Source organism: Phaenicophaeus curvirostris, chromosome 14 (genome assembly GCF_032191515.1).
Source record: "Phaenicophaeus curvirostris isolate KB17595 chromosome 14, BPBGC_Pcur_1.0, whole genome shotgun sequence".
Lineage (NCBI taxonomy): Eukaryota > Metazoa > Chordata > Aves > Cuculiformes > Cuculidae > Phaenicophaeus > Phaenicophaeus curvirostris.
Genome location: NC_091405.1, coordinates 9,497,472 through 9,565,248, shown reverse-complemented (window position 1 = coordinate 9,565,248; position 67,777 = coordinate 9,497,472). Strand labels below are relative to the sequence as shown.

Genomic DNA, 67,777 nt, shown 5'->3' with positions numbered 1-67,777 from the left:
AGAACAACACATTTGCACTTGCATCCTTTGGCTGAAAGGGAAACTAGCTGTACGGGAGAGGGGAAATAGCAGCTGAAATGGGAAATAGGGAAAATTCAGCCAAAAAAAGACTTTTTCCGCTCTCTAAAGAGGTTTTGGTGATCTTCCAGTTGTATCTGTCTTTGATTGTCTCTTTCTTACCTGATATAATGAAAAGTGAGATTTCAAATTTTTATTTTATTTTAAATGGAAGTAGCAGATCAGCATGGCCAAAAGTGAATAGGAACAATGTGAGGAATTGCTAAATAGTACAAGAAAGTAAAGGTGATGTGAGAGGTTACCTCGTTGTTGTCTGGTTGAGCTTTAAAGATCAGAATGTACAGTATTTAACCACACAATCTTATATGGTCGTGTTTTATGAATGTGTTTAGTTCAGTAGTCTTCTTAGTGCCTGCTGTGGGAGGATCTCTTTTTTGTTTTGGTACTAGGTCTGAGCAGCTGTGGTCTCTCAAATGATATTTCTGGTAATGAGTGAATTGCAGTGCATATGAAATGATTGGTGGAGCATGAAGACCCTCCCACAGAAACAGTTCACAAGTGATTACCTCCCCTCTGTCTCAAGCATAAAACACAGCAAATGTTTGGAGGGTGTAGCAATCTGGCAATAATTATAGTATCAATCCTATTCCTTCTGAATGAAAATGCACGTGAGTACTATATGTACAAAACCCCAAAATATTTCCTGGGCATAAGGCTAAAGCAGAACAATTTCACCACATCAAAATATTTCATGTTTGGGGGACTATTTTTAAATGCCAATGCATGAAAAAAAGACATGTTCTCGAAGAAAGCAGAGGTTTTGCAGAAACAGTCCTTTGTGGTGGCAAAATATTATCATTGAATTTTGACCAATTTTCCAAGGAGTTCTGTAAAGATGTAGTGTTCAAAATTCAAGTGCATGTGTAAATTAGGGGCAAAATTCTAATTTGCACATGCCTTTGCCATGACTATAAGAATGGAATTAAACTGAATCGGTGCTAGGGGATTAATAATACTCTGGGACTGAACAGAAGAGAAGTGTGAGGGGGTTGGGAAGTGGTTTTAATTTCGTGATTCCTGCCAATGTCAACCCTGGAGTATATATAATTAGCCACTTGATTAGTATCACAGAATAAAAATATGAATAGAGGAGCTGTTCTACTCTTCCAGTCTCTAGGCTGAGGGGTGGGCAGCAAAGCTTTGTGGATACAACAGTTGGTAATGGATTTTTGCTAGCTAGAGGCTTAGCATGACTTCCTTTTCCCATGTTTATGGCAAAGGTCCAGTCGCAGCCTCTTTCCTGAACTGAAGTCATGGTTTCTCTCCAGGGCACAAAACAGCTTGTTCAGTCCTGTTCTCATTGCTCATGTTAAAAGGCAGGGGAAAATGACTGCTCTGTTGCTTGACAAGCTGCGAAGTTGCAGTTATATGTTCTCTGGGCCGTTGTGTTGAGTATAGCAGCCATCCAGAATCAATAACTACGAAAAGTTCCTCCTGAATAACACAATTCGTGTATGCAAAGCGGGGAGCATTAGCTGCTTTTTTCTGTCCACAAACGAAATAACAAAGGCACTCCATCCCTTCCTCAGAAAGTAGAGGTAGGAATAAGTAGCTGTAGAATCCTACAGGGCAGATGTCCGATAACAAATCCATTCAGTTTAGCTCTCCCTCATGGAAAATAAAGGAATATAAGAACTCATTACTACTAGTGCCCCAAGCACGAGCTTAGGAGCTAGCAGTAGCGACAGCTCAGATTATTAGTGTATTTATAATAAAGTCTTTTAAATCTGCCACATGGAAGGATTTATGAGTCAGCAAATGCGTCTGCAAGGGATGCGCCAGCACAGAAAGGAGAATTGTCAGGAATTATTCAACCCTGAACATGCCCAAGTCTGTCTCTGTTTCCTTTAGTAATAACTATTGTTCTGGGAATGAGAGATTCGTTATTTTTTATTTCTTTGAAAGCAAAGTGCACAGAAGGCAAAGAGAAGTGTTGGCTTCTGACAGATTATTATAAAGCAGGTCAGCCTGCCTGAGTTGGCATGAGCACAGAGACAAACTGTGCATAAGGATGTTCTACCAAATCACCCATTGTGCAAAGACTGCTACCCAGTTTACCCTCTTAACCTACATTTGGAAATACATCATGCTTTACAAATGCATATTGCAGTAGGTTTGAGGGAACTGAATGACTTTCTAATAGGTTTAGAGCTGGAGATACTAATTTAGGGCTCATAGGAAGGAGAGCCCTTAATCCTGCTCAGTCTGGAGGTTTCTTGCACGACTGAAACCACACAAACCCCAGAAACGAAACACAAAAAGAGATGTCTAGCTGCCAGCTTTTAGCATTTAGTACCTTTTAAAATTTATATTATGCAGACGACCTCAGTCACATATAAATTTTTGCATTTAAACTTTAGGGAAAAATAAATTATGTTTACTGCTGTGACTATCCAGAAAGCAGCAGCTGAATGCCACAGCATAAAGAGGATATTTTAATGAAATGGGAGTGCAACTCATACCAAAAGTTGGTTGGAACTGGATGCTTAATTAACTTTATCTTTAAAAGCTTTTGCTAAACATAGATCCTAATCACTTGTGCTCACTGATGGTCTCATTCTGCTTTTTTTTAGCAGTAGTAATCCAGGTAACCTGGACAAATGCCAACTTGGGTAATTAAGTTCTCCTGACCTACATTCTTCTTGTGCTTCAAACAGATACAATTCTTGGTCTGATATCTTAAATGAACAAATGCTGTTATGTGCACTCTTAAAGGTTTTCTGTGTTTCATCCAAGTTCGTGATGTATCACTGGATAGATACTCAGTCTTGGGTATGGTCCCGTTATAGTATGTTTGTAAACTTAGAAATCTCTTTGTAGAGATAAAGAAGGAGAGGAATTAGCACATTTAACTTACAATTTACAGCATCTACTTAATGTTTTTGTTGATAAATATCTGATATATATTAGCTTAAATCAGTTTTTTTAGCATTCATACATGTGATGTGGTCATTGTAGGCACCTTAATAGGCCATTCTAGACATTCAGATTTTCTTGGCATTTATCACTGACTTTAAAGAATGAATCCTCAACACCCTGCCAAACGCTCATTAATGAAAATTTCAACTGAAAATTTCCAGCCTGTTTTTCCTGGTTCCAGTGGTCAGCCAGTGCCTGAAACACACCAGTGGATCCTGGAACTTCATGTCCTCCAGGAAAGCTCAGCGCAGACCAATACACAGAGCATAGACTAAAACATACATACAGATAAACCTTGTTTGAATTTTTTTTTTTTTTAGTGTTAGTGGTTTTTTCTTAAATGAAGACTCCAATATGAGACAACGGCCTGAGGAAACTGCAAAAGGATAAAGCAGACATAGTAAATCACCCTGGGGACATCAGCTGAATCAACATTAACTAAATTTACTAGACTTTTTTCCACATCTTGACTTCTGGCTGCAAAATATGCTCTTACTTCCACTGTTGTGCTATCCATTTTGTGATTTTTATCAAAAACATTTTACTAAACCTCATCCTTCAGCTAGTGTGTGGACCCCTTACCTGTCCTTTTTCATATGCTGTGACTTGTTAGATCTTTCATATAGCCTGAGCTCTGGGCACATACCTGGTCAGGCTCTCTCCACCAGTCAGGCAAGCATAGGAAAACATCAAGGTGGGCCCAACATTTCATGGATAAGTGCAGGAAATAAAGAAATGTGTGTTGGAAGGGATCAGAAGGGAAATCAGTGTTGAAACCCCAGATTTGAAGAAGGATGGGACGTGAAGTAGGGCGGTGGGTGGAAAAGGGTTGCTGCTACTAAAGGATGTAGCAGTAGAGTATGAAAAAGCTCTGCGGTGGAAAGTTGAAAGGTAGAGTGTTGGTGGGTAAAAGAAAAGAGGATGGAGCCATGGGCAGACAGGACAAGGTCTGGGACTGGAAACAGGAAATAGCACAAAGCCAACTGCCAAGAGGAAGCTGGAAAACATCCGGTCTCAGCAGTGCCCCAGTCATGCTGACATTCCCACTCCTTTCACTGTAACACTTTACAGTGAGCTGCAGCCATTCACAGAAAAAAACTCATTGTTTTATGTCAGGTCAGAGCCACAAAGCCATTGTGTTTTCATTAGTGCAGTCAAATGCATGAATTCTATATCCTTGACTGTATAAGTTTTGTTCTTTGCTTGGATACAGACACTCTTGCTCTTTTAAACAGTCAAACAAATTGAGATGCGTAAAATGGGCCACATCATTCCCTGATGCATTAAATGTGGATGAACTTGACCCAAAATCTCTTAAAATTGCATTTACTTCTCTCTGTCACTAGTAAATGTGAGAGTTATGAATGCTGGAGCCAGCTGAGGCCACTGCTTCCTTGAAATAAGGACATTATATACTTAAAATCTCTTGCAATAAGCATAAGAATGATTACAGTCTATACTTTCGTATCTTGAATAAAGCACTCCTGGGATTTTGGAGAGGACTTGGCAGCTACTATGTTATCCTGCTGCAGCCATTCTGTGAGTGTCTGAACCCAGAGCAGAGCCCATGGTGATGTTTTCCAGAGATGTTACAAGAATTAAGAGGAGATTACACAATCTCTTTCAAATGGTTTCCACAGTGGTTGTGTTGCTGGATTCCAGGTGTGAGTAAATTAAGTGGTTAATTGTTTTCTATTTCCTTATACTTCAATTGAAAGAAAAAGTAGGAAATCCCCTTGCAAATTCATCTGCCTTGAACTCAGTCTTTTTCTTAGCATTATTAGTTTTTGCTCCTTTCTGCTTTTGTTTTTTTGGGCTATGTTTATACTTCAGTCTTGGGAAGCTGTAGAGATGGAACACCTTTTGTCTCCCAAGATTCATGTTGCTTAAAGCCCCTTTCTCTGTGTAAGCACAGACTTGAAATGACACAAGCAGCCTGAGACAGGCAACAGTTTTTGAGAGGAACCGAGAAAGAGAGGCTTTCTTTAATAGGAAGCGCATACTGAAGCACATAAACCATGGTCAAAGACAACAGTGTTATTGCCAGCATTGAGTGTGATAGAAAACTTTCACAGTACCATTTTCAGAACTGTATTGTCATTAAATGGTTAATGATAACCATTACCACGATGACATTGTCGTTCTCCAGCCTTTTGCTGAAAACTTGTCACACTTGTTTGTTATTAAACATCTTCATTGGAGGGAGTCCTTCACTCCAGTTAGTTTTTTGCCACTGATAAGAGCTAGTTAGTTACAATAGGTGGTTTTGATCTGTCTAGCTCTGAAACTGACTTCTGAAGTTAGATAATTTCACTCCATTTTTTGCATATCTTCTGGTCTTCGGTGTGATTAGTCAATAAAACCAAGATATGTTGGAGTTCATATAAAAGATATATATTTTCTGTGCAATGCAAAAAGCAGAGAGTAAATATACAGCCACCACTGTTATGCAGTTACCATAGAGGTGGCAAATGTAAAAAACTGTTTCCCTCATTTCTTATCACTGATTTAGAATTAAAGCCAAGCTTTTCTTTTCTTGTTGAATTTTTTTGCTTCTGTTGCACATAGACAAGGTTCCAAATTGCTGGTTGTGTCCTTGTGTTTCATGCATGCTCCTCTGAGCTGCAGAAAATCAAGAATGCAGACTCAGTTCCACCATCTCTGGGGTTGGGCAGAGCTCGGATCAAGGAGCTCTCCACCTTGTTCCTTAAACCAGGCTCATGTAATTTCCTGTTTAGACACAAGAAAGGGGGTAGAGAGGTCTCTGTGCTTCCTGTTCTAGGCTCAATACGGTTGTTTCATCCACAGCAGCAGCTGACTGTCAGGATATTTCTCTGAAAGGCACTTGAGTTATTTTTTACACTCTTATCAGTTCATATGGCTCATTTGTAAGAGCAGTTTCAAAACCTAATTTCAAGTGGGAAAAAAAAAACAAACAGATAAAACAGGTTCTTTGGATTGTAAAAGTATCAGCTGAGTGGACTTGGTTTCATGTCAGAGAAGCACAACCACTCTGGAGACAACTGATACCATAGAAAACCTCTGTAAGTTTTGTAAAGATGGTATGAGACATCTGAATCCAAGTACTGCAGACATTGCTGTTCCTTTGCTATATTCTCTGTACTTCTCTGAGGTATAGAAAAGGGTTCTGGGACTTTTTAGCTCTTACAGCTGAACCGCGTGTTATCCAATTCAGAGGTGATGTAGTCTGGATGCTGTTGCAATGTGGATTGGGGGAATGAACCTTGTCCTCCAGCAGCTCACAGACATACACAATCTAGCTGCAACCTTGCTGAACAGTGCTGGAAAGCTTTGCTGCTGAGGTTCTTGCTGTCTTGGGAAACTAAATTGTCGTGGCTGCCAGGGTCAATAGACTCGCTGGAAGTTCAGCAAGACACATCACATATAAGCAATGAAAAACAATTCTAATTGAGGCTTATTTCTCTTTCTGGTTTGTTTGGCTGAAATCTTTTCAAGATTACAAGTTACCTTTCACAAAGACCGCGGCTTATTTTGTTACAGGGGATGCCAGTTGGGTGAAAATGTTTCTTTTTGGATAGTAGTTGTAGAATAGGAGGACTGGGGTCACAGAATGCTAAAAATCTTTGCAAGAGCCAAGTGCTGGTTTGAATGCACTCCTTTCTTTCAAGATATTCAGCTATTCTCTGCATGCTTTGAAACGCTTTCTGAAGAACCATTTTTGAAGTGGTACAGCACAAGAAAAGCATTTCTCTTTCAGAGAGCACTGAATACTAATTTACTGTTGGTGGGTTGTGTTAAAAAAAAAAAAAAAGACTCATCATGGTCCCATTTCACAAGGATATTTTTTTTCCTGTCCTTTTTGAATTACATGTCAAAGGAGGGTTAAGGTGCTCAGCTTCCTCAGCTATACTCTGATGCTATACAAGAACTACACAATACTTTTCTATGGCACTGCTCAGATGTAAGAAAGTCCCAAAGGCACTCTGGAAAGCTGCTAATTAGGCAATGTTAAGCAGTGACAAGTGAAGGGAGTATGTAAACATGGCAGGTGTTATATCCCTGCAGTACCCTGCATACTAATGTGAACACTGGCACCAGTTAAGACATGGTTGGTTTTACGTCTGTCTGGACATACTAAAATGGGACCATAAGGTCTTGCTCTGAATTTCAGCTATATCTCTCCATTGTCTTTGGCATGACACGCATCTATATTCATGACCATGTGTAATTCATGTAGTTAATTGCATCCATGATAAATTTATTTACATAATTAACATCCACATAATCTGGAAGGAATCAACACAGAGCAGAAGTTTATCAGGCTAATGTTTAAAGCTTGTTTTTGAAATGAAGATATTCTGAGTTGAAAGCAAAGCTGTTCAGGCTGTAGCGTTGGTTTTGACTTGTTCCCAAGCACAATTACGTGGGAGCCTGTGGTAGCTGCATAGAAATTTTGCTTAAGAACTTCCTTTTCTTGGTGTAAATCAGAGCCCAGCTCTGATTTAGTTGCTGCAACTGTAGAAGGAATTGCCTTAGACCAGCAGAGCATAGAACACAATTCAGTTCTGTTCTCCTCCTTCTTGTATCTCTCAGAGTCTCCATAGTCCACCTGAACCCCTTTGAAGAATGCAGAAAAAGAAAAGCATTCTCTCCTTCAACTTTTTAATTTTGTTTTGTATGTTTTTTTCTTCTTTTTCTCCTAGTGTCTTCTCAGTCTTCCTTTCTCTTTTCCTTCCTCATTTCATCTAAGCACTGTTTCATGTTGAATAAAGTACCATCCCCTGTAACAAGCAGTTTAATTTAAAAAGAGATAATGCCTATTCTTTTTCTTTTCCCTTTTGTAGCATTCTCCTTCGAGTAGGCAAAGGTTTTCTGCATTGTATTCTGTAATTATCTTGTCTTTGAGTCAACCAGTACACTCTACTGATGCAAAACATTTTCTAGCTAAGATCATTTAGTAGTTGAAAGAAAATTCATATTTTAATCAAAGTAACATTAAAAAGTAACTCAGCTGGTTTAGTAGTTCTGAAAATTTGGCAATAGAAAATTTGTTAAGGATGTCAATATTCTTTGAAGCTTTGATTGGATCTGAATGGAGGTGCTTTCTGCATGCAGCAGTTATATGTAAGCCATATCACTTTTCCTCTTCCAAAATATTTCCATTATGCAGTAGAATGCATCTTGGGCTTTTCAAAATGTCTAGAAAAAGGATCTAAGGGAGAGACAAGAGGAAGGGCTTTTATATGGCTCAGACTACTTAGTCGCTGCCTGGAAGAACACTTATGAGAGGTACAGGAAACCTAAACATCTCCAAAAGAATAGTGGGGCAGAAATACATCAGAGTGGCTTTGTCAGTGAGGAAAGTATGTGCAAAAAAGTTTAGGATGCTCAAGATCTTGCATGGGATCAAGAGCAAGCATGGGATGTGCTCTCCATCATTCTGAGAGAATGAACATTTCTCTCCTTGGAGACTCAAGCCAGTAATTCAATCCGCATTGAACTTAATCCCTGTGTTCCTACAGAAAGTTCATGTTTCAGCAGTCAAGTGGTTTTGTCCCAAAAAAGAATGCAGAGTTTTGCTGTTGAATTCAGTATGGCCAAGATTCCACTTGTAAATTGCCTTAAAATCTTTGGCACTTGGCTGTAGTTCATTTTTCCTACAAACCCCTGAGGTCATGATTCAACAATACCATAAATCCAGCTTAAGGGCTCCTTGTCTTGGATCAGAAAAGTCATGACACAGAATCTCATCACACAGAGCACTGATCCAAAGTAAGAAAATTTGCCTGTTCAAACATATTAAAAATTAATGGCAAGTTTATTTTGGACCAGAAGTTTTACTCGTAGATGAGGCATCTTCTGCAGCTACTGCTCCAACATTTTTACTCTACCAGAAATTTACTTTCCTCTTCTAGGAAGTGGAAAACTAGGGTAAACACTGTGTTCTGTGCTCCAGCTTCTTCACCAGAAACATGATCATGTGTTGCTGTCTGATCCACATCAGGTGTGTACTTGTGGCAGATCAGCAGTGCAGAGGTCTGGTATTAATGATCACCTAACCAAGGCCTCAGTCCAGAAACATGGGAAGACGCTTGGAAAAAAAAAAACACTGCTTTTTCAGAGGCAAGCAGAGAAGGGCAGGGTAGCCATTTCTTCTGGTCCCTTCTTCAGGAAAGTAAGCAAAGCTGCATGGGGAAATAACTGCAAAGAATTCTTCCTTAAGCACTGGAAAGTCTTAAGAGTCCAATGAGATGTTGCCAAATGAGAAAGCCACTGTGAAATATTCCATCTGTGGTTGCACTGGAGAGCTATTCCTCCCCAGTCCATGATGTGAAGATTTCCTAAGCTGGCCCTTGAGGTTGCTGAACATTCGCTGTTAGTGAATGACTGAAGTGGTCATGACTGAACTTGCCAAATCAAAGTGATTCATTCAATCAATTCCTTTGGCCAATAGCATCTTATTTTAAGGATATAAATTATACTTCCATGTAAAACAAGTAGCAGTTCCAAACTGAATTCCTGTCAAGAAAAAGAACTGATCCTTGCTTGCAAATTTGCTTGAGATTTTCTGGATCTTTTTCATGGTCCGCAGCGAAGCCCCATGTGCGTTTACTTTCAGTATTTCAACAAGATACCTTTTTCCTGTGAGATGTGTTATTGTGCAGTGAAGTATTATTACCCATTTCCATCTGGGCACTTCAATTCAAGGAGTAACTTCATTGTGTCACACAGATGCCAGGTGAACATTTCACACTGACTGTGGACGTTTCTTTGTGGTCCCTTGACCATGCTCCTAAATCTTCCTGGTGATAGAAACAGTAACAAAGACATCTGAGGTCACATTCACAAGAGCCAGAACAATCCTACAGTCTCTTCCAGAAAACAAGACATTGCAGTAAACAAGGGAGAGGCTTCCCAGAAAGAGTAATTTCACAGTGAGCTCAGTCTGCTATGAGCCATAGAGAATTGAAGCAGTTTATTGTAGTACTCCTGAGTGTGAACATGGATATTTAAGGTCTTTAAAAATCTGAAGGTTTTGACTGATGTATTCAGGGACTGAGTCCTTTCTGAACTATGGTGTCATTCGTCCTTCGATACAGCTGTTTTGTCTTTACAGCTGTTAAATATAGTTTGTGCTGAAAGAGGGAAATGGTAATTAATTCATTAGTGGTAATGCTCATTGTTTTCTTGCACAGTTTGTATACAAACTGCACAACGTAGCACAGTCTGAGAGCATTACCCACTGCAACAACCCACAGAGGAGAGCTCCAGAGATGGGGCTTTCCCAAGTCATAATAGTGATGCTCTGAAATGGGCAGGGTATTTTGTCCTGCTGCAAGGCAGTCTCCAGTCAGATAGCTTTATTGCCGTCTCCTTTTTTAATAATGAAAAAAAAAAAACCCACACCTCTCCAAAAGCAAACAGAATGAAAGCATGTAAGGAAACATGCTAGTTCATTTCTTGGAGTCCATAAAAATCACAGAATTCCTGGGCTGGATGGATTCCTGGCAGAGAAGCAAAATTGGAGAGGCAGGGGGGAAAAAAAAAGTAAAAAAAAAAAAAGAGAATGGTACTTGCATGTGTAAAATAATTGCAATCAAGAATTGTTTCATTTTTAAGCAAGACAAATGGATAGAATTGTTATGATAGGAAAGATGACAGAAACATTCAAGTAGTTAAGATTCTAACCAGAAGTGAGGCTCTGTTGTGTTCAGTCTTATATAAATATATGATAAGATGCAGCCTTTGGCCTGGAGAAATTATATTCTGAGAGGCAAGACTCAGAGAGGCTGGGAAGGGAAGGGACAGAGGCACAGAGAAGGGCAGCAACATGCCCTGAGTGAGACAATAGCTTAGTGGCAGTAGCAAAAATAGAATTGGAGCTGGCTTGTTCCCACACTGCTGTGATGGGACCTTGCTCCTTCCTTGACTGATCTTTGTGAAATAAAACATCATTTGTAGAAATTAGACACACACTACTCACATACTTAGCTGCAAATCTATTCTGTGCAGAGGATCTCAGCTATTTGTTGAGCTGGTTTTCTATTAGATGTGTGGTCCCTGTAGTCAATTTAAGCCCGCTAACAATAAGGTTGATTTGCTTAGTAGTCTTTCATGGATCCCTCAGGAGGAGTCCTTGGAATGCCAGGTGTCTGCAAATTACATTTTGAAAGCCTATAAGACACTCTATACTTTCTTGCTCTTCAATATTTTTTTTTTTTTGTATTTGTACTAACAGCTGCAGAAATTCTGAGCCACTCCATTTCTTGTAATCTTCTTTGGACTAAAGTAAATGGAATAATTGAAATGTTCATACTGAATGAAAACTGTGAAAGCAAATTAAAGTGAACTTTCAACAGTTCCTACAACAATTCAGGAATGTAGAATCGAAATTGCATCCAAGCTAATTCTACTTCCCTTGAAACCCAGTGCCCCTTACGATACACATATTGCCAACAAATTTGGGGGTCTCCAGATGAGTCTCTGATCAATAGGGGAAACATTTACCCTTGTACCCAGGAACCGATATTCTAGAAATCTCCATGGAGATAATTGCCATAGCAATTCAACAATGCCTAGCATGTGAAATGCATTCATATTTGATGGGTGGTTACGAACCAGAGGTCATTTAATGAGCACCCCAAGCACTGAGCAGCTTATGCTAAATGAAATAAAGGCACATTAGCATAAGGCCTCACAGCTTTTGCACCAGAATTAAAGCTAACTTTGCAGAAGAAGCAGCTGCTGTAGATGACACGCTGTCTTCAAGGTTTCTCTTTGCAACATTAGAGAGTTGTTGTTCTGCCTTGTACTCCACTCCTTTCTCACTGGAAGCTTTCCTGGGTAGTCCTTGACTTGTTATTTGGTAGTCTATCAATTTGTAGACCAGAATACTCACGTAGCTGTTTCTCATGGGAAAGTATAATAATGTATGTAACTAATGATTATTTGTTGCTAAAGGAGAATTGTGGAATCAACTTGTAACACCATGGCTTGCTTCAGCTAAGTAAGATATAAAAACGTGTTATGAACTTTGATTAAATGGCTTCACTAGGATCATATTGATCACTGTGTGTTGTCCTGTTTCTTCTGTCACATATTAATACCTCTAATTTGTCCGAAATACTCTTTTTCCATTCTTGCAACAGGTTAGAGTAAGAAAACAAAATTCTGTGTTGGATTAGATATCCAATTACCAGCAGAAAACTCTGTTGTTGACAGATATGTCTTCCTGCTGGAAATAAATGTAGACCAGAATAGGAAAGCTGAGCTGATCAAACTAAGCTCTTCTCGAAGTGAAAAACAGAACAATTACCGGATGCAAGTCAATAAAAACTTTCCTATGGGACAAAATTTCCTTGGAATATGCTGGGTTTGCAGAGCTAAATCCTCCCCCAAGAATGCATTAATTCAAAAAAGCATTTAAAAATAAATAAAGATAAGTTGAATAGTCTAATTTTTTTTATTTGTTATTTAGTAGTTTTGAAGAAATAACAATAAAAAGTCAATGTTAAGAGACAATTCTTGAGGCTCTCTATACATATACAAATGTATCAAAACCAGCTCAAAAAGGTTTGGTTGTGACAAAAAAAAAATATTTTTTCTCTGCTAAAAGCCTCACAACTTTTTGTCTTAAATGAACAAGGACAATTCTCCATGGTACAGAATAAAATGAAAACTGTCTGACATGGTTCCATTTCTGGTTCCGTTCAAAGCAGGATCTGAAGCCTGAAAATGCTAACTCAGTCAGCTGGAGAAGTCACATAAAACTACCATTGCCTGCAGCTAAGCAAAATTAAACCATCTGATTCTGCCAGAGCAAGCCACTGCCCTCAACCTGGGGACTTCTCAGGAACCAGCAATAAGCTGAACTCTTGCGTCAGATAAGAGATAAGTATGTTTAGACACATGAGGATATGCCAGTAGAGAGGATTTCCTGTTAAACTGGTGCAGACAAAGCAGATTCCTCTGTTACTTACCCTTACTATAACCATCAAGAGGTGCAGGAAGGCAAATGTAATGGCTCTTGCACAGGCGCCAGCCCTTGTTGTGGCCCTTTAGCAAACAAAATAAGTTGAAACCACCCTCAGAAAGATCTGAGTATGTGTAAGAATATTACAGGGTCAGTGGCAATGATGTAGAACAGAATAATGAAATTTGGGGGTCTCTAGATGAGTCTCAGTGATCACCATAATCATACATCACACCTGTACCTCTGTCACTCGTGTTTTGGGCAGATAGTCTGGAGTCTTGTATCCCACAGTAATAAGAAAGGAGCTAAAATGAGCAGAAAGGGTTTTTCCACGTCTAACTTCTCTGATGCTGTTTCTTTTGAAAAGGACTGTAGGGTATTGCATGATTTCCACCTTTGTAGAAAAATTTTATCTTGAAATGATTCTTATTAAATAGTCTCCTGCTGGGACTGAGTGGCAGAGTTGGGTTATCTGAGCACCCCAGAGTGCACTGAAAATAGAAGAGGAAAAATGCCTCAATGAGGGAGAAAATGCATGCCTGTTCTTAACTGTTAATGTGAAATTTCCTAGAATGTTGGATGCACAGAGAATTGTAGGGATTGAACTAATTTGCTTACTAAAAATATTCTAGTCAACTCCAAATAGTCTCCTCTACTCATTTGTGTTTTCAAAAGCCTTCTGAAGATTTTCTCTTCATAACCAAACTTCCTTTCATCTTCTGCTTGATCGTCTCTGGTGATGCTTTTGGGGTCAATTATTTTTTCTGAAAACATTTAATTCCTTTGTCAGGCTTGCTCGCTTGTTTGACTGCTGTGTCTTCCACTGGAAACATGCATCTGCCATAGAAGTATCCCAAAGTCCACTCATGAACAAGACCTATATAGTTTAAAGTATCGTACATCCATAGAAAAAGTAGTCCCTCCACCAAGAATTTGTGATCTAAACCCCAGTCAGCAGTCTGACCTTAGAACTGCTCTATCAGCCACATCCTAACAATCTAATATATAATGTAAGATGTCGGATACAAACACCATATTTCTGATAATGTAGCCACAGTTTTCCCTCAGGATGTCATGGAAGTTTCCCTTTTAAATTTAGGCTGCTGTAGATTTATGCTATACTGGTGTTTGAATTCTTGCCTTGGCACTTAGAAGATATTCAAGGTGAGATGATAGAAGTGTCTGCATACATGGGACAGCTGGAGTCATGGGGCACCACTTGTATATTTTAGTGATGTTGGGTAACGTGCTTCTAGGAGTATGGTTTGCTTTTATGATCCATGGGTGTATGGATGATACTGCTATCACTTATCTGTATTGTTTTCTTAATGGTTTTGTGTTATGAAGAGAGAGTACAATTGAGTAAATGGCCACTAAGGGCATCCCTGCTAGTTGCTTAAAGTTATTCTAGAACTTTGGACAGAGATAATTCAAGCCTTTGATAAAATTGCATATTGCTTACTGCTCCTGAAGGGGATGGTTGTTTCAGTTTGATGGACTGTATTGAGAACTTTTTTTTTATATGCATCTTCAACAGTTTGAATCCACCTAATGCGCCAATCAGTCTTGTACCCTAGGCTGCTAAAGCAGGAGCTCTCTGGTCCTTACTGAATGTTCAATGATTTCTGAACTCAGCCTAAGCATAAATTTATCTTTCCCCCTTCCATTGAAATAGAGTGGAAGGTCAGAACTGGCTGTGGATTCAAATACTGAATTTCAGGCCTATCTGTGGTTTATATTGGTCTGTCATGCTTGTAACATGAAAAGTACTCTGTTTAATGAGAAAGTAGACTCTGTTACTATTCCAGCTCCCATATCCCTGACTCAATATAAACCACATTTCCTTCACAAAGAAACTTTCAAAAGGAAAGAATTTCAAGAATCATTGCTATGAATGGTCCAAGAAACCTACATTGTAAAGAAGTCCCCAAATGATCTGTTACCATCGCAGATTTGTTTGTTAGCCTGGATTTCTTGGTCCAGCAATGGGTCAATTTTCACACACATACAGCAAGATCCTTTGTTTTCCCAAGTACATGTGCATCTTATGGAATCCTTTTTTTTTTTTTTAAAAAAAGAAGCATTTTAGTTTCAAAGTGTAACATGTCACAATCAGTTGCTTTGAAAACATCATTGCCTCTAACGTGTTTTTCATTAGGAAATTGTATTTCCAAACTGAAATTAGTACCAGTTTTCAGTAAGGGCTCAACTCTGTTCTTGCCTTGATATCTGTTGGTATAAATAATGTAGTAAAACGTGAATTCAGAATAGTTATTTTTGCATATTTGAGAACAGAACTTGTGACTGGATAGCGGTTCTGACAACCTGCTTGCAAATGCAGAGCTGTACTCACTTCAAATACTAAACCCTGCATAGAGGAACAATATAATCGTTGTTGGATCACACTTGCAGATCAGTTTTAGAAGTTGCAACCAAATAAAAGAAAGAAATTGCAGACTGGCACAGAAGTGTCACCAGGGAGCAACCTTGGGAACAGTTAAGCTTGGAAAGGAAGTTTACAGTGAAAGTTGTTTTGTTGTTGTGATTTACATTTCCAATAAAGCTAAACCCCAGGAGAAATTTGGCCTGTGTGGGGTGTTTGCAAGCTGGTGAATTCAGAGTGTGGACTTCCTCCACTAACCAGATTTTAAAACTCACCAAAAAAATACCCTCACAGAATAAAAAGCTGTGAGCTGTGCATTGATATTAGAGATGTTTGCATCAATAGGGTAATAAATAATTGGCAGTTGTCCTAACAGGACTTCTATGACCTCTCTTAAGATCTAATCCATTGTCATTTTGCATAGGATTCACTATGTAAAATAACTAGTAAGTAATCACTTCCCCTTTCTTCAGGTGCTGCATAAGGGATGGATAACATTCATTCCTTCTGGAGTAAGACTGACTTGCTGGGAGCTCTTTAAATCCTTGAATCGAAAAGACAGAAACTTGAGCATACACTTCACTGCTTTTACTTCAGTTTTTGAGCATTGTGCCCTCCTCCTTTGAGTGAGGCTTCTACTTTGTGATGTCCGTAGCAGGAGTATAATCAGAACCTGGCTCCACAGGCGCTCTTTGATGCTGCCGTTCCATTTTGTACCTCTGAGCTAAGTGAAGTTTTCATACGTTCTTGCTGTTTATCCTGTTCAGAGACTTTCAATTTCTACTAATCTGCTGAGTGTAAACCTTGGTGAGCTGCAAGCAAATTCAGAGGCAGTTGTCTGGGGTAGCAGCAGTTGCCCAGAGGGCAGAGCAGGCAGCTCGGGGACAGTGACCAATTCCATACCTTGTTTTAATCTGCCCTTACATTTCTATCTCTTTCACAGCATAACATTCAGACTCTGTTCTAAATTTTGATCCAACATGTATTAAAACCAAACTTTCTTGGTTTCTTGCCTGTATTGGATTTAAAATGATGAAATTGTACTGGTTTAATTTAATTCCACATCAATTCTTTAAATCTTTTCCTACTAGAAGGCTTCAGGTTTTCTGGCTGTGCTGAAAGCAGCATTTGGCATAATTCATAAACCAGACAACTTAATCTATTCAAAATGGTTCTGAAGGGAAAAAAAAAATGCTGTTGCAAACAAAGGCTTGTGTACCCTTACTAAGGCTGGGAATGTTATGGCTGTGAGAGACAAGTTTAGGCTATTGATCCAGCATTATCGCTTTGAGATATTACTATTTCTGCTATGTGCTCTCTCCCTCTTGCCTAGAGTAGAGCCAGTTCATTTATGCCATGTGACTGCAAATGTATCTGAGTTCAGCGAAGATGCAATTTGAATCAGTTCTTGTATTATTGTACCTGAGACAGTGAAAATGCTTGAAGTTCAGAAGAGAGATGAGATCAGATCTAATCATCTGTGCAGAGCAGGCAATTGTATTTTCCCTGTTTGTTGAGCCCAATAAGTGGTGTTTCATTCAAACATCAGTTTCAGAAATAGAACATTCTTGTTTTGTGTAGTAGAAGAAACGGTGAACCAATCAATTGCCTTGACTGCTTCTGTCAGAGGTTCATGACCTTCCTTTATAAAAATGAGTGCCTAGTTCATTGTGACAGTTTGTCTTTCTTCAGCCTTTAGCCACTGACTACTTGTTATGTCATGCTGTGCTCAGCCACAAGATACCAGTTCATCCCCCAGCTAAACATCATCTCGTCTCTCTCTCCACCCCCAGCACCAAGTAGCGTAATTCACTTTTATACAGTCTGATACCCCATCACAGAAGATTTCATTAATTGGAAAAAAAAAAATTGTTAGTTGAATCTACTCTATGTCCCAGATCTCTGGTTCATCTTGGAATATGCCATCCCATTCACTGCAATTAAATCACTAGCTAGGGCAAAAATGTGCTCCATTTATGACTGACTCCTCCATGCACTCGTGTAATAATCCTCAGATAAACTGATCATGAGATTGTACTGCTTAAAGCCAGTGTTTATCTTTCAAGCACTTAAGGCATTAAGTGTCAGTATGGGAGGAAAATGAAATGTTGGCAAAGAGTTTTCACAAACAAACATGAAATGGAATATTAAGAGACTTGATGCACGAAGGGCTATCGAGCATATTTATGGTTTCATCTGACAGGTTCTGGTTTTAAATAAGGAAGATAAAGGTAATAAGTTTTGTAGTCTTTCTATTTACAGATCTGATGTAAGATATACTGCTCCGTACAGATCATGACCGAGATTCTCTATCAAATCACTACATAATTGCATGCATGTTAATGGCAGTACAATTCTGGAAGTCTAAGGATTCTCCAGAAAGTTGGCCTGTGTTAGAAGAAAGCTATAGCTAGATGCAAAATGCTTCCTGGAAGAGAGCTTAAAAGAGAAAGAAAGTGAATATTTCTGATTTTTAAAGTATTTTGTGATTGTGTCTGAAATATTTTTCTTTAACCCTGTAGTTCCACCTGAACTGAAGGTGTTTGGGCAAAAAAAGTCAAAACATTTTCAAACAGAATATGCTGCCTGATGACAGCCAGCACAGGGGTGTTGAAAACAGCGGCTTGTCTAGGTAGTACAGTGAATACTGATACATCAATACGGATACAATTACAAAATAAACAAGAGCAGCTTTTCATCTAGAAGAGAGTATAGTGCTTATATAGTCCTTCTCTCTGTTCCTACTAGTTATTTTCAAATGCTTTTAATAGCCTACCGATAACAGAATAATTTGTCACTTTATAACATGAATATATTTTTACAATACAGAGTTATGATTCTCTGTCTGAAAAAATGGAACTCATTTTTGCATAAAAATTCAGGGCTTTATGTGGAATTTCTGCTCTTAAGAATTGTGATAGCTTTTATTTTTATTTTGGTTTGGAACTCAGCAAAGTTGAAACATTGAAATTTTAATTCACATGCACTTTTTGTGGTTTTGGTATGATAACACACAGTTTGTTGTTAAACTTTAGATGGATGAGAGCTGAAAATTCAGATTTTGTTACCACGTGCTTGAAGTCTTTTCTGAGCCTTGCATTCTATAGTCAGATTTCATAGAAGTCTCCTGACGTGAAACTCTTCCTGGCTTGTAGTAACCTAGAAATCAATGTGAGCAGGCAGCATTCACAGCTTTGCATAAGGGTGATCTCACGACAGCTCCTCTGCTCTCAGAGTATCTGATTCTGCTGAGGACACGTTTGAGACCTGTTTGATTTCTGCTTTTGGCAACACGCTTCCTCCCTTGAAAACCACCATCAGAATTAACTTCAGTGGGACAAGATTCAATTCTTATTATTTTTAAATCATGTCACTAATATATTTATTGGAATCTTGCCCTGGGTGTAATAAATCCTAGTTTAAACTGCCGAAGGGTTCAGCTGCTGCCTTGAACAGCTGCATTGCTGTAATTTGCCAATAGGATGTATTACATCCTGATTACAGTTTCTGTGAGTGATACACCCAAATTATAAGGCAGAAATGTGGCTAATCATGGTAAAGGAGATAAGGCTGTTCATCTCCTGCCCGCATTTAATATTTGCAGAGCAGATGCTATTTGTTTCCCTTCAGCTGCATTTGCACGGAAATGTGCCTTCATTCTGAAGATGTCTTAAGGTTGATGAAAAACCTTATTGGACATTTTGATAGGGGAAGGAGGGAGAAGGGTGAAATATCTTGGAAGGTGTCTCTTTGTTTCCCAGCCCTGATAAACTTATACAGATCAATCAGTTGTAAGATGAGCAAATTGAGCTACTCCAGGCCAGAAACAGATGTCTGTGAAAGCTGAAGAGACCATGTTTTTAGCAGATGGATTGCCAGCACAGGTCCAAATCACACCAGGAAAGACCATACCACTCCAGGGATTAGGGTCTGAGTGGGCTGTGAATGGTCTTTTATTGCACTCATTCCCACCAGGCAATACACAGTACATCATGCTGCAACTAAACCATCCCTTTCAGAGTTTTGCCCCACTGGACCATAAAGCCAAGCCTGCCTTAGCACATTGCTCCCATTATATGCCAGAGAGGTCCCAAAAGCATGAGATTTGGGTGCGGAGGACATCTCGTTTCATAGCTCAGTAAGAAAGACATTCCATTTCCACAAGCCCATGATTCCAGGATGGGAAAATCTGTGAGAAATCCCTAGTTCCCCGCTCCAAGCACGACCATGACTCTAAGATGCAGTGCCAGGAGTGAGCGGAAGCGCATCCGCCAGGGACAAGACAAGAAAATGAGCGGCTGTCATCATGCCTGCAGCAGAGTTTATGGCTCATGTATGGATGGCGATCAGACAATGTCCCTTTTTGTGCTGTGCTGTGGAGCACTGAACTGAGATAGACTCACCCTGTAACGCACAAAATATCATGCATCTCCTCTCTCTGCAGCTCCTCTGGTGTTTTGTTGCTAAATAACTGCAACAATTCAAACCGGAGAGATTAGATCACCCCAGGGGTCTGTACAGCAGGGCCTACTTAACACCCGCCAGTAATCTTGCATTATGCGCTCTTTGGGTCGGCAGGCTATAAAAGCACACCCAGAGCACGCAGGCGGTTTCCATGGGCCGCTCCATGCAGTCAGGGTTGCCTGGTGCAGCTATTTGCTATTCTGCAAAGGCCTGCTTACTCCTGGGAGTGAGAATTCGCTGTTCACATGTTGCAGCCTGCTATGATTCAGAGCAGCCTTGCTGTCTTCCCTGCTCAACACACTACTTCACCCTGAGTACCAAGCTTTTTTCTCCTGGATGGCTACAATAGCCTCCTGTAGTGTCTTGGGGGGTGAACCATTCACCCCACCCCTTGCCACCATCCAGCTGCACTGTAGAAAAGCCCCTCGATCTGGGCTTGCTAAAATTAAGTCTGACTGTATTAATCAAGGAGATTTTGGAGGATATTTTGCTTAGCTCTGTTGTTCCCTCTCTGCTAAATGTGGATGCTGCCTTGTATCTGCTGCACTTATAATGTGGAGGGATAGAAAACCCTTTGGCGATGCCAAATATAAAGCAGCCGTTGAACCACTTCAGTCTGTTCCTTGCCAGACACAGCCCCCAGCTGCGCACACTCTCCCTCACTTTGTCGGAGGCAGAGAATCCCCAGCCCCGACATACGGCAAAGCCCCCACCGAGCCGTGGTGAGGGACACTGCAGGCTCCTATAATGCAGCCTGCAAGTCTCTGTGCTGCAGCAGGTCTTTAAATCCTGAGGAAAGGTCTGATAAGGAAAAAACAAGCTTTGAATACAAAGTGGACACAAACCAGGGCACCTGACTCTATGAAAAACTACAGTAAAACTGAAAAAGGAAATCCATCTCTCATATGGTTATTAGCATAAATCCCCCAATGGAGTGTTATCAGCATTTCTTTGATAAGGTGAGGAATGCACGTATTAAGAAGCTGACTTCCCAGGCTGGGATGTGGGGCCCTGTAAAAGGCCTTTTCCTAAACAAGACTGTTGTGCTCCAGACTGTGTACAGTCTGGTTTATACTAATCTCTCTGAAACACTCCAAGACCTCCTGATGAGAAGTATTACAGAAAAAATACGTATTCTTAATTCCTTTTTTCATCTCCACCACAGCAAGCGCAAAATACAGTCCACAACAGATTCCCTAATATATCTGATCAGAGAATCAGCCACTAGCTGACATTCAGCTACACTAATATGCTGTGAAGGATGATACTGAGAAGGCTTGGAGCCTTAAAAGAGGGAGAATTTCCGATTTATGTTGTGTTATTGTGATATGTCATGCGTGAGATCCCAAATGTACCACAAATAATTAGTCTTGACTTTTACTCTTCACGTCCCAGTCTTTCTTCTGCTCAATTTTTGTCAATTGTTTCTTGCATTCTTAATTAAGAGCAAGGAAAGATAATGCATGCAAACGCTGTGGGGTAAATACTTTTCCAGCCAGGCAACAGCAGACCCTGGAGAGAAGTTTTAGTCTGCTGAGCAGATTATGAGTTATAGAAGGCGTTTACAGACCCTGTGACTAGCTGAGCTGCTCCTATTACAAACATGAGAAGGGTTTGACTTGATACCAATAAAGTCACTCTCTTGAGGAAAACTAAGACCATTTGGTAATGCTGAAGTATAATCAACATTTTAAAAGCAAAGTCATTTAATGCCTAATTCAGATTACTCTTATAGAAATAATGCGTAGAGAGGGAGGGAAGCATTAAGTTCTTGAAACACATTTTGCCCCAAACACTCCTAGGCAGCCATCTGGGATGTCAATTCATCAGCTGGGGCTGGGACTGGGGTCGGGGCTGGGTGTGTTTCCAAGACATTCTTTGTGACAAAGATAATCTTGTACTTGACTGAGGGTTTGACAACCACAGACTTGATTAATGTGGATGTCGCAGTGCTGTTAGAGGAATAAGACTGAACAAACAAGTACTCCCTGCTGGGCTTTTCAGAACTGACCCAACTGGGCTTCAGTGAGGCCAGAGACAAACCAGCAGCAACGCCTTTGTACAGTTCATCCATTTTTTTTCCCCACAAAGTTCTTCAGAGCATTAGCAAGTTGGTCTTGCTAGGTAGCCTCATGAAATTAAGGCTAGAAACAAAACAAACCCCACTAATTCTTTTATCATCATTCATTAGGCTATTTTTTTAATCCTGATGTCTTATCAGAAATGAGTAATTCCTTCTCTTCCTCATTTTTCTCATGTGTATCTAACGTTGCTCATGCAATTGCTGTACTAGCGACTGCAAGCTTGCTATTCCTGTGGTCAAAAAGGGGCCACATGTGCCAGTGCATCATACAGGCAATTCAGAGAGGGAGTATGGCATCTTACATGTTCTCTGAACTGTATTGACTAAAGGCAGATAGGATGCTTTTTTTGTATGAGTACCTTGGAATCCCACTTCAAACCACTGCAGAATTCAGGAAAAAAATCCAAGGGAGGGACAAGCGCTGTGTCTCCCCTCCCAGCCCACCTGGCCACTAATGATGAGTCAGCCTTGGGTGCAGGGCACTGTGATGGTCCTGAGGTGGCTGTCAGAGGGGGCACAGAACTGACATGCCTGTAGAAGTCACCTGGAGGAAACAAATATTTTGAAAATATTTATGGTTGGACTCGATGATCCAGTGGGTCTCTTCCAAGCTGGTTATTCTATGATTCTATGAAAAGATTTAGAAAGTCTTTAGAAAAATACTCTGTTGGAGGCAGATGATGACTAAGGATAGCAAAGCAACCACAGAGGCCAGGGTGATGCCTTCACTTCCCCCATCCCTGGGGCCAGCTCGCCAAAGGCAACGCAAGGGCTTTGTTTTGTCTTGCTGAGACATCTTCGAGTGTCTGAGAAAGCCAATTTGCCTCTGTGCTGAGCTGTCTCGAGCAGTGCAGCAAACCCCACATCACAGCTGGTGCTGATGAATTTTTTGCAGTGCTGCCGCCAGGCTTCAAGACCAGACTGAGCTTGTTGCCTCAGTACCCCACAAGCTATCAAATAAAAGTTTATTGTGGTCACTGAAGCAGCAAGGCAAAGCCTCAGAGCATTGCAAGCTCTCTGCAAAGCTCTTTCCCATTCGCTATGCCTGTTCCTACTGTCAGTCCTGTAAGAAAAATAGCCATTTCCCTTCTTTCAGGCCAAGTTTTAGGAAGTTCAGTCTGGAATTGTAACACTCCATGTAACCCTGTGTCGTTTTTGGTCCCAAATCTGTTTCTGACCTCTCTACATTTATTTTATGTGGGTGTGAAGTTCTCTTTGACCTAATTACAAATCCCACTTGGCATTTTGGAGCTGGAAATTTAGATGTAGAGCTATGGAACAAAAAGTGTGTCAAATGCACTGTGGTCACCTCTGTCTTTCAGAGCAGAGATGAGCAGACAAGGGCTGCAGGCACAAGATCATTTTACATGTAAGCCAGTGTTTAATTCTCCTAATAGCCCCAAGATTGCAAGAGCTCAAGGCCTTACACCCGGGATCAAGACACCTCCTAAACACAGTATTGTAGGGAAGGTAAAGGAACGACAGAGCCGCTGAGAACAGTTCTTGAAAAACATTTATTTCTGTAATGGGTTTATAGCACTGACTTCCAAGCCCCTGTATAACAGTTTCCCCATACACATAATTCTGGGGATAATTACCTTTGATGGAAAAAAAAAAAGCCATACAAACAAGCCCCTTAAACAAACAGTTTGGTACCAAATAAACTGTGGCCAAGTTTTCTGAGCCTCTGCTGCTGAATGTTTTGTCCTGATTGGGACAGAACTGCCCTGCTCCATCCCTTGGCCACAGCTGGAGAATGCTTCACTGCCCCAAGGCCACAGATAACTGAAGATGTTGTGTTTAACTGCAAAAAAAACAGGGGGGACGTGGGCAGAGAAGGCCGCCTGGATTCAGCAGCTGCTATTTTTGCAGACTTCATTTAAAAAGGAAATCTATGCATTTCAGATTCACCTCCTGAACCCCACCATTAGGAAAGTCAAATACAAACCCAGAGACCAATGTACACAAAATAGTGAACAAGTATTCAGACATTTCTAAGCCCTCAGTTTACTGTGCCATGAAACCTCCAAGAAAACAACAAAACCCCCACATTCGGATCATATTGGATCTTATATTTAAGAGGGAGGGATAGAGATGCAGCACATAGCATAGCAACTGTCAAACAATTTAAGGCAAATTTATTCCCATCTATTAAGAGTTGAAGACTTTCCTTGTTTATTTGCTTTGTTGTTTAAGCTGTTAGATAACATCTCAGCTGGATATTTAAGCTTAGACAATTTAAACAAAGTTTGAGGGAAGTCAACTCAAGTTGGTCTGAGCCTAGAACAGCAAAAAAAGTTATTCCCAAGAATATCAGTCAGAACAAATTTGAAAAAAATTAAAATCATCAATGTTCAGAACTTCCCCAAACCTTCTCCCCTCAGAGACCAGGTTGAACCCAACTTAAACACACAGACATGCATGCATGCGAAGGACACAATGGCAAGCCTCTACAAACACAATGCTGAAAAGGACAAAAGCAGAGCCAAACCTTAATTCCACAGATGCAAGAACATGGACAGAGTTATGAATAAAAAAAAAGGGGAAAAAAAAGAAAAACAGAACATGGACGTTTCATGAGATGGAATGGAAAATCAAAGGTTGCTGTATGTAAAGAAAGGGAGTTCTTAGGTGCACACATAGAAAGCTGGAGATTTCAGTTGCCTCATCTCTCAGTTGTGTTAGTTTGTTGTGCCTTTCCCCTCCCTTTGAGATCCAGGTGATGGTACCAGGAGGTCCGTGTGTTTACTCAGTCTGTGCATCATAATTAGCCCCTCCTGCTTTCTTCAGCTCATTCTTGATGTAATCTTCATCCAGCTCTTTGTGGTCACTGATCACAAATTCTTTGGCAAAGTTCTGCAAGAGAAAAAAAGGAAAAATTTGTTAAAAAGGGGGATATTTGTCCAAGTACCTGAATAAAGAGAGCTTATCCAGCCTCCAGGGAGGATAAGAATAAGCTGCATACTCTTGTCTGTTGTGGTGGGGATGATAAACAGAAAGCTCTGGATGAGATAAAAGACTAGTGATGGCAAAACCAAGACAACTTGGAAAAATTCTGTGTGTCTACTTCTACAGTCGCTCGCTACAAGATCCAATCCTGCCCTATGAAACCACTTTTCCTAGCAATAAATGCACAGGCTAGGTTAGATCAAGTTTCCTAAGTAGCATGCAGACTAAAATGCTCAAAATTGTTAACCCTCAGCATAATCTTGGGCAACTCACCAATCCTATCTGTGCCCTTTTTAGGACCCGTTCTCCTAAAAAAGGAGAACAGTGCTACACTAGAGTACACTACAGTATCATACCTCACTAGCTGACAGGATGATGCTTTGATTGAGTATCAGGCACATGGAACAAAGAGCAAATAAGTCTATGTAATTAGATTTATTGACTCCTCCTCTCAACTATCTAATATACATCATGGCCAAAACCAAGATACTGTACCAGACAGGCTGCTGGTGGTGAAAATGGGCTCCACTATGCTCTGTGGTGTAATGATCCACAGTGATTTTTAAGGACAGGCTTTATCAATACAGTTGTGTATTGCAGGGCAGCTATCTAGCTGCTTGAATGATTTCTGCAACTTATGGGAGCTGGGCAAGTTGTAGGCTGCATGCTGTGATGTGAGGTTGTGAACAGAGAAAACCTTTCTCAGAGAGATGACTGTGAATGGGATCCCATGCTGCCTTTAGGGCACTTGTCATGGCAGTGTTACTACAGGCAGGGATTTGTTCCTTTGTGGGGCTGTCCCTCCGGCCTTTTTGAAAGGGTGGCATGCATGTGTGTGTGCACAGACATTTTAGCAAACATTCACATTTGCTTCTTGATTTAGTAGTTTCCTTCCCTTGCTAACCACAAACGAAAACATTGCCTGTGTCTTTCCCGTCCCCCCAGCCCACAGAGGCTTTAAACAGTGTGAAAAACACATTGCACTCTGCAGGGTTAGGGACAAACTGATGACAAAAAAAAAAAAGAATTAAAATCCCAACAGCCTTGCTGCAATGTCTCAGGAAAGCTGCAGTCCCTGGCTTCCTGGGCAGTGAGTGCCCTGAAAGGTGACAGAGGCTGCCTGGAAGAATGAGGTGATGCTTTGAGAGAGAAGCAGTCATCCTGTCCAGGTCTCCCCAGCATGAGAACAGCCTCAGCACCACTGTGGATTGGGGGGGTTCTAATTGCTTTCAGACTCTAAGCCATGGGAGAGCACTCTATTTGGCAGCATCTCAGGGGTCTCAGTTTGGGATCAGAGTCGAGTAATGGAGGGGGTGGAGAAGGATTCAGCATGAAAGAGCCTCAGCACCTCTTTCATGCAGTGGAAAAATGGAAGGGAGAGCAAAACAGCTCCCTCGCCCACGCCAGTCTCCCAGGCTGCAGCTGATCCTGTTTCACACTGTAGGAAATCCTCGCTACTGAAGAGTTGCTTAGGAGTGGGGGAGAAAAAGCTTACAGTAGCAACGAGAAGCCTTGTCTGCTCTACTTTAGTTTATCAGCAGCTAGGCAAAAGCCTAAGAAATAAAAGTACTTCACAGCACCATTTTGCTCCACGCTTTAATGGTCAGTTTTCCTGGTGTGAGGACAGGCAGATAATTACAGGCACTCCTCCATGTCTTAGCAAAGTTCAGGGTAAATGGGAAAGAAATTGTTTATTTAGAGAAAAAAATCCTCTTTTGAGATGGGAAATAAAGAGGCAAACCACTGAAACATCAGATTTGGTCATAGTCACAAGTGCCCTACTCCCAGATCTCCTGTGTGACATCTTTGCAAAGCTTAGCTCTCAACAAAACCAAAAAAATATATTCAACTATTTGATGCTTACTGAGGTTTGCTACATACTTGATTTTCGAGCTGAGCCTTTTCAGTCTCTTTTCTATGTGTTAACAGGTTCAACAAGTTTTCCTCAACTCAGAAAACTGATTATCCAGGACTAGGTGGATGTCAGTGTTAGTCTTTCCCTTTACTTCAGTGAGAACTGAGGCAAGCCCGTAAATTCATTTCTGAGAGGGATTCCTTGAAAAATGTGTGTATTGTATAAATGCAGGCCAGATTTCCTTCAATGTCCGGTCTGCAGAATCCAGCTGATTCTGAATTTAAAACTGCAAGTGCACTCATGCATGAACAGAGGGGAACCAAATTACATGTATCACAAAGTAATTACAGTTACTCAAATGTCTTCTCAACTGGACAGTTACCCAGATGGTTCCTGAGTGATGACCCGTAGCCAACACCCATTATTTCATATCAATGCCACCAAGATATCTTGCAAGGTTTGAACAATCTCTCCCTAGCAGTTGGCCAGATGGGTTATGTTCCCAGCCACTCTTAAATATCCTCTTAACTGACTGGGCCACCTCTTGTGCCAGATTTGTACCCTCGGAGTGCAATCTGGGTCACTGCTATTAATAACTGTTTTCTTTTCCTTTCTGCTAGCAGATGCTGTTGAGGCCTTCTTTAGTTCTTCATATCGGCTCTTACCACCACACCTCATCAAGACTGACATCAAGGGGACTGACTTCAGGTGAGTTTGGTGCCTGGAACTCCTGATTTCAATATCCTCCCTGACCTTTCTTCAGCCATAGACTCCCTCATCACACTGAATTCACTGTTAGAGCAATTTGGGGTTGAGCTTTTGTTCAGGGTACAAATCATAAGGTGAAAAGAGGTATATAAGTATTTTAGAGACAGTTGAAACTGCCTCTTGTGTCATCAGGGCAGGAAGACAGGAGGGACTCCAGCTCTCAGATCAGGAGCTTGGGCACTTGTGATCAACAACAGCGCTTTTCAGCCCAGGGCCATCTTACCCAGAGTTCACTCTTTTTTTGTCCCCACTGAAACTGCCAGAATGTAGAACTACTCCAAACTGATTTAATTGGGTCTGATGTTAGCTAGACCAGGCAATGGTCCTTATCCAGCATGATTATGATCTGCAGTTATAAATAACCGATGATAGCAAACCAGCTCCTGCAAAGCAGTAGGAAAGATCCTAGCCTCAAGCAGCTAATGCCAATGCCAACAGGCATGTGACTTCCATCAGATTTCTGTTTTGCCACCAGATTTTCTTTCTGCCCTCAAAAGCCTGGGGTGGAGAAAGTGTCTGTTTTCTCTTCTGTCACCTATACTGATATCTAATGCCTTTCAAGAGAATTGCAGAACAGTTTTAGCTGCCTAAGGCACTGAGCATAATTGTGATGCTTGGGCCCTCATTTTGCTGACATGCATCTTCATTTTATGTCCTCCACTTCCTCTTCTGTTCTCCTCACCCTATGCCCCAGCTTTTTACAACCACAGCAGGTCCCGCGAGTGAATTCTAGCCTTTGTATTCATCCCAGAGTCACTAGAAGCCTACAGATAACAAAAACAATGATGCCATTTATCTTTATCACTCTCACAACACAACAGTGACCACAGTCTCTTTGCTTTGCCTCTTAAATCATTGAACACGACGTAGAAAGTAAGGTTTACTCATGGTTCTCCAATATACCTATCTAGCACGTGCTTCACTGTGTGCTTTAGTAGCAGAGGGTCACAATTTTGTAATCCAATCCCCTCTGTCAACCACCATGCAACACTACACAGATAAAAGGGCTAAAACCACTCAGGTCAGGTTGCAAAAACTGAGACTGCATGTCTTCCTGGGAAGCATGAAATTTATGCAGCAAGCTCAGTACAGCCTTTCTCTTCCAGACAACTTTATGGAGGGGAGGAGAAAAGGTGGAGTAGATTTTCTTCCTCTTACAAGCCCTGAATGTTTAGCATATGGGGCCATAAAATTTCCCAAAGCTGGCCAAGGGAAAATCTGTCTGGTGCCGATACTGTACCAAAAAAATCTGCAGAGGCCCTTATAAAGCCCAGCATGGGTGGGCCTGAAGCCAGAAGGATAATCGTGGTATCGTCTACAGACACATGGGTTCTTAGCAGCTATGAACAGTGCCAGGTAGCTGAGCAGCTTCTTGTTGTTTTTGTTTACACTAGGGCTTGCAGCAGCCTCCACTGCTGTTCAAAATCAACACTCCAACTGTGTTTAATGTCACCACTCCTATCCACTGGTCATCCTAATTTCCATGCAGATGCAGTAAGGAGGAGATGACATTGCCCACATGTCTCCTCCAGCACAGTGTGAGTCCTAGACTTGCAGTCATGGGGAAGAAAGGACATGACCTATGGCTGCAGCAAAGGTATTTTTTTAGCAGGGCTTCTCTGAGTGCAAGGAGTACAGCTGCCCTCCAATCTACTCCAGCTACACCAAACCTGGTCTTGCAATCAGCTGTCAGAGTCACAGCTACCAGCAAAGCCCTTCTCTTCAATTTTTCTGCTTGCTAATTTTTACTTGGAACTGTTCCAGCTGCTGGGAAAAGCCAGCCCAAATCTCTGGCAAACACATCTCTCAACAATGAGAACTGCACTTCAGCTGCTCTGCAAATTCCTCCTATCTATTCTGCATCCCACTGGAAAAAATCACAGGGCTTGTGTCAGATGCGGGGTGATGAGAAGCTGCTTATTCTGGTCTGAAGAAGTTACTTGTAAAGCTATCCCTTTCTCTAGACTAGGACTAGGGGTCTTATAAATCCATTCCATGTGGCGTAATCAATACAGTAAACCAGAATAGGAAAACAACAGTCAAAAAGCACAATTCTTCTTGCTTTCTCAGCAATATCTCACCCTCCTGACAGTAGTTCAGCTCTCTCAGTTGGATACTCAAAGCCACCATAATACAACTGTTACCATATGAGTTTAATTTTCTGATTGCATCTTACGAAGCTATTAAGCCATCTTCTGTTCAGGTCACTGCACTAACATGAGAAACTGAATACACGGAACAGCCACCTCATACTGGGCCCCCCAACATGAGGTACCAGTATCACTGCAGTGAGGAACTGAGGGGAAAAAGACAAAGGTGAATAAAAAATGATCTGGACATAAGCTCCAAAGCAGGGACTCAGTAAACTTGTTGACAGCACTAAAGCCAGGCAAATTCCTCACCAAAGATAATAATGAATAAAATTCCACAAATATTTGCTCACAGAAACTGTGCTGTTTTACCCTGAATATGATTTGGGGAAATAATAGGGCACATGACTATGTGGGGGCAGGAGTGCTGAAGAAAACAGTGAAGAGTCAAAATGCATGGAAAACGGCAAAGGCTGGGCAGTCTCTTTGCTGAGACAGCCCTGTCAGAGAATTCAGTCCCTTCATGAAAGAGGCCTCCATGCTGTATAACAAAGGGTTAAAATCTCCTGTTAGGAAATGTGGTCATGAGGGGCAACAAGTTCACAGAGAGGGGAAGCAAGGGGAAACCAAGTCTGGTTTTCAGTTCTTCCGGCTTTTACATCAAAACTGGATGGAAAACACTGTGGAAAACGCTTCTGCACTGGTTGCCACTCCTAGCCCCACAACCGTTGTGCCCAGGCTTGTCCTTACTTGAAGAAAAGCACCGTAACATCATCCCTCTGCCTCTCCTCAAAGTGAATGGGCTGTTCACTGGAAGGCCTGACGCTCCAGTACTTAAACCCCACAGCTGCCAGGTTTCAACTTGCAGGAATTTTTATGTCTGAACTGAACCTCATGCTGGCAGCCATTCCTAGCCATGACAAGCAGCTTACAATAGCCTTGATTTCTGGGCTTAAGCTAACTGGCCTGTTCCTTTTGGGCCTTTGGAATAAAAGAGATCAAAACAACAGCCTTCAGCACAGTATGAGTCCCCGGGATGGACTTGTATGAAGGCTGAATGACCCACAGCTTGTGCACATAAAGGAGGTAAAATGTAGAACCACCCTTACTACCAAGGACATACAACACGAGTTTCAACTTTGGATGATCTCCTTTTTAGCCAAGTAGAAAATACGCCTCAAGCCTTTCTGTTCAGATCTGCTGGCAGCTGGTACAACCTTGGCATGACAAACGTTGCACGGTGATCAAACTACAGTTGTGCAGAGGACAGTGTGCCTAGGTGGCCAAGAAGGCCAATGGCATCTTGGCTTGGATCAGAAACAGCGTGACCAGCAGGTCCAGGGAGGTTCTTCTCCCTCTGTACTTGGCACTGGTGAGACCGCTCCTTGAATCCTGTGTTCAGTTCTGGGCCCCTCACCACAAGAAGGATGTTGAGGCTCTGGAGCGAGTCCAGAGAAGAGCAACGAAGCTGGTGAGGGGGCTGGAGAACAGGCCTTATGAGGAACGGCTGAGAGAGCTGGGGGTGTTTAGCCTGGAGAAGAGGAGGCTGAGGGGAGACCTCATTGCTCTCTACAACTACCTGAAAGGAGGTTGTGGAGAGGAGGGTGCTGGGCTCTTCTCCCCAGTGACAGGGGACAGGATGAGAGGGAATGGCCTCAAGCTCTGCCAGGGGAGGTTTAGGCTGGACATTAGGAAAAAAAATTTCACAGAAAGGGTCACTGGGCACTGGCAGAGGCTGCCCTTGGAGGGGGTTGTGTCACCTTCCCTGGAGGTGTTTAAGGCAGGGGTGGACGAGGTGCTAAGGGACATGGTTTAGTGTTTGATAGGAATGGTTGGACTCAATGATCCGGTGGGTCTCTTCCAACCTGGTTACTCTATGATTCTGTGAAATGCTGTGGGGTCTGCTGCGTGTATGGCTCGCTGTAAGCATCTGCCAGCTCACCCACGCAGCACAAGGTAAGACATGCTACTGCTGATGACAAATACATGCAGCATTGTAGTTTAAGTCATTCTGGCTTACTGTTTTATAAAGTATGCTCCCCAGCTGTTTAGATCAATCTAGATCTAGGTTTAGACTGTGCCCCAGAAATTACATTCCAAACATCTTAGGCAGCAGTCTACAAAGCATGAGATGTTGTATCTTTCTACTCCCCACCTCTAGGTCTACCCCTAGCCTAGGTAGAAGTTCAGTGGAGAAAAGATGGGATATGGCATCTCCTTACTCTCCTTACTCTCCATTTATGCAGGTAAACCTCCACATATTAATACCTAGCTATACACTTCAGAAGTTGTAGATACATACTTGTTCCCCATCGTGGCTGTACTTCTCAGCTCAACTACTCAGACTAGGTCAGAGGCTTGACTTCCAGCTAAGGTGAAGAGGAAAGGACGTAAAATAAATGGCTGCGAAAAAAAGCTACTGAATATTGCTTAAATGCAAAATGCATTCTTCTAAAATGCAAAATAAATATAATAAATTAATCATTAAAGAGTTAATGAGGATAGTTGCAAATAAGCAAGTGGAGCTGATTCTCAGCTAATAGACATCAGAACTACGGCTATTTGCACCAGATGAGATCCACCCCTGCAATTTTACAGTTAAAATCAACTGTCCTTTCTTCCTAAGAGATTTTCTGGCAACTCCTCCACTTACTACCAGCGTTGCTCCTAAGCCACCTCCCTATAGATTACATAGCACCTGCTCCTCCTTCCAAGCAAGGAATATAAAAGTGAGGGCTTGCTTTATAATATTCCATCCTTTTGTTCACAAGCCCATAATCTACTCTTCAACAGTTAATATACCTTATGTTTTCCTTACAGCAGGTGCTTCTAGGATACTGCTAATAATCACCATGTGTGAACACTCTTAATTCTATAGGAGCAATATGGTGGGTTTTACTTGCTAGGCGGTATTGAAGCTGACTGTCTTTCACTTTGAGTGTCTCAGCAGAACAATGTTTATTGGTGTTTGTTCAGCTGTGAGCAGAGCTCATCCGTAGCTCATCATCTGCATCATAGCAGAGAATATAAAGCAGGCCTCCCATCACATTGAAGCACTGGTCTTAAATAGTCACAGTTAGCTTTTGCAAGTATTACAAGTTTTACCGCGGGCTTCTCAGAATGATGAGATATTGTTCTGGACTCCCAACCAGTACCTTCTACAGAGCACAGAATCAAAGCTGTTATCTGCTGTATAAAAAGCCCCCTTGTGCCACACTTCCTTGGAAGGAGAGCCATGTCACACAGGGTAGATGCACCTATGGACCATGCACACAACTAAAACTGCAGAGAGCCAAACTGCATCAATAACCTAGGATCTCTTTGGGGTTTGGAAAGAAAAAATTCCCACTTTAGGGTACTACTTATTCCAAATGATGAATCAACACTGAGTCAGACTGGTAGTTTGTCATTGCAGCAAACAACCAAACTTATTTTTCTATGTATAATTCACATCTTAAATAACGTCTGTAAAAATCAGCAGCAGCGGGGTGACTGGGAACATACTTGAAGGTCAAGAGAACTAGTAAGAGTGAAATAGCTTTGGGATAAATTCCCTCTACTGAATTTTAGTTGGACTTCCTTGTCCTCTTTTGGGTTTGAGAGATTATCTGCAGGGTTATATGCATAAAATGAATAAAATAGTCCTGCTTTTAGCCCACTCCACTCCGAGGGATTCAGTTGCACATGTAGAACTGTTCAAAAGATTTGTGAAGATAGTTTCTTACAGAATGGAGATCACCATTGGCATTGCATTCAGAAATGCTTTTGAGTGCATTATAGACATGCTTGCTCAATAAAAGTATATTAAGCACAAGTTGCATTGTTTTCATATTTTAGTACAGATTAAATGGAATATGAAAGCTCTTAAGTAACAGCCAGGAATTGTTAATGTTCCACCAGATTATTAACTTGTAAAGACTACTAATGAAGAACAAACAAGTGAAATTGCAAATTATATGTAACAGACCTGAGCGACAGATCTTAGAGCAGCTTTCAGGAATGCTATTCAACTCGACAGGAATAAATTGTCTAAACATATTTTTCAAAGAATCTTAGTGACTCTTATGTGAGTCATTCATTAGTACTCTACAATTTCATCTTCAGCTACAATGACACAGTTTCACATGAGCAGAGGTTTGCTCTCCTATCTCTCAGGTGTCATTATAGAAGTTTCTTTTCAGAATGGACTCCTCTGAGTAGCTGTTATTTTGAAAGATTTAGTACAGTGCTTATATTCTTGTAGGATATGGATTTATTACATTCTTCGTACTCTTATCCATGTGTAATAAGACCATTTCTCAGGCTTTGGAGAGGTTTAGCTGAAAGAGCTGATCTTGCTTTAGATACTTCTTCAGAGAAAACATGCTAAACATCAACATCATCTTTGTTAAAGTCAGCTTTTTGGCAGCAGTTCTTTGCAGGCTTCCACAATTCACTTCTCTAGTGGCTGTTGTTTGTTTTCAGTCATTTGGATGGAGCTTGATGCCCAGCACAGTGAGTCCAGCTCAGTGCCCTGGGTGGCCTTGACAGAGTTAAATGATCAGCTCAGTTAGGGCAGAGAAACTCAAGTGAAGCCCTTCCAACATGTGTACTGAGCACATTTCTCTTTTTCCCTGATATGCCCAAGGCCAAACAGAAGACTACTGAAATCTAGTTAGCTATTAAGATCTGATAGTTAATTGGTACTGATAGGGACTTCAGACTTTAGTTGAATAGGTCCATGAATTCACTGTGAAGAGACAAAAGGCCTCAAGAGAACTTTAAACAAGGGCGTGGCATTTTCTGTTTAATTTTACCTACTTAATAGTGCCTTGTCCTCTACCATTCAATATTATTTCCATATCAAGGAAGGAGATGGGAAACACCTTAATGGTGACAAAGAGTGGAGTGCATATATTCTCTCCCCATGAAATAGTTAAGACAGCAATAAGCTCAAAGGTGCTTCCTTATGCCTAAGTGCTCACAGGGCAGAAGTTAAGTCTTCCTAGTAGGAAGACAGGCAATAGGAAACTATCTTCTTTTTAAAAGATTAACTACTAAGTTGAAGGATGATCCAATTCTTTCCCAGCTCTCTCCTTCTGCTGGTGTCTGTAGAGCTAAAAGTGATGAGAATGGGTGATTATAAGCAGAAGGAAGAGGTTACCTGTACTACTTCTTTGACCAGAGTCTTGTCAGTCCCCGTTTTGGCTCTCTGCAGGCCACTGACATCCTCTCCAATCCAAGTGATGAGAGCAAACTTGACTCGCTTGCTCATGGCATCACCAGTGGTGAATCGCACAAAGCCAAACAATCGAACATCATCTGCAGAGACAAAGCGAAAAGGATAAAATGTTTAAAAACAGAAACATCCCTGCCCTGCCATTTTCCAGGGTGAGTCTATTGCTCTCAACTTAAAAGACCAAGCCAAGGCACTGATCCTGTGTTGCAATAGCATTGTTCTGGATTATCAGGCCAATACAGAGGCAACACTCATGCCCTTCACTTGCAATATGTGCTTTGCCAGTGTTAGATCTGTGTCTTCCTGGAGTGCTGAGATCCTGGGAGGACACAGGCTGTGCTGGCCACTCCACCCCACATTAGTGTACCACTACTGAGACTGGAAATGGCTAAAATACAGTCAACAGGCATTTCAAGAGCACAGAGCTAACCTTAATTACACATTCAGCCAGACCACTCAACTGCAGATCACTGATCAAGAGGGGAAGAAAGTGATTTCCCAGCCTCTCTGTTTCTTACAGGACAGCAAGGTTAGAATCACATTTTAAACAATATACCAGAAACTGGGCATTGCGCAAATCTGATTCTTTCCCCTCCTTCCCTTCTGCAACATTTCTGGCTCATTCGTGCTATGAGTTTACAAGATAGACAGGAGAAGAAGTAAAAGGCAAAAAATAGCAATTACTTCCCCAGATATGCTTTTCTACTTGTTCTGAAGCCTTGCAGAGAAAGGCCTTGGATTTCGAAACTGTTCTGATCTTTGTTTCATGCTAGTTTCTGCTATATCACACAAGACTAGAGTTATTTAGTCTGGCCATATGCGTAAAAACCTTGTAAAATCCTTGTCTCAAAGAGTCTGGTCTTTCATTGCAGAATGACTCATCAACCAAGGCAGTTGGAAGCCTTCATTATCACAGAAAGCATGTGATACCATCCACTCATATCCCCAACCTCAGTGGCATGAATGATGCTGGAGCCTTCAACCAGGATTGTGCAGAAAAGCAGAGCAGATGGACAGTTGTGCAATCATGGAATATACCTAATCATAGCTACTTCATCTGTTACAGGTCACTCAGGTCACTCAAGACCTTTTAAATGAAATGAGATGACTCAAAATATAAAAGAACAAACTTGCTGTTTGAAAAGATGCATGTTCATCCTGGTTACACTTGTTGTGGCCAGTTCAACATGTTTTATACCTGTTTGCTGTCTTGACTACCGCCAGGTGAAAATGCAGGCTCCAGGCATAGTAATGTTTGCCAGCATCCCCTTCTTTGGATCTATTACAGCATGCTCTGTGAACAGTCAGGAGAGCCCCAGGAACTCCACAGAGCTCTAAATTGCTCATCCCCAGAAAATAAGCTGCTAGAAATCAGTGCCAAAAAAAAGTGGGATGATCTCTGAAAGCTGACAGATCTCAGAGCTTCTTTAACACTTTGCTTTGCCAGTATGTGAGTAAAGACAACTTCTGCCTAATAAAAGATGAGGTTTATAAGTCTGGGAAAAAACCACCTATGCTCTCCCTATTTTGTTCTTTATGCACTGACAGAGGACTACTGGGGAACACTGGAAAATGTATGTAAGGAGGTGTGTGGTCAGTACAGTGTTTAAAACAAACTCCTCTTAAGATTTCAAAATTGAAAGAAAGTAAAAGATCTTATTCAAAAGAAAAATCCCGATGGATCTTTGTAAGGAGTGTAAGAATCATGCATCGACATTGCAGGCAAGCATAACTTTTCTCTCTCATATACTGTATTACTGGCAAGTGCAAGAAACATACAGAGAGACACCTGTTTCTAACAGTAAATCCTCTTCCCAAGATTGATTAGAACCATAAATGAACCGACAGCCAGGAAATACCCAAGGTGAAAAGAGACAGTAAATCCCCTAACATTACTATTAACAGTTCTACGAAAAAAAATTGCTTTCCCAGATCTGACAGTAAAGGAGGCCACACTCTACTAAGAATTGTACTGTGGTTCCTATGGGAACACAGTGCTGAAGGCACTTTAATGTCACCAAGTCCTGACCTTTCCTATACTGTAACCATATCACAGACATTTCAGTGGACCCATCACTTTCCACCTTGAGTATGTAGGTTTGTCATCCCTGCCCCTTCTGCCAAAAGCTGTTAGAGATCCTGGAGACTGCTTTGGAACACATCCCTTTATAATAAAGATCATAAGCAAATATAATGAATGTCAAGAATTCCAAGTTTCTCTGCAGTGCTTTTTCATAGCAATGTAAAAAGGAGGTTGAAGGAATGTATCTGTCAGCAGGAATTTTAGTTTGATATGAACCCACAGATCTCTGGCAGCAGCAGGATTTGGTTCTCAGCAAAAAAGTTTAAGCGCTTTCCTGTCCTGTGTGGAAGCAGCCCAGTCGGTTGCACTGAAGGGAGCCAAACCCAGCAATTCCACGTGGGCTTTTATTTACCAGATCACCTACCACTCAGCGACTATGAGAAACTCTGACTTCATCATGTTAACTCCCAATAAGTTTCCCGAACAACTGAGGCTAGACATGGGGCTCTGAGTCACCGTCTTGGGCAGAATTTACCTGGGGCTTGAAAGGTTACACCTGAGCTGCATGCCTTCTCCTCCCATCCCTCCATGGAGGATGTAGCCCCACAAGAGCAGAACTGGCTCTTCAGCTGCAACACTTTTCACTCCGGGGTGTTTAATATAAACTACCAATATGTGAGGCTTTAATTTGATGTGCCAGTCTGTGAATTGCAGCAGCTGAGGACCGTTTCACCCGATGCAGATAAAGCCACGAGGGAAGGCAAACTGGAGCCTTTGGCAATTAACATATCGCTTTTCCTGAAAGGGCAACAGGGACAGAAACGGAGATTTTTAGCATCAGTTCAGCCTGGGCATGATCCTCTCCAGCTGCAGGTCAAAATCCCTGAGCAGAAGTGGTTGAGTTTCACAATTAGTCTGAAGCATGTTCAGAGCGATAACAGGATTAAAACACTAGTTCTTTCATACTCCCAGATTTCCTCTTTCACAGTTAATCGGTTCTACCCTACCAGATCACCTCACTGCGCTGGGAGTCATCAATGCTGTCAGTGCCAAGTCCCCTAGAAATCTCGAGGCATTAATATCTGACACCACCACCCACCCCACCACCCCCATTTTCATACAAAACCACTTATAGCAGTTTCAGGAATCATGTGGGGGGGGGTGGGAGGGAGCCTAACAAATCAGAGAGACAGAAGATTTCCTCTAAAGGAGGAAATCCTGCCTATCTCTATGCAACCACCTTCCTAGTCACTAAGCCATGAATTTCAGGGCAGAGAGAAGCAATTAATAGATCTGGGTAGAACGGAAATAGCAGCTTTATTTGAGATCTCACGAATTACAAACAGCAGAAATTAACAATGTTAATTCCTTCTAATATCACGACTCCTTTAAGTATGGTTTTACAGCAAGACAACAGGGCTACACAAACAATGAAAAGTACAATGAATGCCTTAATGAGCACCACTTAGTATTTTTCTCCAAACCCCTTACTTAGTAGGCAGGATTTTCCAAATATACTGATTAAGCTGCCCTTGACTGTCAACAAAGCTCAATGCCAAGCTGCAGAGATTTTCTTAATGGTATTCTCCTCTTTTTCATCCACTCAAACCCTTCGGTTCAGCTATACTAAAAAATTCCCCATTAGATTAAAATGCACTGACTCATCAGTGAAAGATAATAGCTGCAGGAGAGAAATACACTGTCAAAAGCTTCACGGTTCTTAATCTTGCAGTTCTGAATGGCAAAGCAAGAGACATGCCAAGATAAGGCTACTGCTCCCAGCTTCACCTGCTTGCTAAATCAAGGTCACATACAGCAAGGCAGCTGATGGAGTGAACTGCTTTTGTGTTCTGTCCAACAATGAATTACTGATAGTGCATGACAGGTTTCATGAAGGATTTGTTTGTTTCAATTGGATTCATTTTACATTATTTGATCAATTTTCCACCTCTTCATTCACCTCTGTAGTCACGTGGCTGGAAGTGCAGACAGAAAACCTCCTCTACCTCTTTACTACACTGTATTTTCCCTCTTTAACCCTTTCCTGAAGCCCGTGTACTTACACCACACAGGCACATTCGTTAAGTCATCTAAGACAAATACAAAACATTTGACCTCAGGACCATAACTGCAGGGCATGCTGTAGCTGGGGCACCAATCCTACCCATGTAAGCTGGGGTGGGCGACATGAGTACAGGCTACTGGGGACACAAGTGCATGGAATGACCCCACGCTGACTTGTCCAGCTTTCTCTGGTCCAGTGAAGCCACCAGCAGCATCGCATCAGGATTTGCTGCTACCCCAGTGACAGAGTCCTGTAGTGATGTCTTTCCTGACCTGGGTATATTCTAGAGCGCAGAGTGGGAGGAGATGGAAACCAGCTAATCTTTATTCCTCTTCCCTGAAGTAACAGTTGTGTTAGCCAGCCAGAAGTAAGGGCTAGGCAGTCACCAAAACAAAGGGCATGCAAAAGACATAATGCTTGTCTTTACCTGCTCTTGTGCCTAGCACAGGATGGTAAAATGCAGACCCACAGCCATGGGGTCTTTAATTAAGCATTGCAGAACTAAACTGAATGAAAAGGGTTACTATTTCAGTGCAGAACTCCCACAAAAACTAATGAATCATAGAATCATAGAATAATCAGGTTGGAAGAGACCCACCGGATCATCGAGTCCAACCATAATGAGAATAATCCCTAAAACAATCTCCTGTCCATTGTAAGGGATAGTGTAAGCCGCAGCTCCAGCTAGCAGCCAGGAGATCACTCTCAAACCCCACCGCTTCAGCTCACCCTCCGAGGAGGGCACAGGGCAAGGACAGTGTGAAATTCCTGTCAGCCACCAGTGGCCCCAGGTCTTCCTTTAAACAGATATTAAGGGAAAGCAGGCAAGACCAATGCTAAAGAGGAAAAATAAAAGCAGTAGGAGACCGATTTACAAAGCCCATTTTAGCAACTTAAGATGTAGCCAAATACAGATAAGCACCTATCTCATTATACTTCCTCATGCATTTTTACAAATCTTTTCTACAACCTAAGGTGCCAACGTAATCTTGCTGATCTCTCAACTCTCAACTCCTAAATTTTATATACAGGCCAGGCTTAATAGGACAAATTGTCATAAGCCTGAAAGAGTTTGCATTTGTCTTAGGAGCCAATTCTATTTCTATTTTCCTCTTAATATTTTATGTCAAATAGAAATTATCTTTTAGGGTATTTATTTCAGATCAAAGATTTTCAGTTCTTCCTCATGCTGAATGCACAGTGTGGTTTTGGTTTGATCTTTTCAGACACATGAATAACTATCCCACTTTGTGCTGTCATTGCAATTATTTGTTTGGGCTGGGGCTTTCCAAATAAAAGGCTCATTATTTCTTTTGTCAGAGATTCACGGAAAAGCAAGTGTTCACATCTGGCATGGAGGGAAGCACAGTCTTCTGACCTCTCCATTACTTAATGGCAGCATACACATTTAAAACAAATAAAATAAACGACAAAGACAATGTGATACTCTGCTGCTTCGTAATACAGAAACTGAAGCAAGTTGTCTGGTGCAGGCAGATATTACTGACATATACAAAAGTTTAAGAGGATGTTTTTGACTGGACTTTTAGTTCAGTATCTCAGTTGAATGTCACTCTAATCTTCTCAGCAACAGCATCGCCAGCCCATTTATGAGCTTCTGAAATTAAAAACAACAAGAAAACTCAAGAGCCTTCTTATCCTTCCGTACAATAACCTTCAACTTTTGTTTGTGTTTCTGGCTTCAAATCCACCAACTCAGCTGGTTTTTTTTAAGTATACTGAAGGCACGTACTACTAAACACCAAATTAATGCTATGTCTGGATCCGTACCATCTGCAGAGGAAAAAGCTGTAACTGTGAAGTAAAATGGATCAAAAGCCTTGAATTAAGTCCCTGTTTGGTGCAGAGGTAATCTGTGCTGTTAAGACCAACCAAAACAGTCCTTAGCCAGAAGACACAGGGGGTGTGTACTCTGTGTGATTAATGACCCTGACAAAATTAATGTCCTCTGCTTCAGTCTCCAGGCTCTTTGAGTCAAACAAAGGCCAATACAGTCAGATACATTGGCTGTTACCAAGAACTGCAAGAGGAAGTGCCAACAACAACCATGTCCTAATCATATATGGACTTGACTGTGCCAGTGGTTTAAACCAACTCCCTTGTCTCTCTGGGATAGCCTAGAGGAGAGGTGTTGGCACATCCGGGGCTGGTTTTTGGAGGACAGAGAAGACTACTGCCTGAGACTAAAGCAGAGTCTACCACCTCCCAGCCAAAGTTTTTAAGTTGTCTTGTGACCTGACACAGACCTTGACAGCAACAGGATGGCAGTGACTGATACACAAAAGTCTAGGGTTCAGGCAGTGTTTGCACCATAATCCTGGGACCCTGAACAAAAGGGCACTGAAGAAGGCTTTTTTATCACATAAGTGGTAATTGCTGTCCCCAAACAGTGGAATGGAAAAAGGATGATAGGTTGATTATGGAGTTTCTTAAACTTTTCTGCTAGTACACAAAGCTTAGTAAAGAGCTCAGTAAGAAAAAGCCTACACCCCAGGGAATTAACATGTAAATCTGATGTGCAAGGCGTATCTGAGAGTAGAGCAGTGAGAACACCACCACCCTCACAAGGCAGACGGGGTGCAGCAGCAGTGCCTGGCTCAGGGCACGGACCTCACTGCTGCAGGAGCTCAGCATCTCGGTCTGTCGTGTGTTCTCTCAACAGCAGCCCACGGAGCATTGCTGGAGGTTCCAGAGAGCTGGTTTCTAACATGTTTTTTTTTTTGAACTGCTACTTTCATTAAAAAGAAGCAATTTCAGCTTCTTGCTTTTCCCTTTGTCCTCAACCATTCTCGTTCCCTGAGGAGGTTTGCAGCATCAGTAATGGGTTGGGCCATGGTCTGCATGAAAAGGGTTACATATGGGGGAAGAAAAAGCAGAAACACAACCCTGCTACCAACAACCCCCTCCAGCCCTTCCTAACCTCTGTTGTTGCACAAGGCAGGATATCCACCACAGGCAAATATTTTCAAAAAGGGCACAAAAGACTTTCTTGGTCTCAAAGCCACATAAATTAGCCCACACTGACACCGCCTGCTCCCGTAATTTAATGCCCTGGAGGGAAGCAATATGTACTGCAAGCTGAAGGTGCTTTTAATAAGAATGGTTATTAAAGAAAGCAGGGGTCACAAATGTTTGCCATTCAGAATAGCGCTGAAATAGATGATGCAGAAAGTAGAACACAGCACAGGAGGGCTTGGTGACACTTTGCATGCTAAGGTTTTCAGTTCCAGCTCCTGCTCTCACCTTCAGCCACCAAATTATGCTCAGCTTCTACCAGAGGCAGCTGCAGTACTTTGTGGCTTCCAGGGCAGTGCTTTTCACACACACAAAAAAAGGAATTCAAAACAAGGAAGGAAGTTTATTCTGATACCAGTTTTTGTTTTTTTCTCTTTTAATCACATTTCCCAAAGCTGTTTGCACTGACAGTAGCTCTTCTCCCCTCTAGCAAAACACAGAAGAAGATAAGGCGTGGACAAGAAGGGAAGAGACATAGCAATAGCAAGGAATAATATTTATCAGCTTTTCCCATCTCTTTCTTCTCTTTTCTACTGACTTTGTCTCAGCAGAAATATTCCAACCAGCTCTACTTCATAGTAACGTTTGGCACCTTTCTCCCAGACAGAAAGGAAAGCTCTAACTTCACTGCTGGCATGAGATTCATTTTCTGACAATGTCTAGTGGTCCAGGCGAAGGGTTTCTGCACAGATGGAAGCACAGAAACTTGCATCTCTTGCTTCCCCAACTACTGCACTGTAATTTGTAGGTGGAGGATCTTCCTTTCTAGCACTTAGCCAAAAACCTAGTACGTGAATCATGAATTTGCAGAGTTCTTTAAGCCTCTGACATTGTGCACCAGAGGGAGGTTCGAGGACAACTTCTTGCCCCTGGTTTGACAAGGAGCAGCCCAGACCAGGCGCATGAGAAGGAAAAGGGAAAGAAGGAAGAGGGGAAAGGGAGCAATGGAGCAGCTATAAGGGATTTGGCTCTACAGTAAAGGTTAACAAGAGGCCACAGCCTACCTCATAGATGCCCTTGATTTAATTCTTCCCTTACTATGATGTGTCTAAAGTATGCAAAATTTCCTTTTTGCTGTAAAAATGTTTCAGTATTGGGACCAGCTTGGCACTTGGCTGGTGTAACACAAGGTTTCCTTAAACTCTGTCTGGTTTAATATCCTGTTTATAAATAAGAGTTTGGCATATGCAAATGATGGCAAGAAAACAAAACTGGCCACATTCCAAAATGCAGTATGTGCCTCCAGTAGCTGTTATACACATCCTACTCAGCCCAACCACTGCCTGCTCTCTGCCAAAGACCCCTCTGCCTGCTTAGACACTAGATAAAAGTATTCCTTATGCTACAGAAGGGAAGAAAGGAACTCTTCTTAAGAGGGTGCTACTCCAGACAAAGCATTAAAAATTAGTTAAGACAAAGAAAGTCACAGACTTCTAAAAAAAAAAAACCAAACCCCAAAGAAAATAAATGGAGAAGGTTCCTCTGCAAGCTTCAGATGTCTGGAGACACTCTGTTATATTGGCCACAAGAGGAGACAGAACATGGCACTTGGATACTGAAGCTGTTGACCTCCCAAGAAAACTACTGACCCTTTAGACAACACTGGCATGAATTTTGGAAGTGCTGAGCCCTGGGTTTCCCTGAATGCCAGGTAGTTGCTTTTTTCCTCATGTTGCCCATTTAGAAGAGTTGAGTGGGGAGGTGTTCTTGCAGTGCAGGGTACCAGCTCTTCTGACATCAACTACAAGAGGATCAGGGCACTTTGCCCTACAAAGGTCTCAAGAACAGCTGCAAATGAGTAGCTAATCCTAGTAAGACCCCACTGCAAATGTAGCAGAGCAGTCTAAACTATCTTGATTTAGTAGCTGCTTTCCAAGAACTAAAACGTATTTTTCTCCTATGGTATTTATTGACTGATTAGACCAGTCCTGCCCTCATTTAAGTTACTGGAAATTCTTCCCTCTAACTGAGTAAAATACAGGCGAGCCCTACACGTGATAGACCAATTTGTATGGGCTCTGGTATTTCAATAGCTGGGGAACTCTGACTACAGTGCCTCCAAGACTCACCCCACCTTGGGAAGGGAGAGACTGTTTTATACACAATTCCTTCACCACACAGATACCTAATTCTAAAAATACAGGTTAACCATAAAGGTCTATTTTAGAGTAACTAGATGAGTAAGGAAGACTTCGTTATAGTCCTATATTAGTTATAAATGATGCTTATCTCATGCCACTTCATGGCATTGTTAAATAGCAGCCAAGATAGGATGAAAACCTATACAGTTTCTCCCTGTAAGTTATTTTGACAGAAATCAAAGCCCACTCTTGTAAAACACATCTAAAGTTAAGATCAGATGAAGTTAAAAATTCCTCAATTTATTTTAATATTCCCCAGGCTTTGTTCTTCCTGTTAATGTTCTACAACCAACAGTTAAACAATCAACCACCGTGTTTGAACCTAGAGCCTCAACCGTTGTGGTTGTGCAACACCACATCTACGATTGTTCTCAGTGCTGTACTGCGTGAGCTGATCTTCGGCATAACAACTCTCTGCTTGGATTTCATATTCTTAAAAAAATCCGAGCAAGCCTTCTAACTGCAGTTACTTTAGCACTATGAATACAATTCACAGAAGAACTTTATTGCAGAATGATCTGTATGACTGCATCTTTTAGACACACACAAAAAAAAAGGTCTTTTTTGCTCTTCAGTAATGCTTTGGAGCTGCAGTGCTAAACAAGGAGACCGTTGCTAATCAAGCATCTTATCTTGTTTATAACCGACAAGCAACGAGAAATTGTGTAAAGAGGAGGAAAGAGCCTCAAGGACCTCAGGGCTAAGGGTAAGACAAAGGACCGGCTGGACTATGGACTTCAGGGAGTTGGAAACCCGATCATGCAGGACAGGGCAGACACAGGGAAGCGGCAGCACGAACTCTGATTCACTCAAGTTTTCTCCCATCCTTTTCCCCCTTGCAGCGGGCAGCAAGAAACACCACGAGGTGCCAAAGCAATCAAGACGGAGCTTACCTGTGCACTTCCTTTTAAAGGTTTCATAGTCTACCCCTTGGTCTCCAGGGACAATTGTAGAGCCGTTGTATTTAAAAGTCACCCTTGGGGAAGGGGAAAAGAGAAGGGGAATGATACATTAAAAAGTCATCCTTTGGGAAAGGAATGACACATTTTAAAGTGACTCTTCGGGAAGGGGTAAAGGGAAGGGCAACGATACATTGGGACAGGACAAGAGGGAATGGTCCCAAGCTCCACCAGGGGTGGTTCAGGACAGGCTGGACATTAGGAAAAAATTCTTCACGGAAAGGGTCATTGGGCACTGGCAGAGGCTGCCCAGGGAGGGGGTTGATTCACCTTCCCTGGAGGTGTTTAAGGCACGGGTGGATGAGGCGCTAAGGGACATGGTTTAGTGTTTGATAGGAATGGTTGGACTCGATGATCCTGGGGGTCTTTTCCAACCTAGTGATTCTATGATTCTATGATTTGAAAGTCGCTCATTGGAAAGGAGAAAAGGGAAGGGGACGATACGTTTACAAGTCACCCTTTGGGATTAGGGAAAGGGGAGCGAATAATACATTTACCAGCCTTCGGGAAAGGAAAAGAGGCGACGGAGAAGAGCGTATTGTAAAAAACGACTCTTTACAAAGGAGGAAGAGGCGAAGGGGAGTAAGGTGTGTGGAAATCACCCTTCGGGAGCGGCGAGAGAAGGGATCGCAGCGCTCCGGTGCCCGTCCGGGAGCCGCCGGGGCCACCTACCAGTTCACGTCGGTGGCATCGTCCCTGACGAGGTTGTACGCCTCCCTGCACGCCTCCTTGTCGATTTTGGTGGCCATGGGGGCTCGGCGGCGCCGGGCGGGGGAGCGCGGAGCGGAGCTGGGCCGGTCTCCGCCGCCGCTAGCGCAGCGCCCGCCCCGCCCCGCCCGCGGCCACCGTGATGCAACCGCGCCGGGGGAGGAGGCGGGGGGAGCGGCCCCGGGCAGGGGGGCTCGGCGGAGCCCGGCTCGGCGGCTGATGCGGCCCCCCCACCCCTCCTCCGCGATGTTTTTCCGGAGGAGGAAGGAGGGAGAAGCGACGATGCGCGAAACGGAGCGGCGGGGCCGGGAGCCGGGCCGGGAGCGCGGGAGGTAGCGGAGCCAGGAGGGCAGGTAGGAGAGCGGGACGGGAGCGGGGAGGGGGGGGACCGGGCGGCATCCCCCGCGGGGGCATCGCCGGGAGCCGCTCCCGGACCCCGCCGCAGCGCTGGAGGCCGCGGGGATCGGGATGGAGAGGAGAGGGATGGAGAGGAGAGGGATGGAGAGGAGGAATGGAGAGCTCTCCCCCTGCCGGGCAGCCCTGGCGGGGAGAGGCTGCGCTCCCCTGCCCGCACCGCCCGGCCCCGAATCGAGATGACGCTGTTTTGCGGTATCAAACTCGATAACCCGTTTATCAACCCCAGATGTTGTCGTGTCCCCCCCCGGAGCGGAGCCTTAAAAACTGGTCCTTGTGCCTGTTAGCGGGTTTCTACGTGCTGAGGGACATGGTTTAGTGTTTGATAGGAATGGTTGGACTCGATGATCCGTGGGTCTCTTCCAACCTGGTGATTCTATGATTCTAAACCTGGAGGCCGGATATCACGCTTTGAATAAAGCCCACATTCTGCGATAAAAAGTATCACATTTTGTTTCATTTTAAAGCTTGCATGGTATGTAAATTTGTTTTTGTTTTTTCACATTAATATATTGCAAATGTGAGGATTGAACAGTAAGAAACCCCTTTGCCACATACAGTTCTTCGGTGTTTCCAGACATCTTGAGGAACGAGATCGCCAGAGCTTGTGTTAATTGTAAGACACATAATTTACTGGTCAACAACAAGAAGCCCTAATCCTGTGTGAATCTTCTTGCAAAGAGTCCCCGACAACATGAGGTTCCCTGTAGCATCAGGGCCCCGAACATGAGTGTTTTGCTGCAGTGCATCTCGGTGATGTAGATGAGGTCATAGAGAAGAGAGGAATATTTCTGAAGTCAGTACAAGTGTAGGACATGGGTGAATCACACTCAGCATCCCTGTAGACTGCAGGCTGTAGATGATAATATAATCACACATTAATGGGCCTGAATTCCTATTGATTCTTCTTATGGAACTGTCTTTAGGAGCACTTCTTTTTTAAAAGCCTTTACTGCTGACCATTATCTGCTCATAAAAATATTTTTATTCATAGTCTGCATATATCATCCTTTGGCACAAACTGGCTGCTGTTTCTACCTGTAACAAGTGCTGGTTGTCCTCGTCTCTTCACTGTTTAGGTCTCTGTGACCCAGCTGGAGTGTTTGAATTATACTCATTAGGAACTTCATGCCTCACACTTTTAAGTGCTGGATTCAAACCTCAAACATGCATGTCTTCCTCGTGGGACCAAACCTCTTCTGTTTGCTTCTCTCCCTTGTCCTTGACATATTTTCATTGATTTTTTTCTTTTCACAATGGAGGAATAACTATTGTGCAAAGTTTTACCAGGCCGTAACTGGAGAGGGGAAAATGCCCACTTTTCTGGCTTCCATGAACTCTGATTTGCTTTCCATATGGGAGTTTTGAGACCTCCATCTTCTGTACAGGAAGATGTCACCAGCCTGGAAGCAGCATCTGTTAATCTCCCAGGAGTCCTTGGAGAGGAAGCACAGACAACAGAGGAAGCGAAAGGACTTAAAAGAAGACTTACAAACTGCCTCAAAAAAGACGTCTCCAGCAACTGTGAAGTGCTGGATATCTGCACTGACCTTCAGCTGTCTAGACTGTACTAATGAAGTTCAGGGAGGGTCTTGGAATGTGTGGAAGGAGCTGAGTGAACAGGATGGCTCTGCAGAGCTGTGGCCTCCCAGAAGACTTAGCAGTTCTCCTAAAACGTACTGCTAGTGCCTTGCTTCTGTGGCTCTTTGCCATCACACCTTTTTGCTTCTTTTCTGGTCTTCCTCTATGGCTGTGTCCAGTCCTGCTTCTCCATCTGTCTTTTCTATGCAGGAGCAGAGGAAATAATGGAGACAATAATAACTTCTTGTGTGAATTTACAGATCACAGTTAGCATTAGGATTGTCGGCAGAGTAGGTTTTATGTTTGGACAGTCCAGGAATCTTTATCCTGCTTTCTCATGGTCACAGGGGCTGCAGGAGCAACCAAAGGTAGCAAAAATGGATCTCATCTTCAGACCTGATAATCAATTAGAGTAGCAGAAACCCATCATCCTCTCTGGTTTCTCCGGAGTGGCTGAAGAACTGACACAGCCGGCTGGATGCTGCTGTGGCAGAGGGCTGGATGACGGCTGGGGTAGGGGAAGGCGCTAATGTCTCTGGTAGCCCTGGCACACTCACCTGGTCTGAAATGTGGCTGCTCCACACTGTGTGCATCATCTTCTGTCAGCGACAACTGCCCCATCACCGTGTAGGATGTGTCCCAGCTGGGCTGTCCTTGGTGAGAGCAGATGGAGCTTAGACACACACAATCTTTCTGGTTTCTGATGTCCTGACGACAACCTCTGGGAAATACCCAGGAATGCTGGATTAACAAAAGGGAATTTTTAACTCGTAGTGTTTTAGTGAAGACCGTTGTGCTGAAACCAGACTCGGTGGGGGCTTTGCTTCTGACTTCATCCCTGGAGGAGGTGTTCTGTCAGCCCTGCTCACCACCGAGGATTTCATTAACCGTTAACCCCCCGACCCCAAATCAATGCAAAGCAGCCCTGCAGCATCATGCACGGTTCAAGAGGTGCCAGCTGCAGGCCAGGCAGGTTTGAGCTCAGGTAGCTTCATCTGCGGGTGAGCAAGATGAGATGATGACCGGGCTTCTCGCTGCACCTCGATGCACACACAGCGCCCCCTCTGCACAGTTTGTCATCGCTTTATCATAGAATCATAGAATCACCAGGTTGGAAGAGACCCACCGGATCATCGAGTCCAACCATTCCTATCAATCACTAAACCATGTCCCTCAGCGCCTTGTCTACCGTCCCTTAAACACCTCCAGGGGAGGTGACTCAACCCCCTCCCTGGGCAGCCTCTGCCAGTGCCCAATGAGTAAAGGTAAAGAACAAGATTCCTACTTTTCCTACTTAACTGAAGAGGGAGAGGATGAACTTTTTGTTAGTGTACAGTAGTGGCAGTGAGTAGGACCAAATTCTTACCATACAAAAAGGTATAAAATCCTGGTCTTGGTGAGATGCTAAGTTTTCTGATTCTCTCCAGTGAGTGTCTGCAATGGAGTTGTAGGACTGAAAGGCATTTAATGCTTTCTGAGCAGAGATGGGAACTGACAGCTGAGTATCCCTCAGGGTCTGTGTTTGTGAGAGGTCACGTCTGTCTTGAATGGGGCCCTGGCTGCCACCCTTATCTATAATGAAGCAAACTGGGGTAAAACTTAAAAATAAAAAAGAAGTATGAATGCGTAAAAACAAATTTGGGATCCTAGATAAATTCTGAATATGGGCATGAGATGGTTAAATAAATTGGTTTAGATCCAGAGAAAACTTAACTCAGATGAGAAAGACGGGGACAGGCTTTTTAGCAGGGCCTGTAGCAGCAGGACAACTACATTTTTGGTTATGATGTTTTACGATGGGGTTGGTGCAACACTGGCACAGGTTGTATAGGGAGGTGGTAGGAAAATGGAAATATTCGAGACCAGGCTGGGCAGGGCTTTGAGGAGCCTGATCTGCTTGAAGATGTCCCTGCTCACTGCAGGGACTGGGCTGTCCTTGGTGAGGGCAGATGGAGCTCTGACACATGCACAGAGGCTTGCAGGTTTCTGCTGTCCCGACCACAACCTCTGGGAGACACCCGGGCGTGCTGGATTAACGAAGGGATTTTTTTAACTCGTGGTGTTTGAGCGAAGAGACGGGACTCCTCGAATCCTGTGTTCAGTTCTGGGCCCCTCACCACAAGAAGGATGTTGAGGCTCTGGAGCGAGTCCAGAGAAGAGCAACGAAGCTGGTGAGGGGGCTGGAGAACAGGCCTTGTGAGGAACGGCTGAGAGAGCTGGGGGTGTTTAGCCTGGAGAAGAGGAGGCTGAGGGGAGACCTCATTGCTCTCTACAACTACATGAAAGGAGGTTGTGGAGAGGAGGGAGCTGGGCTCTTCTCCCCAGTGACAGGGGACAGGACGAGAGGGAATGGCCTCAGGCTCTACCAGGGGAGGTTCAGGCTGACTATTAGGAAAACATATTTCCCAGAAAGGGTCACTGGGCTCCGCCGGTGCCGGGCTGGCGGCGGGGGCGCCGTGGCCCGGCCCCGCGGAGGCTCTGCCGCCCCGCCCCGCCGCCTCCATCGCTGCCTCCTGCCGGCATTTCCTGCCGGGGCCGGGGAGCCCCGGGGCGAGGCCGCCGGCCCTGCTCGCCCTGCTCGCCCTTCCTCCCCTCCTCGCCCGCGGGGCCGCCGCGGGGGCTGCCGCTCGCGGGGTTTGTTCTCGCTTTGCTTTCGTTCCCCCTTTGTTTTGTGGTTGGTTTTCTTTCACCTCCCGTCTTGCCGTTGCGAGGGGGCGGGGGGGCGGTGGGAAAGGGAACGAGCGCATCCCCGGCCGCCTCGGGTTTTGTGGCTCTGAAGGGGCTGGTAAACGTCTCGCTTTGGTTTTTGTTGCAGAAGCGGTCATGGAGGGGACCAGGCAGAGCAGGATCTGTCGGCCACACAAGATAAGTGAATCCTCAAAGGTTTGTACGCTCGGTGTTGCCTGAACAAGTTACAGAAAGAACAATAAGTGGGGTAAAGGCTCTGCCTTTGATGGGCTGGTTTGAGGGGATGTGAATATTCTGTGTTGGTAAGAAGAAACTGTGTTTTTAAGAAGAGGTTTTGTTTTTAAGAAGAGATGTGGAAACGGGGCTCTTACCTGCTCAGGGGTTTCTGATAGAAGAAGTTGCTACCTAATGATTTTTTTTTTTAAAAAAAGAAAGCAGTAGCAGCAAGTGGGCATCTGCTCATCGTGACTCATAACTTAAAAAAGAAACCCGCATCACCAGAGCACTGTTTTCTCTACAAAAACTCAGTCATTACATGCAATGTGTTTATTTTGTACTGAACCATCGCTTAAAATCCTAGTTGCAGAAGCAAAACGGGGCTTACTTTTTAGATTTAGTTTGTGTTTTGTACAAGACGGGAGCCTTCGTCCCGCAAACAGTACTTACTCCGGTGAACTCGAGATGTTTTCTTTGCGTGGCATCTGTCTGCACAAATACATTGATTTTAATTGGGAATCCATGGAAATCTGTCTTGGGTAGCTCTTTATGCAGGTCATCAGGATAATGACTCAAGTGTTAGCAGGTATTAGTATCAGTTGTTAATTATTACTTTAATTTTGTTTCACACTAGGGAAAACTGCTTTTCTGTTCTACTGAGAGTACTGGGTTACAGATGCTGCAGAGCAAGGACCTTGTACTGCAACAACAGCTAGAAACAAAAAACTTTTCAGTGCCCATGTCTGTATTAGCAAAGTTCAATGAGACATATCTCGTTTTCTTTTCCATCACTGACGATTAGTGAAGCTGCATTAACAGTCTGAAAGAAATTAGATCTTTGAATCTGAAAGAAGTTAAAACACTGCTCTAATACAATTGATAAAAGATAAGCAGGAGTAATTTTTAAATGCAACCCTACTAGTATAATCTTTCCCTGAGTGCTGATCCTGTGTAACATTTAAATGGTTTAGTCAGAATGTAATAATAAAGCACCACATTAAAAATTAATTAACTTGACAGCATTGTTTTATTTTCTTGCTTAGATAGCAGCTGTCACTATCTATTAAACTTAGAATTACTAGATAGTGCTAAAGCTGTTCTGCAGAACATAAATAGCTTGAGAAAGATGTTCGTGTTTAGTGTAAAATTAGTCTTGGTTTTGAAATGTGCAGCTGCTGTTATTTGCTCTCTGAATGAATGAACTTGCTAAGTGGCTGAAATATGTTAATGTATTTTGAGTCCATGCAATGCCATGCATAATGATTTTATGCTTGATTTCTGAAGTAGCAACAGTTCTGCATGGCAACAAGGATTTTGGGAGTACAAGTTGTCAGGTATATTTGCAGTCAGGATTACTCTGCAGGCTCGACAGCCGGATAAGTAAATAGGGGTCTCTGGCAAATCTTATATTCTGGTGTAATCTTATTATGTATGATGGTGGTATTAGAGAATATTAGTGAGATGATCAGCCAGTTTCCAGAGATGGAAGGGAATATGGTTTTGGTTTAATCCAATAACTGTCCCCCATGAATCAGTTTCAGAAGAGGGTGCTGCAAGACGTTAGTTATTGTCTGTTCATTCTCTGTCCTTCTCCACAGTTGCCACAAATGTGTGGTTTGTCCTTTGCCATATTTATTTATCTTCCTACCTCCTCCACCCCTTGGTGTCTGCTTCGGCTCCCATAGGGTATCATCATTGCTCAACCTAAGAAAAATGAAGATAAAAAACTTTACAGTCCTTAATCCCCATTTTTTTTCTGTTACGTATCTCTGGCAGTTTCATTGTTTGGTGGAAGTTACTATGCCATATATCCCCATTTAAGTTCAGAGATATGATGATGCAATGAGGCACATTAAAGAGTTCTGGTGCAGAAAACTTATAATTGTTATTGAAGCCTCTTCACTTTGATTGGTTTAACTCCATACACTTGAGTGTGGACAAAGTTACTCCAACCGAAGGCTTTTTTGGCAGCTTGGTCTCCATTGTTTAGAAAAGAGTTTAAGCAAAACTAAAGAGAAACCACTCGGGTAAACGTGGTTAAGAGCAGCACATTTGGGTCTCATCTACTGCCTGACGCTGTATCACCAACTGCGAACAGGCAGGCGTGGGAGGTCAGGCTCCCCTGGCTGGTATTAGCTCAGGATGACTGGCTGCCATCACGTCTGGACAGTGGTGAGCTGTGTCTGTTAATCCCGTTTATCTCATTGTATAAAAGTACTGTTACCAATATTGTGTTTGCAGGGTGCGCATCTAGAGTGAGAGCTGCATGCAAGGGAAAATAGTTGGCTCTAGGACTCGAACCTTTCCCATCCAGGTGGGCAGAGAGGTTGTCTCTATGATTTAACCAACCTATTAGTGGTTTAGCCAGACAACAATAATCATGTTCTTTCTGTTTGGGAAACTGTGAGAGCCAGGGATAGTTTGGGTTTCTAGGAGAAGCAGCTGTTTGGGGAAAGAAAGCCTCAGAGGCTTGAAAAGATCTCAGATCATCGGTGTGATTGTTTTCAACGTAGACATGGGCTGAGACACCCTGTCAGGGTGACGCTTGTGGGAGCGCAGTCTGAGGCTGTAGAACTGGGCAATACCCAGCCAGGGTCCTACAGCCAGAATTGTTCAGAGGTAACTTAAGTATGATACAGAGAATTGCTTCTTTTCCACCTCCTTTCATTTCTCCTACATGTTCTTACAGGCTCTGCAACTTTGCCTGTTTTGGATTTGGTAATTAAAGTTGTGTATTTGCATTTAACTTAACCATAACTTTTATTAAGGGAGATCACAGGGGAACTGACTGTACCATCAAGCATGCCGTTCCTCTGGAAGGGTGGTCCTAAAAGTTGCATCACTTGACATGCTGGGGTGATCAGACCCTTTGGTACGTGTTCTGCTGGACGTTTGAGGGATAACAAAACGTTCCCATTTTGGTTCTTAAGACTGTTTATGCAAGTTTGTGAGAGAGAGGCAAATACTGGTTACCTCAAAAGCTCTGCGGCATATACAGAGCTGGTGGGAAGAATGTTTGGACCAGAGAGATCCCAGAAGAGCACTTAATGGACATGTTCTGAGGGCATTTTCCCATTTCTTTAGAAGAAAAATATTTAGTTGTATTCATTAAAACCAAAAAACTACCTCTGCTTCTGGAAGCACACAGAAGTTTTATGGGAATAAGTTATCCACATGTGTGGCTTTGCACATAAATAAACAGCCATTATTTTTAATGCAGTGTGTGTGCCTGGAATAATACAGCAAGAAAGAAGGATTTTACCCTTAGAAATGCACAGTTCTGAAAAGATTTAAGACAGGGGAGCTGTCAAGTAAGCACTAACCCAAACAATACATGGGCTGAATGAAAATTTGGCGTCTAGCTTCATGTGTGTCTCCCACTCCAAATATTTAGCAAATAGCTTAGTTGAGAAGAAGTCTGTAAGGAGTTGTTCGAGGGACAAGTAAGAAAGGACGTGTCAGCAAGATGTCTCAAAGACAATGAGCGGAAGAGTCTCAGAAAATAGTGCCTGTATAAATCCTCAGGGATGAGGTTTGGGTGCAGTGTTACAGAGGATGTAGAAGTAAATTATAACAAAAAAGGGGAGTAGGAAGCACTAAAAGTCTGCACAGGCCTTTCAAAGTGAAGGTGAGGAGTCTTGTCCATGTGATGTTGATTGCCAACTGTTTCATGGCAAAATTTATTATAACTGTGCCACTCTCGTATATGACTGCATCTAATGGGAAAATGCTTTGTGCGCACTGAAATTGGTGAAGGTAACATCTGTATGATTCTGTTTGTTTATTCCAGGTATACAGGTGGGATGACCACTCTAGTCTCGTTCTTCAGAGCCTGAATGAGCAGAGGCACCGAGGCCTCTTCTGTGACATTGTCCTTGTGGTGGATGAGCAGAGAGTCCCAGCTCATCGGAATCTTCTCGCTGTTTGCAGTGACTACTTCAACTCTATGTTCACCATCGGTATGCGAGAAGCCCACCAAAAAGAGGTTGAGCTTTTTGGAGCCTCCTATATTGGTCTGAAGGCCGTGGTGGATTTCCTTTATGGCAGTGAGCTATCTTTAGATGGGGGCAATATCGATTATGTGCTTGAAACAGCTCACCTGCTGCAGATCTGGAAGGTGGTCGACTTCTGTTGTGAGTATCTGGAGAATGAAGTCAGCGAGGAGAACTATTTGTACCTGCAGGAGCTAGCCTCGATTTACAACCTGAAGCGCCTTGACTCCTACATTGATTCTTTCATCTTGCAGAACTTTGGCACGCTGTCTTTCACCCCAGACTTCCTGCAGAACATTTCCTTGCAGAAGTTATGCCAATACCTGGACAGCAGCAATGTGCAGCAGGAGTGTGAGCACGACCTGCTGCAGGCTGCCTTGCAGTGGCTTACCCAGTACCCAGAAAGGGAGAATGAGGCTTACCGGGTTCTGGATAACATACATTTTCCCTTGATACCCAAAAGTGATCTCCTCCATCGAGTCAAGCCTGCTGTCTGCTCTCTTCTTCCCAAAGAAGCAAACTGTGAGGGGTTCATAGAGGAAGCGGTGAACTATCATAATAATGTCACAGCTCAGCCAGTGCTGCAAAACAAACGGACAGCCCTGCGGACCTGTGAGGAAAGGCTCCTCTTTGTGGGTGGGGAGGTTTCTGAGCGGTGCCTGGAACTGAGCGATGATACCTGCTTCTTGGACACCAGAAAGGGGCAGTGGGTAGCAGAAACCCCTCTCCCAGCCAGACGAAGTCACCACTGTGTTGCAGTCTTGGGAGGCTTCATCTTCATAGCTGGAGGCAGCTTTTCAAGAGACAATGGAGGGGATGCAGCTTCCAATCTCCTATATAGGTATGATCCCCGCTGTAACCAGTGGATAAAGGTGAGACTTAAGCTGTATTATTTCTGTTTAAAGTCCTTAATGTTTAGAGTATTTTCTTCTCTTTGGTGGAAGGACAGGGCTTGTTAGAATAACCAACGTAGCAACGCTTGCAAATGGAAAGTGGAGTTGAAAAAGCAGCTGCTTGAGTCCTTCGTGGGAATGCTTAAGTTATACACACAGCAAAAGAGTTCGGGGCAGATTTTCAGCTTCACTTGGGAACTAGATGTCTCATCTGTGAAATTCCTGGTCAGCATCCACTGCAACTCTTTAGATCACTTTTGAGAATAATGCTAGAATGGATTTAGAAACGCAATTACATAGTTGATCTTTCTCAAGCAGCAGCACATACAAACAAATAAAAAATGGATCTGATATTAAAAGAAAATAACTCTAGCACTTGTCAAATGTCTCTGTGCTAAATGTCTCTTAGGACAAGCTGTTTACTTCCAGTCCTGCTGTAAAACCCTGCAGCCAGTGCAGGACCTATAAAATTTTGTGCCGTTCCCGCAGTTTGAACCAGTTGTCCTGAGTGGTTCAGTTGTGTTTCTGAGTGATTCCAATTTAAGTTTCTTGCAGAGTTTTGGAAGGAGGTCCATGTAATGCAAACCATTATAAGGTGACCTGTCCCTTAAATCCTTTTTGTAGTCCCCCTTTTTTGAAAAGGAGTGCTAGTAACATACTACTACAGAAAACCAAAAGTATTTATAATAGATGAAAACCTGTTGCTCTCCTTTCAAATAAACAGGAAGAAGCAAAATCTGTCCTCAGACATGAATATACATTCAGTCAGCTTGCTTACCAGATGTTTGAAGATGTCAGCCTATTGGTTTTTTTGACAGGTCGCCTCCATGAGACAACGCCGTGTAGATTTCTACCTGGGAGCTATTGCTGACATGCTGGTAGCAGTTGGTGGCAGGAATGAAAATGGGGCACTTTCTTCAGTGGAGACGTACAGCCCTCAGAAGGATTCGTGGTCCTACATAGCTGGCTTACCAAGGTAATAGAGATGTTTGGAAAGATATCTCATGTCTGAAGAATGGTAGTAGAGAGAGCTTGTGTGACTTCAGTTGAGGAGTGGATATCCCTAGGAGGGAGGCAAGGGGATATGTAACCAACATGGTATCAGCAAGTAACAAACTCTATCAGCATTTGGTATTTGAGCAACCATGTCTCCCAGGCAACGTGTCAGCTTGAATGATTTTAATTTTTGTCCTGAGAGATGTCTGAAGGATGGGAGGAAAAACTCTTGTAATTTCATTCTACAATTCTTAAAATGTTTTTCCTGAGGTCACTTGGAATCAAGTCTTTTCAGAGGCACTGTTTAAATCTTGGTCAGAGATTGGTTACTTTATCTCCGTGTTATGATTATTTTCTTTGCAAAGTGTTTCTCTTTATTTGACTGCTCGGGCTGGCTGTTGCAGATAAACCACGTTTACCTGTATTGCAAATACAGATAACCCCAGGCACATGTGGTTTCTCTTTCTCTCAGTCCAAGTTAAAACTTGGCTGCTCTGTCTTTCAGAAGCTTTAATACTGCAGCACATGGCATTGCTCCTATCTTGAATCAATGTTTGAGCAGTGACTTCATTAAGAATGGCCCGGTAGCATTTAATTTGCAAACAGCTTTTCAGAGTTAGCAATATTTTATGTTCATGGAAATTACAGGAGTGATGTACGAATGGTGTTCTCATGATGTCCAAAAGCTGCAACTTCAGCAGCAGTGCTTGCTTTCTTAGTGGCAGCATGAAAAAGATACTTGCAATTTGATTTGAGAGTTCAGGTTTTTTTTCCCCTTATTCCCTTAGCTGCTGAGCCATAGGCAGCCAGTGAAGGCACAGAAGCCTGTTGCCCAATTCTATTTTGGGCAGGTGCTGCAATGCGAGTCTGATCCAGTCTAACAGCTGGCCTCGAGTGCTCTTCAGAAGCAGGATGCTTTTTTCTGTTTTATTTCTGCTTACATCGACAGATGTAGCAGTTGAAGCTAAACACCACAATCTTTCCTGGTAAGCTGTGTTTGAGAGTGTCTTCAGTTCCTGAGCCCTTCTGTTAATTGGAATGACCTGTGAGATCTCAGTAACAGCTCAGAGAAATTGTAGCAAAGGGTGGGTTTTTGCCTTTATTTTTAACATTTCTCAAAGAAACGTAGCTGTGACCTGACTGCCTTGTATGATGTTAAAAAGCTGCTTGCCTTAGAACAGGTATGGGTCTGTTTTTCCCAACGTGTAAGTGGTCCAGGGGAAGCTTGCAGACTGCAAGCTGTCTGAAAAGGAGCAGTTTTTCTGTGTGTTCCTACTGCTACCAATGTGTTGACTTTGAGAATTTTTCAGCTGCAGCATTTAAAAGTGAACCTTGACATGGGAGGGTGTTAAATTTTTTATTAGATTGCCTTGCTCAGCCACTTGCACCAGGCAAAAGTCTCCCTATGGGACAGACGCCACTTAGATGGACTGATATAATTTAGGTTGCTAAACTGCAGCGTCAGGCTATAATGGAGTGACTACTGAAGTTATTGCTGCATCCCAAAGAAAGAGTTCTGCATCCTCTCCTCCTGTCTGCTCTACCTTGCTTGTCCCATGCTAACTGTCCCTTGTGCCAGCTCAGATATTTGTGCAGCTGCATAGTGAACGGTTTCCCACCGTAGCTGCTCTCTTGCATGTTAATGTGTCTTCAGTTAGATCTTAATGGACACAACACCTTCAGATTTTCTGTCTTTTCAGCCCTCTTTCTTTTTTTGGAGAACTGTTGTGTTGTCTATATATTGTTTGCAACAACCATTTTTCTGCACAGAAGGAATAAAGTTAGGAAGAGCTTTATGCAGATTGCAAAAGGCAAACATGGGCACAGAGGTGGACAACAGGAAGAAACTTTTCTGACTGTGGGGACAAATGCACATGGCTTGTGTTCAGAGAGAGATGTGGCTCTGGCAGGTGTTTGTGGCTGCTGGAAGGAATCTGGGCAGTCCTTTCCTGACATACTTCAGATGGATTTGCTGATGGTGGAGGGAGGTTGAGAGATAAATTTGTGCTCCATTGAAGACTAAAAGAAAGCATGATTGTTATTATTTTTCCTGTGTATTCCTATCTTCCCTTCAGCACATCCTTCATCTGATCAGTTTTCCTCCCCACCGTATGCTTCTGTTCCTCAAACTGATTTTAGTTACTATTTTATCCAAATAACATCTTCCCCAGCCCTATTCTAGCAATGATTGTTTTGCCTCATGTAGAGGAAATCAGAATTTCCAATCGGCTGCTTCCTGATTGCCTGATCAGGCACCATGTCCCAACATAGGTGCCTTGTTTTCTGCATTTTTCTGTCTTCTTCCCTCTAAAGAGAAAGCACACAAATTTTCTGGTCCTCTTGGATGCATGGCTGCCAGAATTAGGCCCCCTGTTCACAGCTTTGGTGTTGTTTCTGACTGCTCTAAGCCAGCAAGTGCCTGGAAAGCTATACCCTGGAGTGATAGGTGCATGTTTAGGTCATTCTGGGGTGTAGGCTTGTGTAGTTCCATTTGAGCTGTGTGGGGTTGGACTCTCACAGTTATTTGTTAATGCTTCTGCTCTGAACATGCAGAAAATGGCTGTATTGTTTTTCTTCCCAAGGGTTATAGCTTGCCATGTGTGTAGAGATTTTCAGGGGAAAGGCAGTGGTGGTGTCCTTAAATACCCGTGCCTTCTGTCTGCTGCCAAATGCTGTGTCCATCTTGCTGTACAACAGGAGCAGTCACGCTCCTCTAAGGAAGCTCTTTTTTATCTCTTCTTCCCTCCCACCCCTTACCCATCCCAGTGCGGTCAAAACAGCACGTCATTTTCCCTAACCAGTTTCGTGGAAGGAGCTGAGCTGTTTTGACTGAAATAATGCTGTCTTGCTGGAGAAGGAAGCATATTGTCTTGAGGCAGATGCTTAATGTGGAAAACTTAAGCCAAGCCATCTAAAGGGTGGCTCTGGTCCAAGTTTGCTACAAGTTAATTTTGCCTGACTCTCATTAGGATCCTTCGTTGTGGGATACCTTTCCCATTCTTCAGAGAGGTCCTGTGCTTTTTTTCACCATTTTCCCAGGCTCCTGGGAGCAGTTGCTGCCATAGTTTCTAGCCCAGAAGGGATCAGCAGTGGCTGACAAGGTTGGCAGAGCAGAATTTGGTGCAATGTGTTCTCACCTTGAATAGACCATGAAAAAGTCTGCTACAGACAACAGTGAAATTAATTGAGTGGCCCTAGGTTAAAGTTTGGCAGAAGAAATGAAGGCAGTTGCATGAGGAAATGTGTTGGAACAGGTTAACGAACGACGGTATCTGCTCTACCAGTTGTGTCATGAATAATCTTACAGGGCTGCAACAGGTGGACACTGAGATTCACAGCAACCATGGCTCGCCTGGACTTTGGTTGGACTAGGCGATTCCCAGAACTTTATTAATTTAGGTCAAGTGTTTTTCCGTTTAAGAAAATAAATGGTAGATTTTCTAGCATTTACTGAATAGTGTTACTGTGTCAGAAGTTGTAAGTTTGCAGCAGTGTATCTAGGTAGGTTATTCAAAATTGGCAGCGAGCTTTAGCAGATGTTCTGAATTGAAGCTTCATTCTCCTTAATGCCTCTAACTTTTTCTGGCCACTCTAATAGCTAATGCTGCCAAAATGCTTGAAGCTTTCTGTTGGAGTCTGTCTGGGTCCTCTGTATTGAAGTGTCCTGTTCTGTTGCATATTTAGCAGTGCCCCCATTTAAACTCCAGAACTTGCAGAAAAGATTCTTATTGATTGTGTTTAATTTGTGCATTGCATTTCATGCAGTTTTTGATTAATATGAAGAAAGGTATGTGCAATTTTGAATGAGCTTTTCAGAAGTCAGGCAAATTGAAACACCTCTAGTGTATTTCAACGGGTAATCTCCCTGTATTGGAAAATAACAAATTGATGGTTGATTTGATGCTTCAGATATGATTGCCTCTTTCAAATTACTCTTGCAGCTATTGCTGTTTGCTACACATGCCTTTTGACCAAGGAAAAGAGAAAAGTGTCAGTGTTTTTTCTGTAGCTGTCTGTGCTAGACTGCTTGCATGTGCTTGAAAGAAAATGTTGATTGCTTGCATACCTGTAGAGAATTCCATTTTTCAGTTTGCGTAGGGAAACATTTAACCTACTTCTCTGAAAGTCACTGAAATTCTTCTTAACTTAGTCTTTTTTTTTCCTTCTGAACTGTAATGTGATTGCTGTCAGCAGTACAAAAACCCCAGGCTTTGTGTTGGATTCAATGTCCTTTCACTCTTCTCTTTCTGACTCCTCAAAAGCTGTTAACTGGCACTACTTCCACAGTGGAGTGCACTTCACGTCCTCCAGGTAGCTTGCTGGTTAGATGTGGGTTTAAAATCAAGTGCAATTTCAGAAAGGAAATGAATTCAAGCATCCATCCTACTTCCAAGATAGGTAGTCTATGTTTTAAGACCCATTCCTGTGTATATAGAGCAGCAATCACTCTAGCAACCAGACTGGGTGCTGCTGGAGACATATGCTCCCAGTTCTTGTCCATAACAGACCATAAATGAGGTAAAGCAGCATCTGTATACACTACACCTTCCATAGCATTTCTGGCAGGTGCAAAAGCTGGAGTGTACGTGCTTGGGATATTTCACATCAAACAGAAGTACTGTACATGATTTATGTGTTTCCATGGTTAGGCAGATTGTGATCTGTGGAATTACTGAGTTATTTTTTTTGATACAGTCTCATAACTGTGCCTTAGCCCTCTCTTTCCTTCCTTCTTTCTTTTTCCTGAGTGGTTAAGAAGTATGGTACTGCAGTTATTTCTTCAGCATCTCCAGGGATGGTGCTGCAGCCTTTACAGTTGCAAGGTCTGTCTTAGCCACTCGGCATTCTTAGGCCAAGTGTGTCAAGAATCCTTCTGTTTCTTGGGGCAGGATATTAAAATATCTGATTCAGACACTGGTCAGAAGCCTCGTTAGGCATCTAGAATAATAAACATCTTTAGCTTTTCTCAGAAGTATCGTGCTTTCAGGGTAAATGTGGGTTTTCTTTTCTATTTTACCTTTTCCCTTGGCACAAAAGTGCTCGGCATTTACATATGTGGAAGAAGTTATGATACCATTTGTGAGCTGAGACAAACTATTACCACGCAAAATAAAAGCAACTCAAGGTTTTGTCTGCATTGAGTTTTGAGCGTGTTCAAGCATGGTTCAAAAACATTCCAAGCTAAAGTAATGTTAACATAGGTTTGTCTGCCATAGAGGCTGGGTTGTCTTGAGTCCTTGACTGCAAAGGATGGTAACAGAGGCTCATGAGTGCAGCATGATGACTATATTGCTCTGCAGCCCTATGGGTATTAAATCGGTCAGGCTCTTTGTAGCAGTGTGTAAGGCAGTTTGCTGTGGCTGGTGCTGCAGCTGCACCTTTAGACATCCCCCTGCCTGAGAAAAGAAAAAAAGGCATGTGCAGGAAGGCTATGTTCAAAGAAGTCGAGGCTGTCCCTCACCTTAGCATCCCACTTCAAAGAGCTCAGAAGGGTTTGGTCAGAAATATCCTAGTGTGAACTTAAGAACAGCCTCAAGAATTAGGTTTGTAGTGGCTTTATTATAGCTGATCAAAGGGGTTTTCTCTGTGCCCTGTGGAAGCAGCATGCATGATGTTGGTTTCTGTTACCTCATTTTGACTTATTTCAAATGTGGACTCCGATCTATGATTGACTGAGCTCTGTTGCCTTGTCTGGGGTGACCAAAGAAGTTATTACCTGTATAGCAGAAGTAGTAGAACAGATAAATATCTCATTAAAAGAATGCTACATGTGTCATGACTGCAAATAAACTGGGCTGTCAACACTGGTGGGTAAGAATTGTGATTCATGATCCTGAAGCTGTGGAAGGTGAAGGCAGCAGTAGTTTTCTTGTCCTTTTTTATTGGTTAGTTTCTTCTGATAAGTCTTGAGAGGTATGGTTATTTCCTCTTTCTGTCATAGAAAACCCTTGCTGAGATGTGGATTTTTAACTCTCTGGCCCTCTCAGACTGATGCAACCCAAGCACTGGTGTGGGAAAATGGGAGTGAAGGCCATGCCAACTAGAGCAGGATGGGTTACCTCTGTTGTATGACACGTTGCAGGGGATGCCTTAAAAAGCAGTTGTCGTACTTTAGGGCTCTGTAGCGACCAGCTAGGAACAGGATGCCTTGAGAAGTCATTGTCATACAGAGTTAGCACTCTGCAGCACAGGGTAAAGTGGTATGAATAAGAAGACTTACTGGGTGATAACAGGACTAGGAATTCTTTTGTCTTCAGTTACTGTTTATTTTCTTTTTCAGTACCTGTTCTCGTCTAATGCTTGTGTATCTTGATAAAATCCAAAAGTATGAAGTCAAATAATTGGTTTTGCCTGTCCTAGGTTTACCTATGGCCATGCTGGAACAGTCTACAAGGAATTTGTGTACATTTCAGGAGGACATGATTACCAAATCGGCCCCTATAGAAAAAACCTGCTGTGTTACGATTACCGCACAGATGTTTGGGAAGAGAAGAGGCCAATGATCACTGCCCGAGGGTGGCACAGCATGTGCACCTTACAGGACAACATCTACTCCATCGGTGGCAGTGATGACAACATAGAAACCATGGCTCGTTTTGACATTCTGAGTGTGGAGTCTTACAGCCCTCAATGTAACCAGTGGACCAGAGTTGCTCCCCTGTTGCAAGCAAACAGTGAGTCAGGGGTGGCAGTTTGGGAAGGCAAGATTTATATACTTGGAGGCTACAGCTGGGAAGAAACAGTCTTCTCCAAAACAGTCCAGGTTTATGATAAGGAGAAAAATAAGTGGTACAAAGGAACTGACTTACCCAAAGCGATTGCTGGTGTGTCTGCATGTGTCTGTGCGTTGAAACCCAAAACAGAGGATAAAAAGAAAAAGACAAAAACAAAAAAACATCAAGATCGAGGAAGATGACTACTTCTGGATAACCACCTTTTGACGGTGGACTCCAAAAGGACCTTGTATTGAATCATTTTTATCTAACCTTGGGGTTTTTTTTTTCCTTTTTAAATGGGTGGGGAAAGGCATTTTTTGAAGTCTCATAAAATGTACAGTTGAATGTGGGTTTTGGATTAAGCTCATGTTTAAGGTGAAAAAAACAAAAGAAACCAAAAAACCTCCTATTATATAAACGGTGATATGGCAAGAGAGGGTATGCTGCTCTTCTGAATGTTAAGGCTTCGTTTTTTACCGCTGTGGTTTATGGCATTTCCACATATATTGTATTATATTGACAGTCTCAAAATAAGGTTGAACCTGTGGCTGAGATATCAAGAAGGAGGCAGAGTAGTAAGTGTCTGGTTTGAAGTTACATAGCAGTTCAAAGGAGTTCAGAAGCAACTGCTAAGGAAAGCTGAAACACATCTTCAACGTATATCTTGATTTTTGTAATGCTAAATTTCATTCACAATACATTCTTCTGTTGTTAGTATCAGATTTCTGGAATACATAGGTGTTCAAAGAGAATATTGCTTTTGGTGAATGCAGGTCAGATCAGTCTGAAGAGCAAGTAACTCTACTGTACTCTTAAGATTAAGACCGTACCGTGTGGCTAAAGAATAGATAAGATTGACGTGGGCTTGATTCCATAGCCCTGTGAACTTTGAAATCTGGAAAAGGTGAGATGACATTTGTTTCCTTTGTTGTGGCATTTCCCATATTTGAGCACAATAGCAAGTTTTTCTTGGGCTTTAAAACACCTCAGAATAAGGAAAAAATCTCTTGAAGAACTTAAAATATTTGAGGATTTTAATGGAAACCATACAGCTTGCCTTGGGCTTCAAAGCAAATGGAACTGATAGAGCTCACTGCAAGTTTGGAGTTTGCTGAATGGGATAAAGGTGGGGAGAAAGGGCAGGAGGATCCTTCAGGTGAAGTTGGAACAAGATGTCCCTCCCCAGTCCTACCAGGCTGCAGAAGCTGCGATCCACTTCATTTAACTCAAACCTCACAGTGGTCACAGCCAGTAGTCAGTGTGAGCAGGAGCCCATACTGAACTTGTTTGCTGTCAAAAAGCTTATTAGCCCAGGGTGATTAATTGTGGTTCAGTAATCCTGGAGAACACCAACTTGGTTTTTTTCACCTGAGGTAATAGCTCACACTTTGGGGTTTTTTTCCAAGTTGAAATCTTTTTTTGTGGAATTAGCTTTTTCTGATGGATTTGGCAGGGACTTGAAGCCACAGCTTACCATGCATGCAACCAAACACCTTCCCCAGTGGGACAGAAGAAACCCAACATACGCTAAAGGTGGTGTTTGGGATCCAGACGCTGGGACTGAACTGAAACCCATCCATTAGATCCTCTGTGTCACACTATCGTCTGCATACCAAGCAGAGAGATTTCTGACCCAAGCGTTAGTCCATCCTCTACAAACACAGCTGATTCTGCTGCAGATATTAAAATTCCCCGACTGTCTGGCCAGCTTTCAGGCATTCACCCTGGGGCATTTTACAAATGCACCTCTGATTTGCAAGAAGTCGATCACCAGCAATCTGATACAAGCGCTTCAGTTACTGTAATAATGCCAGGCCACAGATTAACATTCCTTCTTCCCAAAATAAATTTTTACAAAGTTTTTAAAAACAACTTTTGTACTTTTTTATAACACATTTTGCTAACTCAGTCTCTTGTTTGCCATATATGATATTATTTATTACAGAAGTTCCTGCTCTGTAATTGTGACCCCGTTGTTGCCGTGAGGAACTCATCATTTGGTGGATCTTTTAGTCTTTGTGTAGTTGGTTGAGATGCGGTGCAGCTGTGGGAGCAGCATTGATGACATTCTCAGCATTGTCAGGCTGTCAGCTACAGTTGTGGTGATTGTACAGCCTCTTCCCCAAAAGCCCAGCTTGGCAGACCAGCTAATACACATTCTTTATTTTCAGCTATTGGTAATCTGCTGAGGGGATTTCAAGGGCTTTGGTTTGAAGTTCTGCTGGGAACTGTCAATTGTTGCTGTTATTTCTTCCTTGGTCCTCCTTTCACATCTCCCTTATGCACTGTAACCAAGTATTTCATATTTGCCTTTTATTTTTTTCCATCTGGTGTACATAAAGGTGATATCCTGCTTCCTTCCCCCCCCTTTTTTTTTCCCAACTATTTACCTCAGTAATTGGAAAACACTAAGAAAACATTTTTGCACTTAATTTCATTTGAAGCTCTTGTAAATTAAAGAAGTCTTTGATATATTACAAGACCATATTTGTGGGGAAACAGGTACCTCTGAATAAATTTCTGGACTGCAAGGAAGTTACAGGTTTCTTCTTCAGTGCTAAGAAAGGATTTAAAAAAAATAGTTGAAATTACTTTTGTGAAACTCCTCAAGGTTTTTTTGGTCTTTAAAAAAAAAAGCCTCAGGAGTTAGTATTTCATTTGTATTAATGGATTTGATTTCAGGCCTTTGTACACTGCATGAGGCAATGCTCTTTCTTTTTTTTTTAAAATCCTAAAAATAGCTAAATTGAAAAAAGCAAACCAAAACAAACAGTTTGGTTATGATGAACACATTAATGAGTTGTTTGGGGTTTTTTTTGTATCTGAAATCCTGGCTATGTTGACTGACAACTACTTCACTTCAGGGGACATTTTCATGTGTAAGTATAGAACAAAATTTTCAAAGAATTCTTTTGTTTCTGTTAATGTGTTGCTTGTTACTATATCCCACCTTTTAATGTGTTTATGTATTGCATTAATGTCTGGAAACAATAAATCCAGTTTAGAATATTGTATTCATTAGAGTCTGATTTGTGTATTGATTTAATTGAGGTTTTCCATTTTGATAAATTGGAAAGAATTAATTTTGCAATTATTTTTAGCTGGCACTGGTAATGATGGAAACATTGTAATAGGCAGAAGCTAAATGTAATAATACCAAGCAGAAATGTAATTTGTTTGACTAACTCACCTTTTCTGTATCATGCTCCAAACCAGACCATCAGAAATTACTTTTCACATTTTTTGCAACTGTGACAAAAGACCAAATCAAGTTTATATAGTGGTTTCAAAGATAGTGTTTCACGGGGAGCAGATAAATAGTTACAACCTCCTAACATTAAGTTTAGTTGCACAGGCAGAATGTAACCCCAGTACTCATCGAAGTAAGTTTTATTTTTCCCAGTCCATTTATTGTCCCTTCAAAAACAGGACGAGTATGGGACATCTCTCGTGTTACTAGAGGTCACTGGGGTGCTGTACCTGGTGTTGCTGTAAGCATTTTTCTATTATTAAAGGAACATATGGTTATCATTTGCACCTACAAGACCCATGGCAGTAAGCATTGCTAAAAGCATAGTCTGGCAGAGCACCCCTTGAATTTAGGATGATGTATACCCAGATGTGGCTTATCATCACTCAGGAAGCGTTAGTAGTCAGCACACAATGCTTGAAAAGAATTTAAACTCCCAAGTGCTGAATTGGTTTGGGAAATGGGTGTGCTGGAATTCTAAAAAAATGAAGGAGGGAAAACGTACCACATGAGCAGATTTCTAGTTTGAATTTTGAGGCCAGAGCAGCCCTCTTGGTGAGTAATGAAGATCGGCAGAGAAAAGGTGTGCTGCCTGGAACACTGATGTTTGATAGCATAAATCCCTCGAGATACCCTGAGGAAAAATTACACTATGGTGAGATGCTGTTGTTCTGATGGCTTGAGAAAGAAGCTGGAAATGTTTTGTTCTCGAGTTCAAATCTTGAAATCTTAAATTGAGAAAGAATGCGCCTGAGCATGTATTTCTCTGTAACAGAACAGGCTGCTTTCTTCCAAATACCAGTGATTTTTTGTGTGCTGTTCTGGATTGAGTATTCCTAAGCAACAGGGGTGTGGGGGGGGGGAAAGGTGTCTCATGTCTAGAGAATTTAAAGATCTACTTCAACCTTCAGTACTCTTCCTGGGAAGCAATTTAACTTGCAGAAATGAAGAGCAGGTTCTAATGGTGATTCTCCTTGCAGATACATATTAATGAAGCTCTGACGAGTGAGAATTATCTACAGAAGAAAAAGCAGCAAGTGTGACAGGCTCTATATTATTCTATTTCAGTTTTTTGTAATATTCTAGTTCTCACGAATGTAATGATGAGTGAGAAGCTCATTACACCTTCATGACCTTACAGCTTTGAGTTGTCTGATAGACAGTTGTCTGTGTCAGAGCAGATGTGCCCCCAGCCCAGATGGAGTTGCTCTGTCACTGTGCTGTGCAAGCAGGAGCACAGAGGAGCCCAGCTACCTACAGTTTCCTTCTCCTTTCTGGTAACTCCACTACTGTGTGGGAGACATACGGCCCAGCAGCAGGTTTGTTGACACCATATG

At 42.5% G+C, this 67,777-nt stretch overlaps 2 protein-coding genes across 3 annotated transcripts; one reads left to right on the top strand and one right to left on the bottom strand.

The window, feature by feature from the left end:
- Positions 1–23,377: 23,377 nt before the first annotated feature.
- On the bottom strand, positions 23,378–45,808 carry COTL1 (coactosin like F-actin binding protein 1). Its single transcript, XM_069868518.1, has 4 exons — positions 45,659–45,808; positions 44,921–45,003; positions 34,688–34,845; positions 23,378–24,738 (listed from the first exon to the last, which is right to left on the bottom strand). The coding sequence occupies exons 1-4, from the start codon at positions 45,733–45,735 to the stop codon at positions 24,628–24,630; spliced, it is 429 nt and encodes a 142-aa protein (XP_069724619.1). The 5' UTR covers positions 45,736–45,808; the 3' UTR covers positions 23,378–24,627.
- A 70-nt stretch (positions 45,809–45,878) lies between these two features.
- On the top strand, positions 45,879–66,221 carry KLHL36 (kelch like family member 36). Of its 2 annotated transcripts, none has more exons than XM_069868154.1 (5): positions 45,879–46,047; positions 50,505–50,572; positions 54,384–55,457; positions 56,297–56,454; positions 62,835–66,221. In XM_069868154.1, the coding sequence occupies exons 2-5, from the start codon at positions 50,513–50,515 to the stop codon at positions 63,388–63,390; spliced, it is 1,848 nt and encodes a 615-aa protein (XP_069724255.1). In that variant the 5' UTR covers positions 45,879–46,047; positions 50,505–50,512; the 3' UTR covers positions 63,391–66,221. The 2 variants fall into 2 exon arrangements, with proteins under 2 accessions (XP_069724255.1, XP_069724254.1); XM_069868153.1 differs by lacking the exon at positions 45,879–46,047 and adding an exon at positions 50,307–50,323.
- Positions 66,222–67,777: the final 1,556 nt, after the last annotated feature.

Coding starts and splice junctions, on each gene's coding strand:
- COTL1 (XM_069868518.1), bottom strand. CDS start 45,735: ATGGCCACCAAAATCGACAAGGAGGCGTGCAGGGAGGCGTACAACCTC. Junction 45,004..45,658: donor GATGCCACCGACGTGAACTG/GTAGGTGGCCCC, acceptor CCCTTCCCCAAG/GGTGACTTTTAAATACAACG. Junction 24,739..34,687: donor TGGTCAAAGAAGTAGTACAG/GTAACCTCTTCC, acceptor TTTCTCTTGCAG/AACTTTGCCAAAGAATTTGT.
- KLHL36 (XM_069868154.1), top strand. CDS start 50,513: ATGGAGGGGACCAGGCAGAGCAGGATCTGTCGGCCACACAAGATAAGT. Junction 50,573..54,383: donor AGATAAGTGAATCCTCAAAG/GTTTGTACGCTC, acceptor TGTTTATTCCAG/GTATACAGGTGGGATGACCA. Junction 55,458..56,296: donor GCTGTAACCAGTGGATAAAG/GTGAGACTTAAG, acceptor TTTTTTTGACAG/GTCGCCTCCATGAGACAACG.